Below are 72,089 nucleotides of genomic sequence, written 5' to 3'. Positions count from 1 at the left end.
TTCAATGGTAGACGTTCAACCCCCCCATTGCTTTTTGCAGTGTGGTCCACTTAATCTTTAGATCTGTCTTATTTTTTGGCTCAAGCCTTAAGATGAGCCCGCCAAATGGATGGAGGGTTTGGATATAACACATACCTCATGATGGGATCCATAGATCTTGCTAAAGTCAATATACTAGACCAGGTGGCCTGGTGCGTGGTACACCTGCCAATCCGCGTCCTTTATCGGCTTTCTTTTCTTGGGACGCAGATTTCCTACCTTGGGATGCTATGTGGGCCCACAATGATATTTGTAGGAAATCTACACCGTCCATCAGTTGTGAGAGCTCATTTTAGAACACAATACCAAAAAATAGGTGGATCCAAAGCTCAAGTGGGTTGGATAAGAGGGAAAACCAAGGAAAGAGTTTCCTATCGTTGAAAGCTTCATATTATCTATCCTGATATTTATATGTCATCCAAACTATTTATAAGGTCATTCCCACTTAGATGAAGTGAAAACACTAAAAACTTCTTCTGATGTTAAACTCTGTGGCCATGCGAATGTTTCAAACAGTGGTCACTAAATCTACATCGTTTCCTCTCGTAAGGGCCACTTGAGTTTTGGATACACTTCATTTTTGGTCGCAAGTCTTGAAATGAGCTCCCAAAATGGATGGTCAATGTGGATTTATCATAAACATCACAGTGGGATCCACCTAGCATCCCACGCAGGAACTTCCTGCGAAAGGTTTTAGCTTGAAATTGACGTCTGTCAGAGCTCGGTGCTCGATGCACCTTGATCCACGAGTGAGAGGATGGATTAGCTACTCCCCTTGCCACTAGACAATGGCTGGTGGTCGGTGCTTTATGGACCCCCACCATGATGTATTTATTTCATCCATGTCGTCCATCTATTTTTCTAGATCATTTTATGGTATTAAACCAAAAATGAGGAATATCCCAATCTCAGGTGGACAAATTTACAGGAAACAGTATTGAATGAACATTGTGCGGATTGGATCGGATCGATCCGAATTGGCCACTGATTCGAACTCGACTCGATGTACAGTCGAATCTGAGTGGGCCTACTTGATCCGACCCGATCCTGGCCTTCGATTCGGATCAGGTCGGATTGGGTCGGGTCGGGTTCTGCCCAGCCCTAAATAGGACACACAATTGGAATGCAATTTATAATTTCATGTTCAAAACGGTGATATGGCATGCCCTATTTGAAGCATTGTATGTCTTTGGCCATGGGTTAAGAAGTTGGGTGCTGAAGACCATAAGGGGTGGAGGCGGCTAGACTGGGATAATGGAGAAGGGACATTTCCTGAATGAAATTGATGGTAAGGGTGCCCAATGTGCTTAAACTCACTTGATGTGTGGCATGAGATTCTGCAGCACACTATCATCAACTGTGTTGGAGGCTGAGATCGAAAATTTTCTTTAGTCAATTAAAATTTAGACTATGTTTTAATATAAAACAACGACTTATCGTGTGCCTATACTCACTTTCGATATAGTTTGGCGATAGAGGGTTCGGTAAGGGCCTACACTGCAGTGGGGTGAGAAGTTGCATCTGGACTAGTGTAGCTAGTAATTCACTATAAGATTGAGCGAATTGAGTGAATACCTAGGTTCTTGAACCGTATCTATTTGTAGATTCTAATTAGAGTATTGTGGGGTTCCATCTCTGTTATTACTACTCCTATTGTTATTGTCCTCGTTGAGGGTGAATAGTGTGTCTTGAATAGAGTTGATAAGATTGTCATCTTCAGTTGGACAGGAGGGGGAGTCATCATCGTTACTATTCTCATATTCAATAGGCTTTCCTTCCACTTGATTATTGGGGCGGTTTAATGAGGCTAACGAGAGATTGTCTTAGCCCTTATTCCGGCTTTGATTTGTTCCCTCGTGCGGATGAATTAGGTGAAGTTAGCGTATGGATACGAGACGATATATACATATATATATATATATATATATATATATATATATATATATATATATATATATATATATATATATATATATATATATATATATATATTCGGTGTTTTAAATAACGGTAGCGTTCAACCCTCCGTAGCGTTGGATATTTTCATTTTGGCAGCCATGGCCCACCACTGTCCATTGTAAACTGACAAGGACTCGTCATTTCTTTATCTTAGGGCCACGAGATCCTCCTTTCTAGGTGTCATATTTAGATTATATGCAAAGTGGTCTACAAATGCTTAGACACATTGTTCCCAAGTCTTGATTTGATGGTAATCAAGCGATGTATACTATCGAGAGCATCACCCTTTAAGGACAATTGAAATAAATGGATTAATGCTCCGTCATCATCTGATATGGCATCAAGTTCTCTACAAAATACTTTGAGGTGGGCTATGAGGCATCTTCTACCGTCGTATCGTTTGAATTTTGGTACCTCAAAGTTTTGAGGCACCCTGACGTCCGGGAATCCCTGAATTTGGTGGACGTGAGATCCACCCACGCTGCTTTTAGAGTTCACTTTTCATGACCTTGAGTTGTTCCTCGAAATGTTCCTTGACCTGATCAATTTCAAAGGGCTCAGGTTGGAGGAGGTTTTTCCCCTGCGGTGCATGTGTTGCCTCCTTTCTCATAATGGTCGACCTAGTTAGCACGCTTATAACTCTCACTTAGAGGAGGTTGGATCTAGTTGTTGTTCCCATTAAGGGGGAGTTTGCTAGACTGGAATTGGTAGGGAAGACTGCGAATAGAAAGGAATCCATACTGCAATTGACTAGAATATAATTTACAAGAATTGGGAGGATGCTGATTAATTACTATAATATACATACTATGAATGACTGGAATGAGGTTGGCTCCCATTAGGGGAGGATGCTGGGATTGACTGGAATGTATAGGTTGGAACTAAGACTGTCTCCCTCTAGGGAGAAGATGTTGGAATTAACCGTCCATATACAAAGTCGGGCTTTGGACTAACATATTGATTGGAGCAATCGATGGTTGTATTGCCGCACTTTGGATTAACGGGCTGGCCCTACTTTGGAGGAAGTTGGTCATGGATTCCTCCAACCTTTTCAAGCCGAGGATCACTTTAAATATGGAGGGGGAAGCTGCAGGTTCTACAATTGGACGCCTGGGTGGTCCTAGGAAAATAGATGGCTCATCTTAGATAAACATGAGGGCACGAGTTGGGATGACATTATGGTCGGTGGAAATGGACTACAGAGAGCGGTGAACCTGTAGATGATTTTGGGTTCAATGGTATTAGGGGGCCTTTTGTTTTCTCTTTGTTGGACCATGCTTGCCCCTCTTTCTATTATCTTTATATATATATATATATATATATATATATTCTAATTATTATTATTATTATTATCATTATAATAGAAAGTAGAGTGTAGAATGTATGACAGAAAGATAAAAGGGACCAATTTAAACTAGAATAATAAAATGTACAAGCAAGAATGTAAATGGGACCAGTATGCATTGAAATGTTAGAATTTAAAGATAAGAAAGTAAATGAACCAGTGGGAATTGAAATGTAGGATGCTCTTAAGAAAGTAAAGTGACTAGTTTATACTGGAATGCAAGCTATAAGTATGAAAATAAAATGGACTGATGTTCACTTGTGAGCTATAAAGTAAATGGACCAGCATTCGTTGGAGTATAGAAAAGTAAACGTGCCAGAATTATGGAATCCCCTTAAAAAATTATGAAATCCTATGTTTTAAGTTGGGCCTTGACTAATGACTATGCACAAATCCCCAATGGAGTCGTCATTTTGTGAACATCACCCCCGTGCGAGCGCGAAAGATGCCCTCCTCACTCTTCCTTCGCTTTCTTCTCGATAGCTCTAGTTTGACTTGATTTGAATGTATGGTTGACTCAGAAATAGAAGTGCATTTAATTTGGAGTCTCTAATAGTCAAATGAAGCATAGAACCTATGACCAATCAGAAACCATAAAATTGCTTAAAACGTTGGCGAATTGTAAGATTCTTCAACTCAAGCGACTCCTGCGATTGTATTTGTGACCATGGATCCTGAGTAAGGGAATCGGATTGCGTACTGAGTTACTCAGTACGCTCTTATCGTATTGAGTAAACTCTGTTGGCCCAACCGTGAAAATACATGGTTTATCCACACCGTCCATACGTTTTTTCAGCTCATTTAAGGCATTGAGCCCAAAGTTGAAGCATATCCAACTCTCAAGTGGATCATACCACAGGAAACAGTAGGAATAATGATTTCCACCGTTGAAACCTTCCTAGGACCTACAGTGATGTCTATTTGTCATCCAAGCTGTTAATAATATCACAAAGACATGGATGAAGGGAAAAAACAAATATAATATTAATACAAAAATTCTGTGACACTCAAGAATTATGCAACGGTATAAGTTCAATTCACACTGTTTCATGTGGTGTGGTGCATTTGAGATTTGGATATCCTTCAATTTTGGACCCATGTTATAAAAGTATCTAATAAAATAGATGGACGAAGTGGATAAAATACATAGATCATGGTGAATTCCACAAAGTTTACTCAGTACGCAATCCGCTTCCCTGAGTAAGGGCCTCAGTTACTAAAAAGGAAAGGGTTAGGCACCCTTTTTTACCTGCATGATTGCGGTCTATACTTTATGAGATTTAACGGTTTTTAAGGAATTCAGTTAAGTTTTGACACTATTAAATCAAACCGTGCTTCACTAACTTTAAGATCCTGGGTAGGCAAAAGAGAAAATAAACGACACCTAGCTTTACTACAAAAGGTCTAAGATCCCGAGTAGGCAAAAAAAAGAAGAAAGGATAAGAGATATATTTGCGTAATAAAGATAAATGAAAGTGAGTGTGTGCTTTTAATGTATTTAGGATGTGTGGACTGGAATACAAGTTGATTTGAGATGTAAGAAGGAAAATGAGAGATCCGACGTCCTTTTCTGTAAAAGGGATGGTCAGATGCTCTCGATTTTAACCATACTCTTTGACTTTAGTAGCTTCTTTTGTAGATTATTTTCCCTAGAGCCAGTCTCCTGAACCGGGTAGGATCTCAGCATTAGTTAGAAAATCTCTAAAGTCTTTGGACAGTATGACCCACCCTATGTCTCTCGCTCAATGGCCATCTCTATTTCTCCATGTCATTGTCCCTCATTCTCTGTTCTCCATTGTTCTCGAATGGCAGCTGCAATGCTACATTTATAAACTGAGACCATCAACTTGACGAGCTGACAATGGACATGTCCCATTTTTTAGGGTTTGGCATTTGCATGGTCCGGATATAACTTTTGGTTAGGTAACAAGTGCGCTAGGTGGCCGTTAGCTTGTGGCGAGCTGACAGTCCACATGGCACCACTTTGTTTGACAAAATAAGCTCTTTGACACCTGTGGGAGTGAAAAATGAAGGTAGAGATATTGACATCACCGTTGGCTTACCATAAGTTGTTTTTTTTTTTTTTTTTTTCGTTTTATTAATCGGGTCTATTTAGGGCTGAAAGTTGGGCGGGTTCAACCCAAATGACCCGTGACCGACCCGACATTGGGTTAGGCTCGAGCAAGATATATCGGGTCCGATCTCAAGCTTGGGCTATACAAACACCAACCCGATAAAACTTGGGTTGGGTTCGGGTTGAGGTCTCGGGTTGTCCGACCCAACCCAAACCCGGTCAATATATAAGTTACTTATAAATTATAATTGAGTGTGGATCGTTTGTGTCAAAGGCACACTAGTGATGTCGGGTCTCATTTGTCTACGTCATTTCCAAGGACTCAAGCTAACAAGATATGCCCGATTTCTCTCTCCCAAATAGATTGCGTGTTATGCTACATGACTTTAAATGGAGTAGTTGTCCTATATTTTAGCTTTTAAAAAAAATAATAAATAAATAAATAAAGTTTTTTATAATGAATAATCACATATATAATTAATAAAATCATAGATACAAAAAATAAGTCCTATATTGAAATATAAAAACTAATGTAATAAAGAAAATATTAGCACGTATACCTGACCAACCCGATTAACCCGACCGAGCCCACTTGGGTTGGGCTTGGGTTGAGAATTCCCAACCCGAGGTTGGGTTGGGTTGGGTTAGGGTTGAGGTATAGGAACCTCGGGTTGGGTTAGGGTTGAGAACCAACCCGACCTAACCCAACCCGCCAGACTTTCAGCCCTAGGTCTATTGGTTGCTTTTGGGACGTGCTGAGGATTCTTAATATACAACCCATTTAGATTAGCGATGTTTTATGAGTCAAATAAAGACATAAATAAAGTGTTAAGTAGGTTTTCCAGAGGATCTATATGCTTGGCCAGATTTGATTTGTCAAATTCTAAATCTACGAATAAGATCCATCGATTGTTCTCATGACACGCCAAGAGCCCTGCCAATTTGATCGATTGAATTTTTAATAGCCATTGAATTATCCGGGAATAATTTTATCAAAGTTAAGACTGATAATTTTATCAAAGTTCAGCCATAGTCTAAAGAACAATTTAACCTCGTTTTGAACGAGTCTACAGGGTAAAAATTGAAGCATATCCAAAATCGGAAGGCCAAGCAAGATACACAATAGTATACGGCGGGGATTGAACGCCTACCATTTTTAGTGGGGGTACAAAAGTTTTCGTTCAAGCTGATATTTGTATTTTCCCTTCATCCAGGTCCCAGTGTTATACGATGAACGGGTTAGAAGACAGACATACGTTACTCTCAGCCCTAGAAGGTTTCAACGGTCGAAAATCATTATCCCTGTCCCCTAGAATGTTTCAACGGTCAAAAATCATTATCCCCGTCCCCTGTGGTGTGGTCCTCTTGACCTTTGCATATGCTTCAATTTTGGAATCATGCCATGAAATGAGCTGGTAAGACGGGATGAAGAGAGTGGATTAAACACATACATCACGGTGGACTTATACTCTAGGCAAAATTCACAAGGTCCATCCATCATCTGATCCAGCCAGTGGTCTGCATTCAACATACACGTATGGCCCACCGGGATGATGCCCAGACTGAACTTTACAATGGGATAGATGCGTCTGATGGACGTTCCATATTCATTACACGTGTTAGACGCCTTCAGGCATGGTTCGTTTCTGTCAGGCGCTTGGAGTGGGGTGTCTGGAATTACAGTTCTCAGCATCAAGATTAATACAGGAGAAGTGCAATTTAGGAGAGACTAATGAGGTTATTCACACACACGTGCCACAGTAGCACACGTGTGAAATATTGATGGCCATTCATCAAGTGAGGGCATCGTGGACGTGCCTTACGGCCCTTACCCAAGATCCAGGCCGTTCAAGTCTTTCGATGGCCCACATACTTATGATAAAGAAAGACAGTCGAAAAAAAAAAGGAGACGACTACCGTCCATTACTCGACATGCAATTGTGGCCCAACTGATAACTGAAACTTCTGAATGATTGGTGCTGGGAATATACAAGGTGGCCACCACCTAATGAGTGGTCCAGATCATGCATACGTATGTCACATTGGCTCTCATGCTACCGATAGACCCTTCCTTCAATCTCCTACGCCCTTCTTTGCTTAATTACTTGTGGACCAATCACTCATCGGAATCCTCCATAACACCTATCTGCTATACTAAGCGCGTGAAACACCAGAGCCATGTGGGCCCCACCAATATCCACTCATCCCATCAGTCGTGCGACCTCATGTTCACCGTACATAACAAAAATTAAGATTGATCCATATCTACCGTGGCCCGTCTGAGTTCTGGATCAGGCTGACTTTTTTGGATTTACATCTATCCCAGTGGGGTAAACTTGATGAACAGCTTGGATGGCATCTAAAAACATGGAAGCCTCAGGAAGATTTCCACCGTAGGTGTCCCCGTCCCAAATGTTTCCTGTGGTATGGCCCGCTTGAGACATGTATAACTTGATCTTTTGCATTCAGGTCATTTTTATTAGATTGAAAATCTGTACAAATTTATTAATTAGTGTTGATTAGATTTTAGGATTTATATTTAGCACTTATACAACTTATTTAGACTATGAAGTTATTTAGAACAGTTTGTATCTTTTCTATAATAAAAAAATATTTTTCTTTCAATAAAAATCATGAAAGTAAATTTTTTCACATTACATGGTATCAAAGAAATCGTAATCGAACCTTTGATATTTTTGCAGAAATCCGGCCATCCCTCCACTCCGGTAGCCCGTTGCTGCCCAAACAACCCTAAAACACTCATTCCCTGTCAGTGTTCCAGCTGTGATTCTGTGAATCAACATGTCATGCCATATATTCGGCTTGCAAAATGGTCGTGTCAGATTTTATCCTTAATAAAGATTGGTGGGTCAATTATAATGGTGGATCTCTTCTGCTGGAAATTTGATCATCTTAGAACTAGGGGCCTAGAGCTCCTTTAATCTTCCTCCTCCTTTTAGAATTTTTAGGCAATAGCTAAAAAGTTTTTTTGGGTTTTTTTTTCTTTTGTTTTTGTTTTTAATTAGTCCCATTCAAAGAATGGAGTTTCTTCTACAAATAATGTCATGATTTTGATGACATTCTCTATCCCAATGATTGTGTCATGGAGTATGAGAGGATGAAGTATAGACAGACTTACCATGAATCTATGCAGAAAGGGTGGGACAGGGAGCAAAGGCAATGGCTTGAGCAGACTACACCGACGTACCATTCGAGGGGTCTAGATGTGAGGTTGGTGGGGACAGCTGGGGGTGATGGTAGCAATAGGGAGCTGAGGTCAGTGTTAGATAGGCTAGGGAAAGGCAGCAATTCAGGGGGTTGGGTTATTTCGCAGCAAGAGCAATCAGGTGCAACATCCAACAGGAGAGCCAATCAAAGATAGGGGCATGTTGGATGGTGCACTGGAGAAATGGTTTATATCAAATCATATCCATCTTCTTGCAGCTTCTAGTCCACACTTTGAGAGTATGATTGAAGTGGCACAGCATGCTGGTGTAAGCCTAAGGCCTCCAATAGGCGGGGAGATTCATGGCCGTTACCTCATTTAGTTGATGCAGGATTGCATATTTCCATTAAATAGACAAAGTAGGAAGTTACAGTGATTGCAATGGGTGGATGAGGCCCACCATATTATCAGCTATCAACTTCATGATACACTGAGGGAGGACAATATTCATCAAACCAATTTATGTGTCCAGCAAAATTAAGTGCTGACTACATATGAATTACTGAAGATTGTAATTACACGGGGTGGACAGTTGAAGAATGCTGTGCAAATTGTCATAGGTAATGGTAGTGCTTTTGTGGGGCCAGGGAAGAAATTGATGTATATGTATATAATTCGTACTGCACCGAACGAGAAACTTCATCTACAATCACTCTTAGCCAATCACTCTTAGCTGTTGGCCACAGGGCGGAGTGCAGAGGGGACATAGTTCAGCTAGGGGCTTCACAGTTAGTCAATACCTTCATTGCATTCAATGTTTTAAATAGCAGTGGCGTGTTGGATAGCGCTCAACCTTTTGTAGATACTTCTATTTTTTAATTTAAAATAGAAAAAATATGATAAATAGTAAGAAAAAAATATAAATATATAAAATGCCTAAAAGATTATTCATTTTTCAAGTATAGCATGTTCAAACAAGTTATTAATCAGCATTTATTATTAATGTCTAACACAATGTTTAATTGAAACCATAAGTCACAAGTACAACAAGAAATTAAAATCCCACAGGTTGAGAGTATTAAATAGAAAATACAAAATATAATTACCATTTATTAAAAAAAAGGAGTATCATACACTACATACACTATGCACACAATACAACACTGTCACTATGCATACGCTAAGACCCCTATTGCGTATGCTATAAAGAATTTATGCTATCTTCTAACGCTATGTGGTGTCAGGCAGTATTCAAAACACTGATTGCAATAGAGAGCCTACTCAAGCACAAGGGCAAACTTGGAAATTTGTTCAACTTGCCCAATACAATGAATGGAATTGGAGTCATACTCAGCGTGGGCAATTGAGGAGATAGTGATGTGCAAACATTCTGGGAGACGAGTTTCTATTGCAGTTGCCATGATCAGATTTATTGAGTAATGAGGACAATAGACAATGAGACATGGCCATCCATAGGGCCGATGTACATGTTGATGCGGCTCATGAAACTATCTATAAAAGTTTCATCACCTTCTGTGTATAAATAGGTTTTTAAAATTGTAAGTCAATGATAGTACAAGACCCAAGAGCACCCATGTCAAGCCACTGGAAAGTTTTTGCTGATGATATTATTAGTTATTTGTTTCTAGATATTACATATGTTTCTATGTCGCTGATGAAATGTCGTTCCAGTGTCAGCATATTTTCGAAACTTGAAGTAAATGACTTAAAGATAACCATTCATAAAGATTACAAAAAATTACTCCCCAAGGGAAAAGCAGAATTTAGGAGTGAGGTAATGATACAATTAGGATCTTTATGGTCATTTTTATGCACCGCATCTTTGACAGTTATTGCAGTTCACTAATGCCAGGGGCCTAATCACATCTAAGGCTACAAAGGCATGAGGGAGAAGATAATGATATATGAGTGTGTTATTCATAGTTAAAACTCACAAGTATTAAACCTATGTTACTACATTCAACCAACACATGCATGTGATATCAAAGTTCCCATTTTGTTGTATGTTAGCCCAGACTAATTCCTCTTCACCGCGTACCCATGATACAATCTACAAGATGGGGTACTTATTTTTTGTGCCTTCCTAAAAGCTCCTTGCAAGGTGAGGTCTTGTATTACGAGAGCTCCATTCAAGTAGCCTTGGTGGTTACTTTAGGATTTGACAAAATAACCCTAGTCAAGGACCACTTCTACTGACCAGGTTTAGAGAAAGATGTAGGGATATTTATTTGACAGTGTAGAGCACGTCAATTAGGCAAAGGTCACAAGCAAAATACTGGTCTTTATATTCCATTGCCAATACTAATGGGAAGACATCGGCGTGGATTTTGCCTTGGGATTCATCAAAAATCAATATGGGCATGGATTTTGCCTTGGGACTACTCAAGAATCAATATGGGCATGGATTTTTCCTTGGGATTACTCAAGAATCAATATGGGTACGACTCTATCTACGTTGTGGTTGATAAGCTTTCTAAGATGGCACATTTCATCCCTTCTAAGAAGATATCGAATGTTCTATACATCGCCAGTGCTTTCTTTGAGGTGGTGATTTGTCCACACATTGTTCCCAAGACAATTGTTTCTGGTTTCAATGTTAAGTTTATGAGTTACTTCTGGCAAACCACATGGTCTAAGATGAAAACTAAATCAAAGTTCTCCAGTGCTTGTCATCTGTAGACGGATAGACCGAGGTCGTCGACCGGAGTCTTGGAAATCTTCTTTGATGTTTGATTGGTGATTGTACGAGTTCATTGGATCTTGTGTTATATAAAGCCGAGTTTGCCCATAACAATTATGTGAATTGCACCGCGAGACTCTACTTTCAAAGTTTCTATCGATATTAAACATCATCATTCTATTGATTTAGTCTCACTTCCTACTGCAACTAGATCGAGCCAGGACATCGAGGCTTTTGTGCAGCATATTAAGGAGATAAATGAGGAAGGCAGGCAAAAGATTACCCTTAGTAATGAAAATCACAAAGGTTAATAATGAAAACACACGAGGGGCATGCAGACAGTCATTGATGTTTCACATAATCGAGAGGGGATAGGGATGGTGCGTCTCAAACTTGAGAAGTTTATTGTAGGGTCTTACACCAAGCTCCACTCCGAAAAGGCAAGACCTACCGTGTTTTGAAGAAACTAGGTGATAATGCATACCTGATTGAGCTTTCACCTAAAATGAAGATCAACCCTATTTCAATGTAGAAGACCTTACAGTTTATCTTCGAAATACTGAAAATGAGAGCACGGAAGAATGAGCTATCTAAATACCAAAGGTTACTACACTAATTCGAGGAAGCCATTCAAGATGTGTTAGACGATCTGATAGTTTCCACATGTCAAGGAGGGTATCAGAAGATCCTTGTCGTGTAGAGGGGTCAGCTGAGATCTAACAACACGTAGATTTCACACCTATTTCAAGCACATCAACCTAGAACTCTGTGAGCACATTGCCATTTACTCGAGCGTGCCAAGTTCTTCCAAGATGAGGGGAATTGATGCAATTGCATCTCATCACACGTGCACGGTCCACACGTATGCACAAAAAAGGCCGAGTTTCCTTCTCTAGATTGTTTCTAGTTTCCTTTCTACATTATGAAATATATCTCCATGTTAAGAAATAAAATTTTATTAGATGTTCATGTCTACAGGTTTCTTATTAGAGATCTCAGTTTACAGGTGGTTTCTCATTAGAGATATCAGCTCGCAAGGAATTCTATTTTTAGATTCCACAGATTGTGTTAGGGATTTTCTCAAGGAGGAAACCTTGTAAGGCATTGGTCATATGAAGTGAGATATAGATTAATATTTTTTTTGAGCAAAATTTCCAGGAGTCGGTTAAAATGCTGAAACCAAAAATAGCCATTTTCTAGGCGAGGATACTGCAGCGTTGTGTTCACTCCTACCCGAAACATGTCAGTCCACCGTAACTCCACATCACGAGATAATGGGAGTGGACAAAATTATCCTATGAATCAAGGTAGCAATCAGCACACCATTTCCACCGCACAATAGAGTGGTCCTAAGGAAAATGGTGAAAAAGGAGAAACATTAAGAATAGATGACAACAGCATCTCTTGCTACAAGCCTGGAGTTAATAATCACCTGGCAATTGTGAACACAAATTACTGTGAAAGGCTTCACATGAAGAGGAACTACAAGAGAAGTCACATGAAAGGGGAAAAAAAAGGTGAGCCAGAAGAAGACATGCTTGATAGGCTACATGCAAGTCAAAGACTCTAGTTATGAACTATAATCATATTCATCCCTTTCAACGAAAAATCTAACACACTATCAGAGTATGGTAGTTGATACACGGGCATTAATGGGTTCTAAACTTGTCCAGACATCTCAAATTGAACTGTCAAGTATGTGCTTTGATTTAGATTTATCATTAAATAAAAAAACATGTAGCTGAATTTTAATTGGGTCCAAATTTGTTCCCATATCCAAACAGCCCTGAATGATCACAAAATGGTCAAATAGTAGATCAAATCTAATCCAATGAGAAGGAAGTGGTTACTAATGGAGAATGAATAACGAATGTAGCAAGGTGAAACCTAGGCATTTCAACTTCCTTTAAAAGGTTTTTCTAAAAGCAGCCTAGCCTCTTCCACGGGCTTCTCAAGAGAGACGCTTGAAGACGCTTGAAGTAGAGACAAATCAAAAGCTCTAATAATTAGTCCCAAAACAAACAGTTATATACTAACAAAATTTTAATCTATCCCAAATAAGATTCCCAACACAATCAATTTTTATTTTTTTATTTTTTAAAAAATAAAAATAAAAAAATTCCAGATACTCCTAGGATCCTTACTCTTGCTCCGGTGGTAGACTCCGAGGAGTTTCAACACCTAGTCAAGGGTTCGAGTATCCATAGGTGGTGAAATCCCACTGGCGTGAGTGTGTGGGGGTGTGTGTGCGTGTGAAAAAAATAATAATAATAATAAAACACAACTACAAAACTACCTATACGAGAACTTACCAAAGCAAAAGCAAGAGAAAGACACCATTAAGTCGATGTCAACAAAGCAATAGTACTTGGACTGGAACCTGCCATAAAATTTAGTTGGCTCGCCTAGTTACCAGTGGTTGCTTTTTTTACTAAGAAAAATTGCCAGCCTACCCTAGTGCAACTCAACCTCATGGCAGAAACCATAACTCATGTCAACCAGGACAGGTGCTTTTTTGTTATGCTCTTTTGTTTTATTTTTATGTTATTTGCGTAGTTTAAGCATATGCCTGGTTTAAAATGGGGTGACCTTGTTGGATCAGTGGTTGGACTACAAAAAAACTACTCGGGGTCCATCCAAGTTTAATCATTGCTGATTGGGTTTACCATCAGCAAGAGAATCTTGAAAAGTGAAGCAATGTAGATGAGACAGTAGAACTTGTTTTAAAGCCTGGGGCTTTAAATGCCAGCATTTCTGAGTGGGGACTGTCCAGCAACCCCAAGTAACAGGTTAAGATGTGTGCATTAATGGAATAGAATAGATTTTTTTTTTTTTTTTTTTTGAAAGATAGATAGGTATTTAATTATATTTCGAAATGAACGAGCACCACATTAGAGCAGAAACACATAAAAAGCGTGTGCATGCATGCGCGTGTGTGTATCATCTAAGCCTTATCCCAGCTAATTGGGGTTGGATAAATGAATCCTGTCCCGCCATTCCATTTTGTCAAGGGACATAACTTCAGTTAGACCATTGGTCATCAAGTCTTTTCTTAATATCTCCACCTACATCCTTTTGGGCCCTACCCTTGCCCTTTAAGAACCTTCGACTTGTACCAACTCACTCCTTATAACCAAGGCATATATTTACAGGAGGAAAAAAAAAAAAATCACCATCGCCAAGGGATACATATACAAGAAACAAATAACCAGATCATATGCGTTCCGCTTACAGTTGAGTAGTGAATTACAACTACCAATGGTGTCAAAATCATTATCGCATTACACAAATCGTAATAGGGTTTTGAATTGTATTGTAAATTGTAAGATGTTTTATGATTTTATTAAAAATTTGGAAATAAAAAAATAAAAAATCTAAAAGATATAAATAAATCGGAAAAAATTAAAAACACGTCAATCATCCTTTTGCCATCAATATGCACCAAGTAATAACATACCATGATAATGTTGAAGGATTCTTTTGTTTCCTTTATTTTTTTATCTTTCAAGAAATTTTCCTGAAAAAACATACAAGGACCCCTGAATAACTTATGTTCTTTTTACCTTTATTGAATGTAGAATCAAGTTGAAAAAAACCACATTTGATAATGCAGATTGACGAAAAAAGATATTTTCATTTCTAACCATCATCCCACAATACAGAGGTCAACATGATCGTAACCATCCATAAAAACATTCCAGATAAGTCATACAGCAATTTGGTGTTTTGATCAGTTACAAAGCATAACATTGGAGAATATATATCATTTAATCTCTTATAAAGAACAAAATAAATTAATTTACCTTTTTTTTAAGATAATTTACCATTTCTAACCAATTCTTAAAACCACTACCAATTTAAAAGCATAAAATGAAAGCCAAGTGAAGCTTAAAGAAGATGAGAGCAAGGATAATTTGAATCATAAATCATGATTCAAATCATAGATTGTATGATTGATATAAAAGGGGACTGAAGGTAGGATCCCAATCGTTTTGCTTAAATTCAACTCAAATCATAGGATTTTGACAACTATGATGACTAACATAGCCTACATGGAAACAATTGCAAAAAAAGATGAATAAATAAGAGAAGGACCCAATATCAGTGTTCCAATGGATATGCTCAGAAGAAAAAATGGAATAGATGGTATATGATCCTCTAACAAGTGATCAGTGAACTAAGGCATCCATTGTGTATATAAAACAATTTCAAGAAGGCTGAATAAACAGAAATAGGGACACAAAATCGCTGTTCCGAACTAATCAGTCTCTTCGGTTCTAGTCTTACTTTCTGCTTCATTGTAATGTAAATCAATGTGAGTGGACTAATCATGCCTGACAATGAGTGGTGGATTGTATTATTTTTTTTTATTTTTTTAAAAAAATCTAATTTATGACAAACAAGTTGAATCGGTTGTGATTGATAGCTTGCAATGATGGAATGGGTATTATATGATCTGCAGTTGGTAACACAATGATGGGGCCAGGCAAAAGTTCAACCAGTAGTCAAGGGTAAACAGGAGAAAGGTCTGGCCTCTGATCGGTGACTAGGATCATCCCACTGTTATGAACTCTATGATATGGCCCATCCTGGCAGTTTCATGGATGTAAACAAGCAAATGATTTACAAATTTAGATAAATCTAAATATAATAACAAATAAACAGAGGGAAACGAAATCAACAATTGCATAACTGAATATAAAAGATCGAAAGGCTACATTCCAAGACCATAGCATCCAAACAACCCTATGACTGAAACCTCAAAAATCCGGAGATCTCCAACAAAACTTCCAAAATCCTCATCATCGGATAACAGTATCTAACAGAAGAAGAAAATTCAAGCAAGCTAAAGAGAGAGAGGGAGAGAAAAAGAGAAAAAAAAAATTCAATAACCCCTTACTCTCAAATCTCCGCCTCCTTCCACTCACTCCGTCGGCACCTCAACATCCCCGTCCGCAATCTCCTGCTGCAGGTCCTTGGGATCCTTCCCATCGACAGTGCAGCCCACCGAGACGCACGTGCCGAGGATCTCCTTGATGGTGCCGCTGAGGTCCTTGGCCATGGATCGTGGCCGCATAACCCGAGCGATCTCAGTGACGTCATCGATGGAAATGTTGCCGGAGTGCTTGATGTTCTTGGTCTTCTTGCGGTCGCGCTCGGGCTCCTTGAGGGCCTTGATGACAAGGGCAGCGGCGGACGGGACGACGGAAACCTTGGCCTGGCGGTTCTGCACGGTGAGCTTGACGGTGACGCGGAGGCCCTTCCAGTCCTTGGCCGTCTCCTTAGCAATGTCTTCTCCGATCTTCTTCGGCGAGAGGCCGAGTGGCCCGATCTTCGGGGCCAGCGAGCTGGCGGCCCCCACCTCGCCGCCGGTAACCCGGACGTACACATCCACTACCTGGGAGGGGTCGAATTTCGGAGGCATGATTTCAGAGCTAGGGTTAGGGTTTTCTCTTCTGGAGGAAAGGTGGGGCGAGAAGAGGAGTGGAGAGGCGGGAGGAGGGGCGGAATTTTATTGAGGGTTAGGGTTCTGTGGGGTTAGTTGAAATGACGCCTTTGTCCTCGGAAGGCAAGGGGGGTTACTGGAACAGTACGCGGATTAGCTACTGACAGGTTGAGTAGCGAGACTCGCTATGAAGTGACGTCACCAAGTTCTTTGGGCCCACCATGATGTCTGTTTTTCTACGCACACCGTCCATCCGTCGGTAGAGATCGTACTAGGCCATAGTCCAAAGAATGAGTCAGGTATAAGGCTCGAGTGGACCCCACCACAGGAAACAGTGGAGAGAGTGACGCCCACTGTCGAAACCTTCCAAAGTCCACCGTGGTGTTTATTTGGGATCTTCATGCGTTAGAGGAGACATGAAAGAAGGGAAAACACCGATATCGGCTTAATTAAAAAAATTATGGCCATTAGAACTTTTTAATGGTGGGCGTCTCTCTCCCTGGTGTTTTTCTATGGTAGGGTTCACTATAGCTTCCAATCTGACTCATTTTTTGGATTATGCCCTAATATGATCTTTCTAAACGTTTGATACCAAAAACTTGTTCACACCTTAAGTATAAGATTGTGATATAGTAATAAATTAGGTAAGACTGAAGCCGAATCCATAGGGCCTGGAACTTATATGTAATCTGAATATAAGAAGAACTAGAAGTAAAATAAAATGAAATTTAAATTGAATGAATATTAGAAAATAATAATAAAAATATTAATCTAAAATTTGTAGAAATCAAATGTGAAAAACTAGGGTGCCAAAATCCACTTGTAGAGATCAAAGAGATTTACACTTAATTTAATAACTCAACTAGACTTCGAGTCTTATCTTCATCTAGTTGGAAGATATATTCCACTCTAATTTACATCATTCTTATCTCTTGAAAATTAGATTAAAAGATTATACAAAACATACGTCATGGTGGGGTCATAGAAGTTGGTGACATCACTTCAATAGTGAATCTCGCTACTCAACCTATCAGTATCCAATCTAGCCAGGAGCACGGACGAGGTGCTTAACCCGTTGGGACCTAGCCAGAGACGGAGGGGTGTGGGGCCACCTTTATGGATATATTTTATCCACACCATGTATTCATTTTAAAAGATCATCCACGCACCACTGAAAGCAGGTTTAGAAGCTTACCATTGAAAACTTATCAAACTACGGATTAAGTTGATATTTATGTTTTCATTACCCACCCCAGTACATGTCTACGTAACCTTGTGAACTAGCTGGATAGCAAATAAACATTACAAAGCCTTAGGATGTTTTCAACAATAGAAAATCAATCTCCACTTCTTCCTGTGGTGGGGTCCACTTAAGCCTTCAATCTGCTTCCTTTTAATGCTCATGCCTTAAAATGATCCGTCAAAACGGATGAATGGCCTTTATAAAACATATACATCATTGTGGGGCCCACAAATCCCCTAGTCGTACTGCCTGTCTCTAGTTATTTGTGCCCCTAAGCTAGAGCTCTCCACATGCACGCACCACCATTTCATCTGAAATCCACTCTCTCCATCCATTTCAACCGCTAATGTTTGAGTGAGAGCAAATAAAATTAGCTAGTTCAAAAATGCAAGTGAGCCATGTAGCAAGAAACAGCAGGGAACGAACACTCACCATTGGAATCTTCATTGGGCCAACTGAAGTCTAGCATTGACTTGTATTTGTGTTTTCCTTTTAACCCAGTGGGAATCACCTTATGACCTAGTCGGATGGCATAAACACATTGCAGTGAACCTATAATGATTACAACGGTGGTACTTTCCATTCCTATTGCTTTTTTTTTAAAAAAAAGTTGATCACATCCATTTTTGGTGCCATGACGCGGAGACATTGTATGTTTTACTTATGTAGAATTTGTAGATGCATTTGAAGAGAGTAGCATCTAATTTTTCTTTGGCGATATGTATTCTGTCATTAATGTAATGTTAAACCCTTTAAGGGAATCAACCGTAGCATATCCTTTCCCCAAAGAATTTAGTATAAGTTTCTTTTACTTGAAAAAAAAAAAAAAAAAAACACAAAACAAAACATGACATCAGGTGATCTCAATCTCATCAACGTAATATGTGGACCTTTTCCTTAGGTTTTTTTAATTTTTTAAATTGTAAAATTCTGAGGATGTTGCGTTGAATTCTTGATAATTGGATTGGTATAAAGAAGTTTTAAAAAGCTTCTATTTCCAATGCGTCTCCATCCAATTAGTTCATCAGTTTTGAATGAGCCTAATCTTTGGGTGCCTAGAAGAATATGAGCGGTGATGGATGGATTGAATGTCATGCACACAGCACAGTGGTACTAGACATCACATTGTAGGCGGAGCTTAACACACAAAGCTTCATCGAGGATCTGAACTCTTTAATAATTAAATCAAAATATTTAGATTAGTAAGAATATTTTTTTTAAAATATTATGTGACAAGAAAATATAAAATAGCAAAACTAGCCACCCACATGGTGCATGGTGCATCACTGCATTGTTTAGCAACCTGTCATTTTTGATGCAGTTGGAATAGGTATCTCAGAAATCGAAATCCCACTGGGTGGACTTGAATTCACGAATTTGTTTCCAGCAATGATTTAAATCTTATAGGCTATTTGTCCATCAATTTCAAGTCAAAAGGTGGTGGCTGTCAAATACTAAAACAGCAAGGGCCTTTTTTTTATATATATAGATTTTGTTCATAATTTGAGCAGTAATCATGTCATGATATTTAAAAGCAATAAGGTTACTAAGCACCTAATTCCATGTTAGTTCTATTGGTCAACCATGGGACTTTTTTTTTTTTTTACACATGCACACACACCCCACATACTCAGGCAGTAGTGGAATTTCACCACCTATGGGTACTCGAACCCAATCATGGGACTATTGCATGCATGTGTTGGCACTCGGTTTGTTTTAATCAAGTGATGTGTGCGGGCATGCCCGAATCAATTGCACGGCTTGATTCAAACCGAACAACTTGACTCCAAACGCCAAAGTAGGTAGATATGTCGAGTTTGACTGTATATGACTGAGACCCAAAAAGATTGGTTGCTTATTCAGCCACTCGCAAGATAGCTCTAAGAAGATCAAGCAATTATAGGATGGTGAGGTTCTTCATCCAAAGATGAGTTGTACCTTGTCTTCTATACGAAAGTATTTTTGTTTTATGAAAATAATCAGATAAAAAAAAAATACTTATAGCCGATCACATAGAGTCATTAACGGATGAATTAATTGTATTGAAGTCGGGAATAGTCTAGCATAAAAGCGTAGACTTGAATTACAGTTGAAAATTACTGCTACTATATTACAACTAATAATTACCGCTACTGGATTATCGCTACTCTTAAGACGAAGTTAAGATATGATAAGGAAATACAATTTGATTAGTTTGGTATGAGATGACTTGCTTTGTTGAATTCTTCTATTATTTATAGATCACTCTTGCAACTATCTTTCAGATGTTTCTTTCTTTATTTAATGGTTATGGCAGCTGATTTATCGCTACGTTGGTCTTCTAGATCTTTCCTCATCTTCTTGACACGCGTCCTTTTAACCGCCTTTTTTCTCTTGACCACTTTTCACCTTTGGGTGTCATCAAAAGACATATATCATCAAATAGCTCTAAATATCTCTAAAGATCTTACGCACGTTATACATTTCTCATGCAATAATACATGTCATTTTTTAATTGGCTATCTCAGGATCAATCAAAAATTGGGTACAACAACACTTCCTTCTTTTCCAATATTTTAGTGGTCCTTTCTTGTGATGTAAGGAGTTGGGTCAGATTCTGTCCTTAATAAATGTTGGTGGGCCAGTTATGGTTTTGGTAAACCCAAGCAATACAACATTGAAACTCCTTGCTCAATATACAACTGTATGGCAATCTGAGTAGAAGGCACCATATACTTGTGATAGGGTGTATATGTTAACCATTTCCATTCAGTGGTCATTGCATGTATAATGACATTCACACAATCTCATGAGAAAAAGTAGGCTTAGAAACAATAGTGTTTGTATTCAAATACTCCATAAGAAAAGCTTTTAAGGATTGCCTCTCGTGTGTGAGTCACACAAATGGATGGTCCCAAGTACATGTAGACCACACCTTTGATACATAATCATATATGGGCCCACAAGATGTTTGGTAGTCTTTGTCATTGATATATCCAACTAAGATCAAATTAAAAACCAAAAACCCATTTGGACCAATCTCTAAGCTTATTAGTTTGATTTGAATGATACTAGAGGTAAACGATCATATTGGACCTATATCAATCTCGAATGGTACGATTAGTCCAAAATTAAAGATCAACGGTCCAGGTTGGATGCTGTAGAAAACAGAGTAGGCCCTCGAACAACTAGTTGCATAAACTTTCATCTAAAGTTAGTTGCAGGTGAGATGTTCTTTATTTTCTTTTCTTTTTTCTGACTTCTATTTTTATTAGAGTAATCACATAGACAGGATTTTTCCTAAAGGTTGGAGACCATTGCCCATATGCTGATAGGGCTAGCGATACATATAATCCCAAAACTGATGCCTGGAAAGTTGTAAGGATGAAACCCCACCTTGATATATTCAAATAAGACTGCTACTTGCAATTTAGCAAAGGTACTGAACTAGTTTCCATTGTAAATGGATTTCAGTAACATATTGTAAAAAAAACTGACTGTTTAGATTAGAGGAATTTTCTTTGCTTCTGTGGAAACATCATTTACCACTAATTTGACCTTTTCCTTGGTTTGCTAAAACAAAATTAGCTGTGGAAATCGATTTTCATGTTCATGGTTTCCCTTGAAAAGGGGCGATTCCATTTCATTAAAAAAAAAAAACAAAACCCTAAGAAATGAAGATTTTCTTGTTTTTGAAATACATTTTTAACTTTTTACCATTGACCCTTTCACATTTCTATGAAAATCATATTTGCTTAAACAAAATTGGTTTAATTAGATTCCACGGATATCTATTTCCACAAATTTCCTCAAGTGTGATGTTTTCCTTTTTAAATTTGTTTTTGGGATACCCCCAATCCAAATAGGGATGAAACAAATAACCAAAGGCATATATGCATTTCTAGAAAAAAAATGGATAAAAGTCATGGAAAATCCAAACAGCAATCAATAACCAAGTGTACTATTTTCTATCCAAAGGATCTACAGTTCTGTCTTCATTTACAGTCTAGCAAAGTTCACATACTCCCCACATTCTCCAACTACTTTCTTTTTCACATGATCATATGAATATTTTGAATTTATCTAGAATCCTTACCTATAAAAATTCTGACCCTCCACTATACAGAAGAGGAAAGAAAAAGAGAAGAAGAAAGAGAATCCCCTTAAAAGAATAAACAATCACTTGCCATGATCGGTCAATGAGAAGAAACTCAAAACTTCAAATGGTTATTTTTTCAAATTAGAATGCATCTTCGTGAAAAAGATTTGATGGAAACGTGCTGTTCAGGCTTCCTTATCAAATCCAGTATATCAACTCATGTTTGTTAGTGTTAGTTCCCAGCAGCAATACATGGCCAGATTGTTGAATGTATATGACGGGTGTCACCAAACCATGCTCGTCACATCTTTTCATGTTCTTTCCCTGCCTCTCCTTTGAAATAGCGTACATGCTTTTATCTTTCTGCACACGGGCTGCAGAGGTTTTTAAGGTCTTCCTCTCTAGCAAAAGAGCTCGGTATCAACCTTGACGCATAGGGATAGAGATCCTTGTAGGTGTTCCTGATGGTCCCTTCTGCAACTCCAGTTGCAATCGAAATATCTGCAACAACAAATCAATTGCAAGGATCTTCGTATAAAGCCAAGCTTAAGAACTGTAACTTGGTTAAGTTCATGAATGAACTTTCCAATTTCCAATAGTTGGTCTGAATTTTAAGTTCACTGAAAGGACCAGTAAGCCATAACAAGGTAAAAAAAGGTCAGAAGATCTTAACAACTCAAATGGAGGGTCTTTTGGCAATTGAAGGAAACTATTGGTGAATCTTGTTTTTAACCTTCTATCTTCAAGCTTAAATTCACACCATCAAATGGTTAGGATCATATGCCCTGTGTGAGGTTTGGGTGGTTATGGCTCATCCATGATAGAGTAAATTGCATGAGCAGTGCACATTATGCACCTCTGCCACAGGTCCTGTTTGAGGCATGTTGTATATGCATGTGAGTTTAGCGTTCCACATAATCATGATAATATCAAGTAGAAGATGAAATGAATTTACAACCTTTGATAAGTTTCTTGTGGTCAGATAACTGGCTTATCATGTAAATTACTGCAGCTGCCACTGATATAGGACTCCTCCTGCATGACATGATCTTTGTGAGAAAAGAAAAGAAGAGTGTTTAAAGAATGTTGATGGGGAAAAGGGAAAAAAAAAAAACACACGCGCACATCTGGAGAATGAGAATTAGGTATGAAAACATTTAAAAAAGAAGAAGAAGAAGAAAAGTGCCATTCAAATTGGTAGTATATGTTTGTTTATTCTTATTTTTAAGACTAAAAAAATACGTAAAGGTCAAGCCTATTCAGATTGGTAGTATACGTTTGTTTATTCTTATTGTTTAGGCGCTTGTTGTGCATTTTTCCCTCTTTATTTCCTTTCACACTGAAAAACGTATTTCTAGAAGACTTTCTCTTAAAAGGTGCATATACTTCGGATGGATCTGGAACTTAACAAGATCCCCGATGGGGTTTCTTGGCATTTTAAATCATATTGGACAATCAAACATCTGCTCTAAGATGCCAAGGAAAAAATAAAATCAACTAATTCACACAGGAAATACAGGTTAATGATGTAGAGCGGGTCGCGGACAGTTTCATGGCCAAGATGGATCAGACAAGGCCCGGTCGACGACAGAAGTGATCCGGACCGTCGGACCTTAGATCGGGCGTATCTCGCAATCCGGAATGAGTTATCTGACATAAAATATATGATTTTGGGGTAGAACGAGCTACTTTAGCCAACCAACCCTGCTACGAGGGTTGCGCAGCCCGGAATTGAGAAAAACCCCTGGATTGATGGTCGTTTCCCTGTTTTAATTTCGTTTTTACTATAAATAGTAAGTTTTAGTTTGATTATAACTCTTCATCCGTCGGGCTTTAGGAGTTGCGCCCAGCGTGAAAAGAGCTTAGAATAATTAGGAGAACGGTTTGGTGAAGTCAAATAGGACACTTACTGTTTTTGGCCGAAAACCTTGCGCCCTAGTAAACATCATGACTGTCTATAAATAGTAAGTTTACTATTTATAGTAAGTCGCGGATTCTAGGAGTTTGAGTTGTAATTTGATTCTGATTTCTTTCCCATTGCTTGGTACCCCTATTTAAAGGGTTGTGAACTCATTTTTATTCATCAATTAATCAATTTCGAATTTATTAGAATTTGTTTCTATTTTTTGCTTTCTTTCCTCATGGATTCGAGAAATCTCTATGAGGAGTCTAGAGAAGCTCCGTGGATTCGGAGTAGTTATCGTCATCACGTTCATCCCTGCGTCAGTTAACCTTCTATTGTTGCATTCCTTGTATTTTCAGGTCTGGATTGAAACCAAGGGGAGCAACAAATTTTTTATTTTTTTATTTTTTAAAAAAACTTCTATCATGCAATATCAAAATCTAAATGGGTGCCAAATGGTGTCAATATCAAGCATATGACATAGAGTTTTGGGATTTTACGGTTTCCAACTACACACTCACAAGAAAAGGGGTGGATCTAACTGAGAGGACTCATGTGATCCTCAATAGTCCGAATTTCACTGTGAATGGTCAAATATTCTATAGTCAGGATATTCTAATACAAGGGATGTTTGGTGCATGGACCATCCGCGGCGATGCCCATGCATCCACACTTGTAGAAATAGATTGATGAGGGCATCCAAGCACCTACACGAGTTTATCGGAGGAGGAGAAGAGCTGAGGCCCTAGCCCCAGCTTCATTATGGTTGGACGATCATTACATGGGGCCCATTGGACCCAATTTGAGTTCTTAGCCGCGTTAAAGACCCCACATGCATGGTTGTGGATTTTTTAAGACCCCACACTAGGAAGATGCGTATAGGTTGCTTATTTGGAACTGACTGATACATCTTTGGATTGTTTGGACATCACCAAGTTTGACTTGGACCACATATGGACGTTACAAACGTTAGACCATGCCGTTGGATATCTTGGACACATTAGTTTGGTGATCCGGACTATTGGATATGTTAGGAGACTTGGGTGACACTCTAGTTTGCACATCCAAGCCGTGGACACGTTGGACCACATTCATCTAGGCTGTTGATCACATGTAGACGTGTGGACATACCTATTGCATATTGGATATCATCCTTGTGCCGTGTGGCACATCTTTATTTCTGCTTTATTTTTTCATCTTTATTTTAAGTTATTAGAGATTTATCCTTTGATCTTAACCGTTAATAGATTCAGACAGTCAAGAATAATTCTAGACTTATGGTTTGCTTAGATTTTCTTATATACACTTGCTTGCAACTTTGGACTTAAGATGATAGACATATTGAATGAAATTTCTCTACATTGCTTCTTTTGGGCAAGAAAACTTCCTGTGAATGAAGTTTGGTGTGAAGCCATGATCCTAAGTTTATCTTTCTTATTCCTATCAAAGTATTTCTTTCTTCTCTCTCGCAAAGCATCTTTTTCCATTGAGTATTTTTTCTTCTCCCTTCTCAAACCCTAACCCCATCATCATCAACCCAACTCATCAACAACCAAACTGACCCATCCCCACCACACCGTCCGTACAACATCTGTACAGCCGAAAGGCCTCCCCCTCATTGATCTTCTCTCTTCTTCTCTATTTCATAAAACCCTAACCCTAACCCTAACATTTTATAAAACCCTAAATTCTCAGTTTCTTGATTTTCAAACCCAAACCCTAATCCATTCAAACCCTAGCAAAGCGTAAATGAATCCTCGAACCTAGAACGAATCCTATGCTAGATGGAAGTTCTACCATTCATTGAGCCATCCTTAATCAATATCCTTAAGGAACTATTTTGTGGGATTGTAAATAGTCTTGAACTTGAGCTTAATTGAATATTTAATTTCTCTAAATCTATGATAGATTGGCTTTATTTTATGCTTTGATTTACTATGGTAATCCGTTAATTAATTTATTTGAATCATCCTAGTTTAGGCCATTGATCCTGCATCACAAATAATCCAAAAACTACTATACAAGCTCTTAGCCTATGAATTACATAGTACCTATAGATAGAATTGGATGTTTAGTACACACCTCATCCAAGAACAAGGGCATCCGACCTTTATCAAAAAGTTTAGTGGCATCTAAGAACTAACTCTAAAGGGCTCAACACGAGATGCCAACCATAATAGGGTGGGTTGGCAACAGGCTAGGCTAGCCCATTGGGTTTTGTCTCTTGACCGATCATGAAATCAAGCTTGGGTACAGTCCTATGGATCTAGTGTGGGCATGGACCCAATATAGGCATGATCTTGAAGCCTGATTAATCAATGGGATGCCCAAGCTTAGGTTTGATAAACCTTTCCACCGACGGCTGAAGTGAGGCCAAGAACCGTCCCATTTATGATGTTAATAGGCAGGCTTTGGTTTAAAGTCAAAGGCTAGGACAGCCCAAACTTTGGGACTTGATTAATAATTGGGTGTGGCTCAGGTTGACCCTGATCCAAACCAGAATCAGCCCGTTGGCACCTGTAGTATAAGAATATATGGCATATTAAGATGGATATGGCAACTCTTTGTAGAATTAAGTATTAGATTTTTATGCCTGGCCATATATGCTTTGTATAGAAGAAATATATGTTAAAAATCAACCAAATGTGGTAACAAAAATCAAATGCAGAGACTGGATATTTCAAGAGCACTCCAACATTGTGGATAGGGGTTGCTTAGTGTAACAATCATTTCGACTGATGCATAAACACGACAATTCAATAGAAATCTAGAAATGACAGCTCAACCAAAAAATTTGAAAGTGGAATAACCTGATATCGAACGCTTCTGACTTCTTGACAACTTCTTGGCTAGCTTTAATTTCTTGACTAGTCATTTGGAGATTTGAGCAGAAACGTCTCTGCAAAATTAGGCAGGTTACATATGAGATAATGGTATATGAATCAAGTCAGCTAGCAAAGTATAAACTATTCTGTCAAGTATTCCATAACCAGCTTGATTTCTGTGCCATGACCATTCCATGAAGGGATGACCAGATGACTATTTTGGATTTCCTACCAACATGTCCACATGTCCTCCTGGGAAGCCATGATGATTAGGTGCAATGTTGTGCCTGTGATATAAGCATTGTTGGAATTATCCACGACATTATCTTTATCTCCAGCTCGACGATACCGATAACACAGGTAGCATAAAAAATTCCATGTATCAACAATGTATCACTTAATTATCGCCAATATTTTCAACTATGTAAATTCCTAGTGTTGCTTGTGTTTCCAATGTATTGATATCACCAATGTATCGCCAATATTTTCAACCGCGTAAATTCTAGGTGACTCTTGTATCATAAGTCTATCAATGATATTTCAATAATATCGTTAGTGTATAGATATCACAAAAAACATATATTTATTTAAAAAAAAAAATCATTTCAATTTTTTTATGGCCACATGCTTGTATGCAGTGTTCAATGTCGTTGATAATATTGATAATATCGATAATATCTCGATATTATTGTTATCGCAACATGTGCGATATCGAGACTGAAATCTTCCATTTTCTTTTCAATTGTTGACGATTTCTTGGCAAAATATCGTGTTGTCGATATTTTGCAATATCAATGGATGTTTATATGGATGGATGGTTGGATGGGATGGTTAGACTGACTTCTTATGACGACACATTCTTCTAGGCCCCCATTAAATGGAAACTTTTTATGTATGCATTCATTTTGCAATTTTTTAATTCCAAAATATAAAAATGTGTATTTTAGCATATCCTTAAGTTCCACTAAAAATTCCACCATTGTTTCTATGTTTCCCTGCATTTCTAGTTATCAGCAATATTATCGGCGACACCGATATTGTTTCTGTATCCCTGTCCAATGAAACCCGTAGTGATACAGATACTTCGACCACTGGATATAAGCGTTCCTCTTTAAGGAAACACAAATACTCAGACTTAATGTTGAAATGCCATAGATAATTGTAAAGCTAAGGGCACATTTAGTTGCACCAAGTACCATGAAATATCACGATATTTTGCACCAAAATCATGATAGACAAAAAAGAAAAAGAAAAAAGGAATGTTTGCTTGGAAACTCACCATAAAATCAACAGCATGTATAGTTCCCATCTCCATCGCTTGGCCCACATTCTCTGCCCCCAGATGTTTAACAATATACTCTTTTGCCCTACCGATTTCCTTTCTTGTAGCTCCATTTGCAACAGAGGCAATTTCTACTCAAAGGAAACAAATTCAAAGTTTATGTACATTGAAATATATGTAGTGATATAACCACATTTTAAGCTTGAGGTATACCCTTCATAGTCCGAGGCTTGTCCTCTTGCCGACAAGAGACATACAAGCAAGCAGCCAACATTGCATCCCGATTCTTTCCTCCAATAGACTTTAGATCTTCCATTTTCTTGTATATTTCGCAAGCTCGATCCTTGGGGAAATTTTCAGAAACATTGCAATGAAGCAGAGGTAAACTTCAAGTGCATATCCATATATTATAAAGAAAACAGTTTTTATAATTTCCAAAAAGAAAATGGCTTATTTGTTTTTTTTTTTTTTCTTTTAAATGGCTGATCGTTCATTTGCTTTCACGAACTCATTGGAATAAGATTCAATTCAGACCCCCCAAGCCCATTGGGGTCTAGTAATTGATTTTTACCTTTTATGCTTAACATGCCCCCTTTCATAGGGTATCATTATTGAAATCATCATGCCTAATTAAAATGAATTATGCCAGTTTGCCCTATACCGGCTGCATGTGGATTATATACATTGAACATGCTTTCTACTGTAAACTTCAAACTAGAAGTTTTTATTCAAACATGAGCAATGAAACAACAAAATAATGCAATAGTAGAAATTCAGACCTCAAGTTAAGCAGACATCCAATTATGGGGGATCTAGAGGTCAACTAAAGCACTAAATAAGAAAGTTCAGTTTAGATTTTCTCAAAATACCAGAATCCCCTAAAAAAACAAAAGTGAAACCAATGCTTGAATCCATACCCAATTCAACAATAAGGGTGTATACAGTTGCACAAAATTTCACGGAATGTCATGACATACATCATAAAAATTTATGCCAAATTAGATTGATTAATCATGAAATATCATGATATTTGGTGCAACCCAAAGCACCTAAATTTTCAAAAAGAAAATTGAAAAATATGTGAAAATAGTTGCCATCAATCAATATGCCATGATTAATAACTGAAGATGGAACCAAATATACCCTGAAAGTAAGAATTTAAATAATGGGTCGTATAAACGAATAAGTACTCATATGCGATGTTCTGCCGAATAAAGAAAACTTAAAAAATAATAATTGATGTCATCTACAAAGATCACATGCATAATCAACAACGCATCTGCGAGTACTGTATCTGAACGCTTGCTGCAGAATGTTCAATTTAAGTAATTTTAAGCCCAAACAGGTCCAAGTTATTGCTTCTTATGCAGTTCAGTTTCTCATCTAGGCTCCGGCCATTCTTAGTTTCTCTTTGGGCTTTCTATGAAAAAATTTTCACCTTGGGCAAAATGGCGTTTAAAAACAAAAATAAAAAATAAAAAAATAAAAAAAACCCTGTTGTTCTCTCAACACAAGACTTATTTGTATTCTTTTGGGTAAATCAAACACACATGATCATGAACATAATGAAAATGCACTACAAGGTCATAAATAACAACAATGAGAGAAAGTAAGTTCATATTGCCAAGAAGACATTTTCAATTTGACCAATGGGAGTTATTAATGCTGGGGCATTTTCACACTGGGCTCGAGTGGGGTTGCCCTAGGATGCAAGAGCACACTCGGGGTAGGTGGCCTGTGTGAGGCGGGCCCCATCTATGTGAATCTGGTGGCTCGTGTGAAGCAGAACCTATGTGAAGTGCGGCCCACGAGAGGAGTTCGGCCGAGGTCCTAACCCATGTGACGTGGGGCCTGGGCTATGAGATAAAGGGATTAATTTGCCATGCTCTATCAGTTCGAACTTTTAGATCAAGTAGTTAATTGTCTTTCATTAGTTACGTAGCAAATATACAAACAAATGGTTGAAACTTAATCTAGAAACTTTTTTTAAAAGTTAATATGCAATTACAATTTATTTTTTTAAATTTTTTTAAATTTTTTTATGTTCTTTAATAATTTTGAGCTCTTTGACAACTCATTTGGTCGAGTTGGATCCAATGTGGGACCATGATTCAAGATTACCAGGGATTGAATGGGTCAATCCAAGTTGCCAAATCATAAATCCATGCACAAAATACAATCATAACATAATTGAAGCTTTAGACAATGGTCAGTGAGTAGGTACCTTAATTATAGCAACAAGGCCCAACCTGGAAAAAAATAAAAATCAAAAAATCAATAACCAATGATATTTGAGAAGGAATGGACAGACCCATTGGGCATGGTAATAAGAGGAATAGAATCAATGATGTTTGAGAAGGAATAGAGAGACCTATCAGACATGGTGTCAATGGTGTGGAAGGCGGTAATGAGGGAGGTGTTGTTGCGAATCTGCCATCGTCCAAGGGACGAGGAGAGTAGGTGGTCAGTGGGCTTGGATATGATGGTGGAGAGGGCGACATCGTCCAAGAGAGGGTTGGTGGGGCCACCAACACGGATGGGATCGTTGTTAGTGGAATCGTTGGCAAAGGTCCTCCACTCGGAAGTCTCGTCGATGAAGTGTGCCTCTATGACAAGGCCACACTCAGAGCAGATTGTATCCCCAGATGAGTGATCAAAGACCACCTCTGTGCTTCTATTGCAGTCTGTGCAGTATGTGTCCGCCATGGTTTCAAACACTAGCCTACACGAGAGAGAGAGAGAGAGAGCTTCTATGGTTAGTTATCCATGGCTAGGGAAGAGAGCCTAGCCTAGGCTACACGTACCTACAGCAGCTATATAGCTGCTGTGTGGAAATCGGATTGCTCTTATCTTACTGAGTAAACTCAGTTGGGCCCACCTTGAATGTATGTGGTCTATCTACGCCGTCCATCCGTTTTTCCATCTCATTTAAGGGGTTGAGACCAAAATTGAAGCATATCTAAAGATCAAGTGTATCATTCCACAGGAAACAGTAGGGATAATGATTTCCACCGTTGAAACATTTCTAGGCCACAGTGATGTTTATTTGTCATCCAACCTTTTCATAAGATTATAAATTCATGGATGAAGGGAAAACACAAATATAAGCTTCATCCAAAACGTTTGTGGCCCCCAATAATTTTTCAACATTATACGTTCAATTCAACTGCTTCCTGTGGTGTGGTCCATTTGAATATTCTATATACTTGATTTTTGAGCTCAGGCCTAATATTATCTGGTAAAATGGATGGATGGAGCGGATCAGATAAATAAATCACGGTAGACTTCACAGAGTTTACTCAGTACGATAAGCGTAATCCGCTTCCCGGTGTGTGGTACGCCAGCCAATCCGCTTCCGTCCGAGCAGTACCCGGACGCGGGAACTTCCCGGGATCGGATTGGCTACTCCCCTGCCACTTGGCTGGTGGTCGGTGCTATGTGAGCCCCACCATGATGTATATATTTCATCCATGCGGTTCATATATTTTTCCAATTCATTTTATGGTATGAAACAAAAAATGAGATATATCCCAATATCAAGTGGACCACATTACAAGAAACAGTGTTGAATGAGCGTAGACCATTAAAAACTTTTTGGGCCTGTATGACCCAATCAACATATTGGATGTCAAATAAACAGTACAAGTACAGTGGGCCTTAGGAGGATTTTTATGGTGGATATCCAATCACTATTGTTTTCTTGTGGTGTGGTCCACCTGAGATTTATATCCATCTCATTTTTGGGATAAGACCCTAAAATTATAGGATGAAACACATAAATCATGGTGGGCCCATAGAGCACGGACCACCAGCCACCGGGCTGGTGGCAGGGGGAGTAGCCAAACCGTTTCCGAACTTTCCATGGGATGATGTTGGGTGGGGTCCACCACGATATTTCTGAAAAATCCACCCCGTCCATCCATTTTTCCAGGTCATTTAATGACGTGTGATTAAAATTGAAGTTTATAAAATACTTAAGTGTCGTACAAGAGGAAACAATGGGCATTCAGTAAGCACCATTGAAGCATTTTTATGGCAATAAAAGTTTTGTATCAAGTTATATTCTATGTGTTTTCACTTCATCCCATTGTGAATGGCCTTATAAATGGTTTGGATAGCATATAAACATCAAGGTGGGCTTTATTTGATAGTTTTGTTGACAAGTTTTTTTTACTTCTTATTCCAAATTCAGGCTTCAGATTCCACATTCAAGTTTTAGATATCAGATTCGGCCTTTATGCATCAGATTTAAAGAACAAGGCTTTAATTTTGGAACTAAGATGAGTGGGCCTCAATTGCAATCCAAGGACTAAAGACTTAGTCTTAGTTCTTGGAGTGTCTGTGACTGAAATAGTATATATGGAATATATGCATTAGATTTGAACTATAAATCGCGTGGGCCCCACGGTAGGGTGGCGCTTAACTCAAACTCAAACTCACACCAATTAGACAATCCTAACTATGTTAACAACAACCTACTAATTATCACTGAAAAGGAACAAGAATTCAGTAGCAGAAAATGTCCATTGATTGGAAGATTATAATAATTTGATAGTCTGTGATTTTTAAGCCAGGCAAGGCCATAGTAAATTCTAATGGCTGACTTGACAACAATTTAGAATTTAGGAGTACAATTTTAATTAATATAAGAAAAAGTTTTGAGCTTAGGAAGAAGGAGAAGAAGATCATGATTTAGAAAAGATGAAAACTTAGAATATGATTGATCCACGGTGAGAATTGGCTAGGTTTTTGGGGCATCAGAATCAACTCGGCCGAGTTCCTAATTGACTCACTGAGTTTTCAATCAACATCAAAACTTAATGTAGTTTGAAAGGAAAGAAACTGCAATTTGAGGGCTACTTCATTGGGGCTAAAATTCAGGGCAGAAAAGATCAATTGGTCCACTCATCTGGTAGTTAAAAATTTACAAGAAAAAGAAGCCATATTCAATGTGCACAGGTGGGGTCATTTGATTGGTGCACCCGGGATCAAGGATTTTTCATGGTGGACCCACCTGATGTTAGACATAGGCCAGTGGGGACCACTGGTGGGCAATCACTAGTAGATGGGTCTATGAGATATGGCCTTCTTTTATGATTATTATTATTATTTTTCTTCTGTTTGAAGTTAAATTTTAAAATCAATTTTGAACGATGATTTAGACGAAGAGAAGAGATAGGGATAAGATATTAAGCAACGAATTTAGCTTATGGCCCCAGCTCTGTTGCAGGTTCTTGGAAACCTCACTAATTCTAGCTTGGATGTTTGTAATTCAATTTCCACATGCATCCAAAGGCAGCATAATCTTGAAGTTTTCATAGAAAACATGCATCCAAACGCAGCATAATCTTGAAGTTTTCAGAGAAAAAAATAATCCCAACGCAGCATAATCTCCAAGTTTTCAGAAAATAAAAATAAAAACGCAATCCTGAAGTTTTTAAAGAAAGAGAACCTTAGTTGAGCGCTTTCGGAATTAAGAGAGAGAAAATAGTTGGGAGTTGGATTTTATTAAAGAAAGCGTTCCGGGTACCCCCTTATATAGGAAGAAGCGCGCTGTGGGTCGGACGCGCCTTTCGCTGGAAGTTCCTGCTCTGGAAATCTAAGTGGGCCCACTGTGACGTTTGTGAGAAATCTACTCCGTCCATCCGTTTTGTGAGATCATTTTAGTAATTGATACCAAAATATAAGAGTATCCAAGGTGGGTTGGCAAATTCTTACCGTTGAAAACTCCATGAAGTCGACAGTGATGTTTTCATGTCATCTATACCGTTCATAACGTCATTCCTATTAGGATGAACTGAAAACACAGATATTAGCTGATTCAAAACTGCTGCGCCCCACGAACATTTCAACTGTGGACGTTCAGTCCTCACGTTTTAGCCCACTGGAGAATTGGATCCTACTCGTTTTTGGACTTGTATCATAAAATGAGCTCAAAAAACGAATGGACGGTTTAGATTTCTCAAAAATATCACGGTGGGCCCACCTAAGTTCCCAGCACAGGAACTCCCTGCGAAAGGCTTCGCAGGAAATCGGCGTCCGATTTATTCAATGACATAAATACCCCCGGAAGGGTCCGGGAAGCGAAACGGATCGGCTGCTCACCCTGCCACATTGGTCGGTGCTCTCTGGGCTCCACAATGATGTATGTGTTTCATCCATGCCGTCCATCCATTCTTTCAGATCATTTTATTTTATGATTTATGATTCCAAAAATGAGATTGATACAAATCTCAAGTGGACCGCAAAGTGTTGATTGAACGCCTACCATTAAAAACTTATCGGGGGCACAAAAGTTTTGGATCAAGCAGAAATATAAATTTTTTCCGTTCATCCAAGTCTATATGACCTAATCAACAGGTTAGATGTAAAATAACCATTACAGTGGGACCTAGGAGATTTTTAATGGTGGACATTCAATCACTACTGTTTTCCCATGGTGTGGTCCACCTGAGATTTAGATATACCTCATTTTTCGTATGACTCTCTAAAATTATCTTTCAAAATTGATGGACGGCATTGATAAAATACATACATTATGTTAGGGTCCACGTAGCACCTACCACTAGCCACCTGGCTGGTGGCAACGTCACTAGCCAAACCGCGTCCGGGTGGGTAGCGGATTGCGACGGACGGACGGACGGACCTGGATTGCGTACTACCCCCGCCCGTCCCTATCTCCGAACGGGCAGTTCTGTGGCCGGGCCCACAGTGATGTATCTGTACATCCAAACCGTCGGTCACTTTTCTCATATTATTTTAAGGCATGAAAACAAAAATGAGGTATATCCAACGATCAAATGGACAATGACACGTTGCTTGTTGCGATGTTCTACACTTGAAACTTGGATCTGACTCATTTATTGGCTCAAACCTAAAATAATTTGAAAAAAATGGATGAACGGTGTGGATAAAACACATACATCACGGTGGGCCCCACAGAACCCATATGGACCGTGTCCGTTTAGGTAGTAGGCAATCCAGGCAAGAGCATCCTCATGCACCAAACACAAACGTGCCGCACGTGCTAAAGTGGGATTCGCATATTGTACAGGGAGGCGGATTGCGTACTGAGTAAACTCTGTGGGGCCCACTATGATTTATGTATTTTATCCAATCCGTCCATATATTTTACTAGATGATTTTAGGGCCTTATCCCAAAACTGAAGTATATAAAAAACTAAAATGGACTACACCACAGGAAACAGTCTGAATTGAATGTCTACCGTTGAAAATTTCTTGGGGGCATAGAAGTTTTGGATCAAGCTTATATTTGTATTTTCCATTCATCCATGTTTGTGTGATCTTACGAGAAAGAGAAGGTTGGATGATAAATAAACATCATTGCGGGACCTAGCAAGGAGGGTGGAAATCATTATTTCCACTGTTTCCTGTGTCATGGTCCACTTGAGCTTTGGATAAGCTTCAATTTTGGGTTCAACCCGTAAAATGAGCTGAAAAAACGGATGGACGGTGTGGATAAACCGCATACATTCACTGTGGGCCCAACGTAGTTTATGTATTTTATCCAATCCGTCCATATATTTTACTAGATGATTTTAGGGCCTTATCCCAAAACTGAAGTATATAAAAAACTAAAATGGACTACACCACAGGAAACAGTCTGAATTGAATGTCTACCGTTGAAAATTTCTTGGGGGCATAGAAGTTTTGGATCAAGCTTATATTTGTATTTTCCATTCATCCATGTTTGTGTGATCTTACGAGAAGGTTGGATGACAAATAAACATCACTGTGGGGCCTAGCAAGGTTTCACCGGTGGAAATTATTATTTCCACTTTTCTACGGTAGGCGTTCAATTCCCACTATTTCCTGTGGTGTGGTCCACTTGAGCTTTGGATATGTTTACACTTCGGGCTCATGCCCCAAAACGAGCTGAAAAATGAATGTACGGTATAGATAAGACACGTACATAATGTGTGGACCTCACCGAGTTTACTCAGCTATAGGGTACTGAGTTACTCCGTATGCAATCTGCGTTCGGTACACTTATAGGCAAAATTCATTAACGTCTACTCATCATCTGAGCCACACATGTACAAGGAATGCAAGGTCAGGATGATTCTAGCCAGTGGTCTGCATTCCATGTACATATATGCATATTCGGTGTTTTTTCCCCAACAGATACCATTCCAAATCGAGACTAAAACCTCTAAAATCCGAGTCCTAGTGGAGCTCACCTTCAAACTGGAATGGAAGGCAATGAAAATGGAAAGCGGATTGCGTACTAAGAAAGTAGGTAGGATATAGCATGCTTAGTTAACTTTGCGGGCCCATCATGATGTATGTCTTATCCACACTGTCCATCCATTTTATCATCTCATTTTAGTTCATGAGTCCAAAATTGAAGCATATCCAAAGCTCAAGTAGATCACACCACAAATATCAGCTTGATCTAAAACTTCCGTGGCCCAGAAAGTTTTCAATGGCAGGTGTTTAATCCTCGTTGTATGGTTTGCTTGAGCCTTTCATCTTCCTGATTTTTGAGCTTGTATCTTAGAATGATATGGAAAAATGATTGGATGGTGTGGATAAAACCCACACATCATAGTGTCCCCTCAAAGCCCCTGTGGCGAGCTCATTTTTCCGGTGCCCATTCAACCCAGCCAGATGCATTGAATGGACTGGATGACACGTACGTAGTAATCTACATCTAACATTGAAAGGTTTTAATTAGTAGGCATCTATATATTACCGTTCCTTTGCTATGGTGTGGCCCACTCAAGTTTTGAAAAGGCCTAGTTTTTTCGTTGACTAGAAGAACATGAGCACATGATGGATGATGGGTGGATCGAACGTCATGCACATCACAATGGTCCCACACATAGCATTAGGGGGTGTACATCGAGTCGAACCGGGTTGAGCTGGCCTCAGCTTGACTCAGCTCGGCCACTAGCTGACCTTAGCTCCAACTCAGCTTGGCTCAGTCCTCCAGCCTAACTGGCCAGCTCAGCTCGATTTGGTCAGCAACTCGGACCAGTTCAAGCCAAGATTGAGCTGAGTTCGCCTGTGCAACATTTCCACAAACACTTGGATTGCACCTTCAAAATCTCACCTTATGGGAAATAGCAGCAATGGTTTTAAGGTATTTTATCAAACACCTTCCAAGCAATATAAAAACTTTTTTTTTAAAAAGGTATTTATTTCATGTACATACCTTCCTTGCCACAAGCCACGCTTCATTGAGTTATTTCATCAAACACTTAGTGAGCAACATCAATATCAAAGTAATTGAGTCACCAAGCTAGTTTGATCCGAGTTCGATTCGAACTGGATTCGATCCGAGTCGAGTCGAACTGGGGCTAACTCAAACTCGGCTCGAACTCATTTTTGAGCTCAAAAAATCAGCTTGACTTAGCTCGAACTGAGTTGAATCGAGCTTTTTCGAGTCGAGTCAACTCGGTTGGTGTACACCCCTACATAGCATTGTAGAGCTTAGGGGGCAAAGCTTTGGGGTGGATATGAAATCCATTGAATTAAAAAATATATTTAAATTAGTAATAATATTTAAAATTAATAAATTTTGTGACAAAGCATACAAAATAGCAAAACTAGCAACCCACATGGGGTGGGATACATTACTGCATTACTTAGCAACCTCCCAGTCAGGTGGACTTGATTAAGGCCATTTGATAGAACTTATTGTCAACACTTATCACTAAAATTTAATATTTTAAGTAAAATTTATTAATTAAATTTTTTATAAATCCAACTTATTCAACATTTAAATTAATTTTTACTAAAAATATAGGTGTTTTTTCGGGGAAGCCAATTAGCTGGTGTACATGTGGTGCGAAGACGAGCGCTGACGCTCCTCGAGCTCCGAGTTGTACAAACGGTTCAAAGGAGATCAAAGTTACATGGCCCACAATGATGTATTTATTATATCCACACCATTAATCCATTTTTCGAGATTATTTTAGAGTACTATCCAAAAATTTAATCATATCCAAGATCAACTGGACCACACCACAAATAGCAGCGGCGATAATGATTTTCACCGTTAAAAATTTCATAGGACCCACCATAACGTTTATTTTCCATCCAAATCTGTTCATAAGGTCACAAAGACCTGGATGAAGAGGAAAAACAAATTTCATATGGATCCAAAACTTCTGTGAACCCCAAAAGGGTTTCAATGGCAGACGTTCAATCCCCCACTGCTTTTTCCAGTGTGATCCACTTGATTGTTATACCGGTCTTATTTTAAGTCTCAAGCCTTACTACGAGCTCACAAAATGGATGGACAGTTTCAACATAACACATACCTGATGATGGGACCCACAGAACTTGCTGACGTCAATACACCAGCTATATAGCTGATGTGTGGTACACTAGCCAATCGGAGACGGATTGGCCACTCCCCTTGACCCAGCACCGTGGCTGGTGGTCGGTGCTCTGTGGGCCCCACCATGATGTATGTGTTTCATCGATTCCGTTCATCCATTTTTACAGATCATTTTAGGGATTGATACAAAAAATTGATAGGGATATAAATCTTAGGTGGACTAGACTACAGGAAAACAATGATGTTTGGATATCCACCATTAAAATCATCCTAAGGCCCACTGTACTGTTTATTTGACATCCAATCTGTTGATTAGGTTATAAAGACCTAGATGAAGGGAAAAAATAAATATCAGATTGATCCAAAACTTTTATTGGCCCCAAAACATTTTTAATGGTCAACGTTCATTCAACACTGTTTCCTGTAATGTGGTCCACTTGAGATTGAGATATACCTCATTTTTTCTTTCATACCATAAAATGATCTATAAAAATAGATGGACGGCATGGATGAAACGCATACATCATGGTGGGGTCCACAGAGCACCGGCCACCAGCCAATGGCTGGCTGCAGGGAGGAGCCAATCCGTTTCCCAGCCAATCCACTTCCTTTTTTCGGACAAAGATTATGCACGGAGTAACTAATTACACTTAATAATAATGTCTCACTATTTGATTACTAGATATTCATTGGACAATAAAATAAAATTTGATTACTAGATATTTCTAAGTTCGAGTCCTTTCCTCCAGGGTAGACTCTAAGGAGTTTCGACACAAGGTCTTGGGTACGATACCCATAGGTAGTGAAATCCCACTACGGCCGGTGTGGGTGGCCATTGAGATTAGAACACAAAATATTTGACATTCACTGTTGAAATCTTCTTGGGGTTATATAACGCCCTGGAATTCGGGGGTCTCGCATTGCGCTCAACTCCCGAGTTTTCGAGAGTCACTTATAACCGACTTTCATTAATGAGCATTTAATCTGGTTTAATTTGCGCAGCCTGAAATTTTCTGGAACATGAATATAACCACACAAGTCTACTAAGATGAAAGAGATCTATCATATATACAGGTCCAAAATAAAAATGGGTCGCACAAGGCGTTGCCCAATCCAAATAACAAAAGAATACTATGTCCCAAAAGAATAAGGCTGAGCCCACCGCCCAGCCATCCTAATCCCGCCGTTCAAGCAGGCGGAGAACCCTCCATCAGCTGGAAGTATGATAGCTCGTCCTCCTCGTCCAAGTTCGTCTCGCCAGGCTCCTCAAGTCTCGAGTCACCTGCATCTATGAATGGATCTGGTTGGTGTTTTAAAACACCATCTCAGAGTGGGAGTGAGTGATCAACTCGGTGGGTGCTATTAACCTTAAGTTATCACAGGCATCAATTTTAATATGATCTTAATGAAAAGCAGACAATCACATAAGTCTAAGTAATCTTATTAATGTGCATGTATGCAGCATGAAATGATGCATGCCCTCACCACAACGCTCCCTCGTGCGACCTCGATTGCCGAGTCGCCACCCTAATTAGTGCGATGCAATGCGATTGTGTTAGCCGTATTATTAGTTAGGTCCATTCATTCAGCCGATTGCTCAACATACACCCCACGTATCAACGCCCTAAACGGGTTGCGAGGCCAAGACCCCCCAATGCGTGAGGCCGAGACCCCGCGGTCCGTGATCCCGTCGGGTTCCTCATCCCCGACTTCAAGCACATGAGGAGTGCCGTGAGAAAGGGATCGCTCGCGGTCACTACGGGGAGGCGCGGTACCCCAGCATAGGCCGACAGCTCGGACACAGTGTCCCATTCCACCATGCCCGGCTCACGAGGCTGTGGACCAATTTCAAGTGGGTTATTGATGGGCTACCACGGTTGTAGGGTATTCCAGGTTCCAAACATGTGTGAGCAAACAGGGTTAACAATCAAGGTTGGTCAGACGGTAGGCTAGACCTCACGAGTCAGGCGAGCGTGAGGCGTGTGACATCGGGCACGAGGGTCCCATGTAGTCGAACTACAACCACCCGAACACACCCGCCCAAACCCCCGGGTCTTGCCATAGCGTAGTCCTACCGATGGGACTACCGTCTCTCCTCAAGTTCCTGACCAACCCAAGGGTAGGAATAGTGACTCATAGCATGCCAACAACCAATGCAACATCAAGCATATTCAACACCATGTTCTCATGTTGCTCAACATACAATTCAAATTTCTCTAACAAGCAACTATTAATATCATGAATAAAGTGTATGTGTGTGGTGTGGGTTGGTGAGGAAGTTAACACTTCCTCCATGTTGAGAAATCATATGTACAAGAGTAATAAATCATACATCCTATGAAGCAACAACACATGGAAAAATCAAACAAGGCATGAACATGTAATCATCCATACACCAAATCATGTGAGAGGCAAGAACAATCATCATAAGAGTCAAACCAACAATTCCATATTATTTCAACAAACCTACAATTCCTAGGGTTTCTCTAGATTCTCCAAATATGACATCCAAGCAACCAAAATCATTAATCTCGTATTAAAATTGGTGCTAGGCCACCTAAGAACAATAGTCCGCACCTTCGGATTCGTTGAAGGCTTGGGAACGACCTAGGAGCGTGGATTTTGGGATCGAATTGCCGGAATCCCTAAAGCATACATTGTATGTTAGAATCTCATGTAAGTCCCTCCTTTACACAAGGATTTCAAGCAAAAGGGATGAAGGATCATACCTAGACGATCAACGGACGATCCTTGGGGTTGTAGTGTTGGGTTTTTTCTTTAGAAAATGGATAGGGAGATGCAAGATCGGCTTCCTTAGTTCCCACCTCGATATAGGGTCTACCTTGAATCACCTCCTCTCACACTATCCTCTCCTCTTGGCTCCTTCACTCTCTTTCTCTCTTGGTGGTTGTGGCAAATGAGGGAGAGTTATGAGAGCTAGGGTTTATTCCCTAGACTTGGGCCCTTTGGCCTTAAGTTTCCTCAAATTCTCAAAATAGCCTACTAGGACTCATTTTTGGAGTTGGCGTGGCCCTAACACTCCTTTGGCCACCAAATTTGGTGGGTAGGTGCCCTATGGCTCGATTTGGGCCCGTGTAAAATTTGGAAATAAACGGATGGACGGTTGTGAGGTTTGAGTCAACAGTTCTGATATTTAAACGGCCCTGAGGGGTCCATTCTGGTGATTGGAGTGGTTCTGATAGCCCTCTGGCTATGAAATTCCTAGGATCGTTGCTTCATGGCCCGATGAAGGGCCATGCAAAATTTGGGGACGATCGGATTTGGGGTTTAGTCGAACGGGTCCAATTTGTGATCGACGGTCACCGTTCCCTGATCAGGTCCCAGAGTTTGTGGACGGGTGTAGGAAAATTTATTAGACCTCCACCGTAAATGTGTAAAATGATCTATAAAAATAGATGGACGGCATGGATGAAACGCATACATCATGGTGGGGTCCACAGAGCACCGGCCACCAGCCAATGGCTGGCTGCAGGGAGGAGCCAATCCGTTTCCCAGCCAATCCACTTCCTTTTTTCGGACAAAGATTATGCACGGAGTAACTAATTACACTTGTAAACTATGTAGGGCCACCATGGATGTGTGTCTTATCCATGCTGTCCATCCATTTTTCCAGATCAAGTGGGCAGGCCCAAAATTAAAGCATATACAAAAAGCTCAAGTGGACCATACCACATAAAACATTGGGAATAATGATATCCACCGTTGAAACCTTACAAGGGCCTACACTGATGTTTATTTGTCATCCAACATATTCATAAGATCACTCGGATATGGATGAGGGGAAAATAGAACCATCAGCTTGATCCAAAACTTCTGTGGTCCCAAGAAGTTTTCGATGGTAGGCATTCAATTCACACTGTTTTCCTGTGGTGTGGTCTACTTGAACATTGGATATGCTTCAATTTTGGGCTTATGCCATAAAATTATATGGTAAAATGGATAGACAGCATGGATAAAAGACATAAATTACAGTGGGCCCCACAGAGTTTACTCAGTACGTGATCTAGTCCTGGTAGCTCCCCTCCCTTCACTTATGCTCAAGGTTGAATGCTGAAAGTGGTGATGCCTTGAAATTTCTTTTGATTTTAATTAAAATATCCTCAAAATTATTTCAAAATTATAATTCAACGCTTTTTAAGTTTTCAACACTTAAATTAAATTTCAGAACTTATTTTCCATTGTATCAACCATCCAAGTTTTTGAACTATGATTTAAACTTCGAAGGCTATTTGGCAGTCACTTTCAAGTCAAAAGGTGGTAATAGTAAAACACTCAAAAAGCAAGGGCCTTTTTATAGATACATTTTTTTCATAATTCGAGCAGTAATCATTTCATGATATTTGAAAGCAATTTAGGTTACCAAGCACCTAATTCCATGTTTAATCCTATTGGTAAATCAAGGGACCATTGCATACATGGGCTTTCTTTTTTAACATTTTAGTGGGCCATGCTTCTGATGTAAGCCCATAAAAGAGTCAGGTCAGATTCTGTCCTTAATAAATGTTTGTGGGCCAGTGATAGGTTTGTTGTCCCTATAGAAAACTCTTATCTACGACTGTATGACAATTTGAGTAAAAGTCACCATAAACTTGCAGGGCGTATTTGGTAACCATTTCATGTCAATAGTCATTCTATTTCCGAGAAGATGTAGGCTCGGAATGAATAGTAGCTTTTTAAGATTTGCCTACGTGTTCTAATCAGACAATTGTTGGGTCCACATGAGGAATGGTCCAAGTAGATGTAGGCCACACCTTTGATACATTATCTTACATGGGCCCATAAGATGTTTGGTAGTCTTTGTCATTGATTGATCCAATTAGGCCAATATTAAAAATCCATGGTCAAATTGGATCGATATCTAAAGCTTATTAGTTTGGGATTGTCAAATATGATACAATTGAAAGTCAGACCAGATGAATGAGCCCGCAGGATCCGACGGTTTACATAATTTAGGACCTTTGCACAAAGCGAAAAATGAATGATGCACATCTAATGGTCCGCCTAACCATTACGGGAGACCCTTTTGATTATATGGCTAAGATAGCCTCAAAATAATGATCAATGAATTAAATCATCCAAAGGCAGGTCAGATGGACACATGGGTATTTTCTCTCCCTATATTGTATGTGAAAACTCTGGATTTATTTATTTATTTATTTATTTGTATCCCTTTCTTTTTATGAGTGAGGGATTAGAGAGGATATGGGAAGAGTTTAGGTGAGGCAGGCATTCTCTTTCCCGTATTATTCCCTTTTAGGTTTAAAACTCGAAATTTTAACTCCCAGAGAATTTTTAAAATGGAGGGAATGAATACATGTAAAACCTACCCAATAGTGGTTGCCCACAAGTGGACCCCAGAGGCCCATATCCAATGCATATACCAAAGCATAAGCATTTTCAGAAGAAGAAAAAAATCAATAGAAGTCATCGAAAGGATTCATATTTCTATCTTCATTTACTTCCCTCTTTCTCCAACAACTTTTTTTTCCCCTTGATTATGTGAATATTTTGAATTTAACCATCTAGAATTCATACCATCTAAGAGAGAGAGAGAATCCTCTAAAAAGAATAAACAACTGTTTACCTTGGTCAGTCAATAAGAAGAAACTCAAGAACTTCAGATACTTGTTCTTAAATTTGAATGCCCTTAATGAGGGTCTTTTATCTTTCTGCTCACATACTGAGGTCTCTGAGATCTTCCTCTTCAATAAAAGAGCTCGGTATCAACCTTGATGCATGGGTATAGAGATACTTGTAGGTGTTCCTGATGGCCCCCTCTGCAACTCCAGTTGCAACTTGCAATGGAAATATCTGCAACAACAAATCCATTGCAAGGATCTTTGCATAAGACCATGCTTAAAAACCGGAATTCGGTTGAGTTCTTGAACAAACTTTCCAAGTTTCAATAGTTGTTTTGAATTTTTAAATTCACTAAAAGTAGTTGTTTTGAATTTTTAAATTCACTGAAAGGAGGGATGGAGAGCGAGAGAGAGTACTTGGATAAGTAGTCAGATGATCCTTCAAATATTGGTGGCCTCTCTTTTTTTAACATTCTATCTTTATGCCTAAGTTTCAAATGATCAAATGGTTAGGATCATACACCCTATGTGGGTTTTGGGTTATGGCTTGTCCATGATGGAGCACACTGGATGCGCAGTGCAATATCATGCACACCTACCACAAGTCCCAATCGAGGTAAGCTCTATTCGCACATGAGGTTAGCATTCCGCATAATCATGACAATGTCAAGCAGAAGAAATGAATTTACTACCTTTTAGAAGTGTTTCTTGTCATCTGATAACTGGTTTATCCTGTAGGTAATTGTAGCTGCAACTGATATAAGGTTGCTCCTACGTAACATGACCTTCATGAGAAAAGAAAAGAAAATTGTCTGAAGAATGTCTATTGGGTACAGAAGAAAAGTCTGAAGAATGATAATCAGGTATGAAAACATTTAAAAAAAGGAAGTGACACTCAATCATTTAAAACAAATCATATGAAAATTTTTCAATCAACAAGTAAAATGAAAGAAACATCAAACATTGACAACCCTCTTATTTTTAGAGGGCGTTTGGATAGGTAAGTTACCTAAGATAAGCTACTTATGATACAAGTAGCTTATTTTGATTTCTACTTAATCAGCAGATAAGCATGTTTGGTAAACAACATATCATCCGAAAAGTAGAAAAGCATATTTGGTTTCCAACATTATAAGTAATTACCCGAAAGCCCGTTCAATCCCCCTCACATCCACCATCCGTCATGTGGGGCCAACCTTTGATGTGGATCGTTCGTTGTGTGGGCCCCACCTTTGATGTGGGCCATCTATCATGCAGGGCCCACCTTGGATGTGGGTCATTCATTATTAGGGGCCAACCTTTAATGTGCACAGTTCATTAGATAGGGCCCACCTTCAATCCATCATGTGGGGCCCATGTTCGATATCCATGGCCCATCATGTGGGCCCACCTCCAATGTGGACCGTCCATCATGTAAGACCTGCCTTGGATATGGGCCACTCATCATTTGGCTGACCTTTGATGTGGATTGTCCATCATGTGGGGCCCATCATTATTAATTGTCTATCATGGGAGCCCACCCTTTATGTGGGTTGGCCATCATGCGGGGCTTGCCTTGGATCTGGGTCATTCGTCATTAGGGGTGGACCTTTGATGTAGATCGTCCATCATGTGGGGCCCACTAGATCATCTACCCATTCATGGGATGATTTTCCAATCTCATGAACTTAAAAGGGTTTCATGGCCACAGAGAGTATATTCCCTTCAATAATTTCCTAAGTTGTTGTGTTACCAATGAAAATGAAAAAAATAATTACTTTTTCTACCAAGCTACTTATTTATGTTTAATAACCAAACTAACTTATTTAAGAAAAGTAATTAACTTATGTAAGTTAAAAAAGCTACTTATTTGGTAGCATCCAAACAGGCCCTTAAAGACTAGAAAAGTATTTAAAGGCCAGCTTGATGCTACCAGCACATTAATACATGCATCATGTTTCTTACTTGTACAGACTGATGATATATGTTTGCTTGTTTTGACTGTTTAAGGGCTTGCTGTGATTTCTGTTTATATATTTTTTCCTCTTTATTTCCTTTCACCCTGAAAAGGGTATTTCTAGAAGTTCTCTTAAAATAATATATATTGAGGATTGATTCAAAACTTACTGAGTTCCCCGAAAGGGCTTCTTGATATTTTTTTAATCAAATAGGACAATGAGACACCTTGTCTAGATGCAACAAAATCAACGAATTCACATGGAAATACACAACTTAACATTCCTTTGCCACATTCCTTGTATTCTCATGTCCAAATTTTGATTGATAATAGTTTTTTAATTTTAAAAAAAAAACTTCTACCATATAATATCAAAATCTAAATGGATACCAGATCGTGTCAACGTCAAGCAAATGACATTGGGGGGCCATGGGGTTCAAACTCCACGGTCACTACCAAAGGGTGGATCTAAGTGAGAGGATTTATATGTGATCATCAATGGTCCCATTCCACTAAGAAAGGCCCAATATTCTATTAGCTAGGATCTTCCGATCCAAGTGATGTTTGGTGCATGGACCTGATCAATAATTGGGTCTGGCTCAGGTTGACCCTAACCTAGACCAGAATCAGCCTGTTGTCACCTCCAGTACCAGAATATATGGCATATCATGATGGATATGGTATCCTTTGTAGATTAGTACTAGATTTTTTGTGTCTTGCAATCCATGCTTTGTATAGAAGAAAGGTTTGTGCAAAAAATCAACCAGATGTGCTAACAAAAATCAAGTGCAGAAACCAAATATTTCAAGAGCACTTCAACAGTGTGGATAAGGGCTGCTGAGAGTAACAATCATTTCAACTTATGCATAACACTAGAATACAAATTTTGAAAAATAAATGACAGATCAATGAACGACCTAAACCAAAAATTTTGAAAGCACAATAACCCAATATTGAGCAGTTCTGACTTTTTGACAGTCTCTTGGCCAGATTTAATTTCTTGATTGGTCATTCCGAGATTTGAACAAAAACGCCTCTGTAAAATTAGGCCGGTTCTATATAAGATAATGGTGTATGAATCAAGTCATCTGACAAAGTACAACAAGAGAGCTTTTTTATTTTGGATAAAGGTGGGAGCTTACCACCTAAAGCTTTGTTGATTTTCAAGTATAATTGTACTGCCATTCGGATGGATGACGCCAAAAATGCGACCCTCGCTTATTGAATACATGACTCAATAGCTCAAGAAGAAGAAGAAGAAGAAACAAAAGAAAAGAAGAGGATGAAAACAGGCCCACCCAAGAGCACTCCAGGCAAGATAAAACCATTAAAAACAAACAAACAAAACAAAACAAAACAAAAACCAGCCCTCAAACTGGACAGAAACAGAAAGCATGCAACAGCACCAGACATTCTTCAGCAATCTCCAAACTGCAAGGCCAAAGCAACCAAACAACTGCCACCATAGATAGCCAACACTGCAACACTTCCAGCCCATACACACCAAACAATTGCACAGGAAGCAGCAGCATCTTAGCAACCAAGCAGCTACCTCCGAGCATTATCAATAGCAACAGTCCACCTACCATAGCACCTAGAATTGCAGGCACAACACTGGCTCCCAGAACTCCCCTAAACTAGTACCGGAAGCAGGGCATCAATCTCACCATGCAGACCATACCACACTTTTGACACAAACCAGCCTGAAAAGAAGGTATGAACATACAAGATTCATGCCCTCACAGGTGGACCTGGCTCCCTACAGCTAGATAACAACCCCATAAGAATGCAGCATTTCTTCTGGAGACTGATGAAACAGGAGAGCAGAGGGCTCCAACTTCTGAGAACACTAGGGCATTTCGAATCCACGTGTAGCCTATCCTTGCCCATCAACACACTTATATGTGGACACTCTCAACTCACACATAGCATTTCTGCATCTTCTGAACACACACTGTGCCCCTGCTCAGATGAGCAGTTTGGATTTTCTTCCAACATGTCACATGACCCCATGGGGAGCCATGATGTTTAGGTGCACTGTTGTGCTTGTGAGATGAGCATTCCTCTTTAAGAAAAACATAAATGCCCAGATTCAACATTGAAATGCTGCAGATAATTGTAGAGCTAAGGGTGCATTTGGTTGCACCAAAAACCATGAAATATCATGAAATTTTGCACCAAAATCATGATAGAAAAGAAAGGAACATTTGCTTCAAGAAACTCACCAAAAAATCAACAGCATGTATAGTTCCTATCTCCATCACCTGCCCGATCTCTGCGTCCAGTTGTTTAACAAGTACTCTTTTGGCCGAGCGATTTCCATTCTTATAGCTCTATTGGCAACAGGCAATTTTTACTCAAAAGTTGCAAATTCAAAGTTTATAAATGTTGAAGTATAAATCGTGATATATCCACAACTTACGCTTGAGCTAAACCCTTTACAATGTGAGGCCTGTCCTCTTGCCAACAAGTGATGTACAAGGAAGCACCCGACATAGCATCCCGATTCCTTCCTCCAAGAGGATTTAGATCTTCCATCTTTTTGTATATTTTGCAAGCTCAATCCTTAGGGAAAATTTCCAAAACATTGTAAGCAGAGGTGATCTTTAAGTGTATATCCATATATTATAAAGAAAATAACAGTTTTTACAGTTTTCAGAAATAAAATGGCCAATCATTCATTAATTTATATTTTTACCATCATATTAAAAATGTTCACTAGCCCATTAGAATGAGATCCAAATTCACTCCCCAAGCCCCCCAAACACAAAACACTGATGCCCGCCCACCAATTATATTGCAAGCCTGTAACCTGATTTATACTATGTTCGCCTGACATGCCCCCTTTCATAGGCATCATTGTCGAAATTGTCACGCCCACTTTTTTTTCTTTTTTCTTTTTGAGAAGTAACGATACTTTTTTTTTAAAAAAAATGTCGAAGTGAAAAGAATACAAGCCCAAAGACATAAGGCACTCAGAAAGGAATGGTAGCTGAAGCCGCCTTTACAAACATCGCCCATTCGGCCACTAGCCTTTTAATCCTAAGAATCACTTCGTGTTCCCCTTCAATCATATTGCGGAAACAACGTCCACTCCTGGAGCCCCAAATTACCCAAAGAATTGCCATAACAAGAAGCCGCCAAATAGCTTTCCTCACCTTTCCCCCCTCCCCCGCCATGCCAGGCCCACAGAAGTTCTTCCACTGACTTGGCATAACCTAATCCATACCCAAACATGATAGGAAGAAATTCCAAATTATAGTGGCAAAGGAGCAATGGATCAATAGATGGTCAATCGATTCCCCATTACCCATACACATAAGGCAAATATTGGGCAAAATGAGCACTCTTTTGTGAACATTATCAATAGTTAGGATTCTCTTCCGACCTACCAACCATACGAAGGCAACGACTCTAGGGGGAGCTCAATGAAATGGGTGATCCGGAATCGCATTAGAGGCTGATGAAGATATGAGATTGTAGAATGCTTTAACCAAAAATTTGCCAGATTTGCTCCCCATCCACCCAATATTGTCTTCTTGGAGAGGATCCAGATCCACCGAATTAAGAAGCTCCAATAACACTACAAGCTCGTCAATCTTAGCATCCGACATGTTCCTACGGCAAGGCGGACACCAAAGTATCTTCCCTTCGGCTCTTGAGTAGCAATCCACCACATGAACTAGCCCCTGCATTAGCCTACCATGTCTTGGAAACATGCCCTAAAGGGCCTGCGCATCACACCAACTATCCAGCCATAATCTAATTCGAGACCCCCTTTCAACTTTGTAGAAAATGCCCTGACTCACCAAATTTTGCATACCCATAATTGCTTTCCAAGCGCCCAAAGCTCTATAAGATGAAGAGGCTTTAACAAAAACATCCACCCATTTAAACTCAGTACTTGGCCGCAATCAACTTTCTCTAAAAGCTCTCCTCACCACTAAATCTCCAAATCCACTTCCCAAGCAGAGCTGTGTCCCCGCTTACACACTTCGTCCCATTCTAGGAGATGAAACTTTCTCCCTTCGCAGTCCCTGTGCCAAAGAAAGTCCCTCCTCAACTTCTCAAGCTTGTCCAAAATTGATTTTGGGCATTTAAATAGAGACAAGAAGTAAAGCGGCATGTTGGAGAAAGCTGATTTAATCAACGTGAGGCGAGCCCCCAAAGACATATATCTCCTCCACGTTGAAAGCTTCCACTCGATTCTTTCAATCACCATGTCCCATAGATGCTTTGTCAATTTCCCCAAACATAAAGGCAACCCCAAATATTCAATCAGGAAGGATCCAGTTCGGCACCCGAAAGCAGCAGCCATCCGAGACAAATCGCCAGGCTCAACATGCACTCCAAGCATGTCCGACTTCGCTGCATTTATCTTTAGACCTGAAGCTGCATCAAAGCAAACAAGAATCTTTCTCAAATTCCGAACAGATTCCACATTCGCCTTGCATAATAAAAGCGTGCCGTTAGCGTATTGGAGGTGAGATGCTTCTCGGCATATTCGGCATCTAAAAACCTGTGAATAGACCATTTTCTTCTCCCTTTTTAAGCATCCTGCTAAGAGCTTCAACTACAAGCACAAAGAGATATGGTGATAGACGATCACCTTGGCAGAGGCCACAAGAACCTTTATAGTATCCTTTAGGCGACCTGTTCACCAAGATGGAAAAAGAGGCTGAGCGCACACATTTTTTAATCCATCCCTGCAATTTAATGCTACAACCCATCCTCCCAAGCATATAGTCCAAGAAATTGAGATCAACATGATCATAAGGCTTCTCAATGTCCAATTTGCACACGAGACTGCTTTTCCTCTCCCTATACATAGAATCAATACATTCATGAGCAATTAGAGCCAAATTGGAAGCTTTTCTTCCGATAACAAAAGTCCCTTGATTTTCTGATATAACTTTGGATATGCACTCCCTAAATCTGGAATCCAACATCTTGGCCGGAATCTTATAAGGGCCCCCGATGAGACTCACGGGTCTAAAGTCCTTCGATTCCATTGCTCCCTCTTTTTTAGGGATTAGGGCTATAAAAGTGGCCCCGAGCTCTTTTGACATACGACCATGCTCCGAAAATTCCACCACAAAATCCGTAACATCCTTCCCCACTATGTGCTAGAATTTCTAATAGAATGCTATTGGAAATCGATCCGGCCCTGGGGATTTCTCCACAACCAAAGAAGCCACCGCTGCTTTAACCTCCTCTTCCGACATTTGTCTTTCCATAAGAGCCACATCTTCAGCTGAAATCTGATGAAACTGTAAACCTTCTAATTTTGGTCTACCCCAATTCCTATAAAAAGACACAATGACCTCACTGATTTGATCTTTCTTAGAAATGAGCTCCCCTTCTACCACCAAACTGGAAATCTTGTTAGCACGAGCCCTGGCACTACCTATCCTATGGAAAAAGCAAGGATTCTTATCTCCTTACTACAATCAAATCGCCCTCGATCTTTGGCGCCATCTAATTTCTTCCTCTCGCCTTACCCTCATTACTTAGGAATAGCCCCTCCCTCTTCTTTCTATCTTCTTCCGTCAGCCCTATCACCTTTTCTTTTAGTTCCAGTTCATGAATCTCATCAGCTATCTTGTCAAACTCCTCTCTTTTGGCCAGGACCTCTGTCTTCCATATCTTAAGCTTCTCTTTCAGCATTTTCAGCTTTTTTGCTATTCACGGGTTATCCTATTTATGCCACCCACATTTGGATCATATGAATTGGACATGCCTTCTACTACATATTTCAAACTAGAAGTTCTTATTCAAGCATGAGCATCATAATGGTAAAAATCATGCTCTAGTTAAAATTCAGACCTCAAGCAAACATCCAGTTCTGAGTGCCTTAGAGTCAACCGTAGCAATGAACAAGCAAGTTTAGTTTGGATTTGCCAAAATATCAACAATCCCAAAAAAGCAAAACTATGCGCATCCATACCCAACACCCAATATTCAACATTAACGGGGTGTATGATTGCACTAAATTTCACGAAATATCATGAGATATATCATGGAAATATACACCAAATTAGATTGATTAATTATGAAATCTCCCGATATTTGGTGCAACCAAACACACTTAAATGTTCCATAAGAAAATTGCAAAACATGCGGAAAAAAGTTTCCATCAATCAATATGCCGTGACTTGTAACTGAAGATGGAACCGAACCCTAAAAGTAAGAATTGAAATAATGAGGCACATAAATGAACAAGTATCCATAGACAATGTTCCACCAAATAAAGAAAACTTTTTAAAAAATGATATCATCTCTAAAGATCAAATACGATATCTGAACACAGCTGCGAGTACTATATCTGAACACTTGCAGCATAATGCTCACTCTCCATACTACATTTACTTCACATTAATTAAAAGCATCGCAAACCAAGCTTCATATTCAAGAACATGCAGAGGGGTCAACTACAGATTTAAAATAACCAACTCAGTGAAGAGCAGAAGGTGGGAGCACACCACTTGAATTTGTTGAATGAAAGCATAGCCTATACGAACAATCCAGGAAAAATAAAAATCTTGCCTTTTACCTGAGCCAGAAGCTCTTCCTTTCTTCTTACACTCTATTCCTGGAATTGTTGCTGTCCATTTTCACCAAGCTATCCGTTGCACAGTTACCCTCCCAAAAGACGAGATGGAGAAATTTATATCTGAATAGAACTTTATGGAGATCCCCTATTACGTACCAAATTTTCAAAGCCAGGAAAACATGGGCAATCTTGAGAGAGTTGATCACTTGCGAGTCTGCCTCAATTTTAATGTTCCACAACCCAAACACTTTGCAGAGTTTTATCCCGCCCAGCACTGATCTCACTTCCACCAGTGTATGAGAGCATCCCATAGAAATTGTGAAACGGCAAAGATGAGATTGCTGTCATGGTCTCTACAAATTCCACCTCCTCCCCCGACACAGCCATCCGCATTCTATTTAACCCAGCCTACTGGAGGCCGCTTCCATGCCATTATAATTGTTTCTTTCTCCCTTCTCTCTAGTGAAGCCAACCGCCTGCATTCCCACCAATTCCAGGAATGAAGAATGATTGTCTCCAGATAAACGATCCATGATTTCCTAAATCCAACCATTCACCTTTCTAGTAACTTCCAATGCCATTACATCCTTCTCCTTCAAGATCTTCCCAATTCTGCATAGCCATATTTCCCGCACTAAGGCATGGGAGAATTCCCCTCAGTAGCTTGAATTGGATGAGTGACATGCAAAGGCCACACCATTGCAGAAATTTCTGAGAAATTGTTTGATTCTCAACACAATGAACATTGAAAATCCTTTTATAGTGTCGCCACACTGTTGTTGTGAGCCTTCCCCTGCAAAAAAGATAGCTTAAAGTCTCCAGGTCTCTGCCGACTGCAATCTCTGCTCCCTGTCCAGCATGAGACCAGGCAAGAATTCAGCACATCACTCACAGGTGGGCCACTTAAATGAGGGATTCCATGGGCAACACCGTCATCAAGCCCTTGGATCAGCCCCTCCTCTGTGGAAGGAGATAGGCAACCAGGTGCTGGGAAACAGAGCTATTATTCCCAGAGTCAAAACCAATCTGACCATGGTTTCCATCAGCTCGACAGTTGGGCAGCAACATGGACGCCTCTCCAAGCCTCACTCCCTGTCTGCAATTCTCCTGAATCTGTTTCACCTTCCAGGTCAACATTCCAACCATTCTAAGAAGCAGCAAGCTCACAATCTCAGCTCCTTCTCCATGAGGACCCTCGACCACCCTCTACCTGGAGTGAAGCTGCACTGAAGCGTTATCGCTGACACAGAAAACGCACCTGGATGCTATTTGGATTCCCACCTTCTACACCACTGCATCAACCGGAAGCACATTATTCAAAATTTTCCACGCACACAAATTTTCAGGGGAAGGTACCTGTTCCAGACATAGGGGCCCATATCTTCCTACTCTGCCTGGCCCGAATAAGATTCCATGCCCCTTTAGTCAAAAATTCGCCCGATGACAATGCCGTTCAAATCAGCTGGTCTGCCCGATTGCTAGTTGTGATACCGCTTTTTTCAATCTGAAGCAGCAGCTCATTAGGCAAAATCCCTACTAAGATTGTCAAGTTCCAGCCCCTCTTACCAATCATAAATCAGCCACTTTTAACTGCTTGAGATTATCTGGAATTTGGACCCCTTCGAACTCTACTAACCCCCCTGACTCGGACTAGCTCTGGTTCCAAATGTTCACGTCCCCCTTCCCAATCATCCATCATGAAAACCAATGAGCAATCAACAAGCAATGGGCCACACTAAGCCAAGACTACGGGCGTCTCCTCCTACAGTATGCTGAATTATGAATGTAAGAACCCAAATTCGCTAGTTGGTTATATACACTTGTGCCCAAGCGCACATACAATACAACTCGTGGAACCTAACAGACACTTAGGGCGTGTTTGATTTCGTAGGGATGTGGTAAATGCATCTTTTCAGAGCATTTCTTACTTCCAAGTGTACTTTTGGGTGAAATGTCGGCTCCCATCATAACAGATTTTCGACACGCACGTTGTAGACCACCGAAAGTCTCAGTCACCACTGTTTCTCGTAGTGTGGTCAATCTCATATTAGGATAAACTTCATTTTTAGGATCCTGCCATAAAATGAGCATTCAAAATGGATGGATGGCATGGATGTAAGGAATATACATGAAAATGGCCCTACAGTCAGGGATCCACCGAAGCCACGCCCTATAGACAAGGAAACAACAATGTTCATGTGCAGAACACGTGAGTGTAGAAAGTGTGTATAAAATCTGAGTCTTTCAACATGTGGGCCTCCTGTTAACATGCGTTGACTCAAAAAATCGTATGGCCATTGATCTCACACATGTATCATGTTGATACGTGTGTCATGTGGTTGTTTCAAAAAGAACAATAATGGAATGATTCTAGCCATCAATTCTTTTTTCACCTTTACTTATTAGCATGTGGATCGTCAATTATTTTTTGCTTTGAAGAACGCTAGTTGAATGGATTAAGATTATTTTGTTTTCAATCATGTGGGGTTCGCAGTAGGGGGCAATGAGATGTACGGTCCCCAATGAACAGGGGCCCTATCATGTTTTGGTTCCACTGGCTCTGCCGTCTTCTCTCTCAACTGATCAGTACCGCACAAGTATTGGCTCATGAATGTTCAACATCTACTGGACCATTGATTAAGGACGGCAATGTCTTTCGGGCCCACCATGCCAAAATTATACCACTAAGACAATCCTAATACATCTAACCAAGGGAAGCGGATTGCGTCCTACCCCTGTCGAGATGATAATCCATCCGGGTAAGCTCTGTGTGGCCCATCGTGATGTAAGGGTTTTATCCACGCCGTTCATCCATTTTATAAGATAATTTTAAAGCAAAATACCAAAAATGAGGTAGTTCCACATCTCTAGTGGACCACACCAAAGTAAGCAATGGTGATAATGACACCCACCATTGAAACCGTTCTAGGGGCCAACACACGTTTTATGGAGGAATCAGGTGATTCTCAAGCTGGTGTGCATAATCCGCTTATTCCCGTATTCCGGACATGCTTGATGAATTCCGGTCGTACCTATATAAGTTTCATGGGTTGTAATTCGTACAACTAATGTTCGACGATCACCCAACATCAGAAGTCACTTTCCCAAGTAAACCAAAAAACCACCCATCCAAAATAAAAAACCAGCAGGAAGTTTGGATTGGAAGTTCAGAAGATTTCGGCCCTTGAAGCACCAAATCACGACTCCCATAACCCGTCTACTAGCCTGAGAATGGAGGTCTGCAAGTCAGCAACCATCCCAATCACAGTGTTTGCCATTTCACTCCTTCCCTGATTGGTTACCCCTTTTTGGGATGACTATGGGGTCCTCCTCCACCTTGGTCCTGCTCTGAAGGGCTTCCACATGTCCTGTTGCTGGCCAGACCAATCTCCAATCTCCATCCGTTCTCCAGATGGGGACAAGCCCTCAGAAACTTGCATTTTTCCTATTCGAGACTGCCTCCTATTAGCAACATTTGTGTTGCAAGCCCGCAATCCTTCTAGAGGAGGCCCCCTCTTCCCCTTTGCTGGTTTAACCAGGATCCTCCTACCACTGATTGATTTTCCTTCCATCTTTAGGGGTCATTTGGATGCCTGTAAGTTCTATAACTGGGAAGTGACTGATAGGAAGGTCACTTATGGTGTTTGCAGGAGGAAATTCACCTGACCTGTAAGTCATTTACTGCCTAGGAAACTTCATGGAGTTGGGGGTGAGAAGTCAATTCCTCATATTACAACTGAAAGTTAATTTCAAGTGAAAGTCACTTGAAACTTAGAAACTTATAGGCATCCAAACACGCTTGGGGCCTTAGGGCCATGCCTATAACTTCTCTTAAGTGTAAGTGAATTATAGGGAAGTCACTTATAGGTAGTGTTTGGGGAGGAAATTCACCTGTAAATCACAACCAAATCTTGCAGGAAACTGCAAGGGGTTGGGGGTGAGAAGTCACTTCCATGCACGTGACTTACAAGCCGAACATTCTGATTTTTTTTAAGAGGAAAAGATGGGGGAACGCACCAACCTACCTACAATCACCATTATAGTCGTTAAAGCTCCGGCCAATGAAAAAGCTTCAGCTATTGAAGCTCCAGCTCTCTCTCTCTCTCTCTCTCTAGGGTTTTTTCTTTTCTTGCATCAGAATTAAGATCAGGCCCCAATTCAGTGAGGCCGTGAAAGTGGGGCCTACCTCATGGATTGTTTGATATATCCACACCGTCCATCAATTCTATTAGCTCATTTTAGGAGCTTGGATCCAAAAATGAAATAGATCCAAATCTAGGGTGGGTTGCACCACAAGAAACAATGGTGATTGCATATCCACCATTAAAAACTTCCAAGAGCCCACCATTATATTTGTATGCCATCCAACCTATTGATAAGGTCACAAAGACCTGGATGGAGGGAAAGCATAAATATTAGCTCGACCCAACTCATTTGTGGCCTACAAGAAGTTTTAGTGGTGGGCATTCAATCACCACTATTTCATGTGGTGGGGACCTTCTGAGATTTGATGCCCTATGACGAGATGACAAAATATAAACCAAGATAGGCCCCATGATCTAGCCCATCAAGGTGGATCATTGTCCTTTATATTTTTTTTAAATTGTTATTTTATTTAACTACTGCCCGTTAAGTTGATCATTTTTATTTTATTTAACCATCTTGTGTGTGATCTAACCCATTGCCAATTTATTACATTTTTTGCATTATTATTATTATATGTTTTGGTTACTATTTATTAGTATATGATTATTGTGAACCATATTTTTTACATTAATACTTATGTTATTAAATGCTTAGATTTGAGGATCGAAATCGTTCCTCATCTATTTCTGATCTATGAGAATATCTAATTATTTGGTGGGCCCCATTTTTTCCCTAATGTTAAGGGTTCATCTTGTGAATCCCATAATGGATTAAATGTCCTAAATATCTCTCCATTTACAATCTTAACTAATTAATTGGTCTCCCTCCAAATGGTGTTGTTTAACAAAAAGTTCACATTCAATGAAAATAAATACACCAATCATGTGTGTGACAACTTTTGGATGGTAGGCTTCTTTTGAGGCAAGACCCACTAATGATGGCTCCCACCACATGAATGGACTGGTTCACAAGAAAGTGAGACACCCTTAATGGTTGTTGGTTGAATTAAAAACATTATTTTCTTCACTCAAATATTATATATTACCTTCAGTAGTACAATCAGATCATTAAATGTTGTTTTAATAGAAACTACTCCACTTAGTGGACCATCCTTGAATGTTTTTTTTTATAGATTTGTTCCTTTTTTAATTGTTAGATAGTTTGTTGAATTACACTTGTACATTTAATGTAGACTTATTCATTTGATGATGAATCACATCTATTTTTTTTACTTGTTCTGCTCAACAATATACTACAATTATACATTGATGTAAGCTTATAAAATTTGCCGAATCTCCATTTCTTTCATATCATGTGGCTAAACAAATGCAAACTGATCTTTTAGGCAAATGGCATATATATTTGATGAAATAATTCTCAAATAAATTTTTATACTAATGTCTTTGTATAGTTAAAAAAAAATGTTACTAATGCACTTTGTTTGTTGGATTTACTATTAATATTTTTAATTTTCTTCCAGTACTTGTATTAAATTATTGCCCCATATTATATATATTTTGAATTTGTGAGCTTACTTGATGATTAGTTTAGCCTAAAAACTGGCCTAAATATTCATTTAGATGGGTTTAACAAAATGACATATTTAGTGCCAACCTTTCTTATGTGATTATAAATTTTTAAAATGATTCCTTATTCCAAGCTAAGCTTAGTGTAAATCTACAACTTTTTAATTATAACTAATGTATATGTTACCCAAATACAAAAACTAACTTACTTGTAAGTTCTTACAACTTAAATCCAAACAGAATTACTTGGAAGTGACTTCCACCTATAAGTGACCTATGACTTACCTATAAGTCACTTACAACTAACGGGCTTGTTGGATGCTTGTAAGTACTTTAAGTTGTAAGGTGAAAGTCACAGCCACAAGTAATCCTGTTTGGATATAAGTTGTAAGTCACTTACAGGGAAGTTAGTTTTTGTGTTTGGGTGACTTGTTAGTTATAAGTAAGAAGCTGTATATTCATACCAAGCAGAGCTTGGAGTAGGGATCGTTTCAAAATGTTATAATCACATAAGAAAACTTGACACCAAATATATCATTTTGTTAAGTCCATATAAATGAATATTTTAGTCAATTCTTAGGCTAAACCAATAATCAAGTGGACCATAAAAGTAGGCCCATGGATTCAAAATACCTACAATGTGAAGCAATAATTTAATATAAGCATCAAAAGGAAACTATAAATATTAACAATAAATCCAATAAACAAAGTAGATCAATAATATAAACTTTATCCATACATAGTAAATAAAAAAAATTTTAAAAAAAATTTATTTGGGAATCATATTCTTCAATATATATGCACTTTGCTTAAAAGACCAACTTTGTCCACTCATTTGTTTGATCACATGATATGAAAGAAATGAAGATTTAGTAAATTCTGTGAGCCCATATCAAATGCATAGTTAGTTCACCTTTGACCGAAAAAAGTCTTAAAAAAAGTGCAATCCAACATCAAATGTATAAGTGTGATCCAGCAAACTATCCAACAATCCAAAAAGGTACGAGTTCAATATATATATATATATATCATTCAAAAACAGCATTCGGGGGTCTCTATTAAAACAGCATTCGGGGATTTGATTGTACTATAGAAGGTAATATACAATGCTTGAGTAAATAAAATAGTGTTTTTCATTCAGCCAGCAACTGTAAAGGACGACTCTCCTTGCTGTGAACTAATCCATTCGTGTAGGAGTTATCATTAATGGATCCTGCCCCAAAGCCCACCATCCAAAAATTGTTAAACACATGATTAGTTGGTTTATTTTTATTAAATGTGAGTTGTTTGTTAGACAACCCCATTTGGAGGGCCACTAATTGAATTGTTAAGATTGCCTAATGGAGAGATATTCAGGGCTATCTAATCCATACTATGATCCACAAGACAAAACCCTTAGCACAGGAAAAAAATTAAAATTTTTTAAAATTCCAATCAATATATCTCAACAAATAATTTTGTACTTCAAGTAACTAATCAAATATTCCCATAAATCATAAACAATTGTGAAATGGAACAACAACAATCTTGAAATCTAATTAATTGTGTAATTAGAGTAATGAATCAAAAATTAAATGGTAATGGATTGCAATTCCAATCCATAAATCTCAACATCTGGCAAAATACATATTAATGCAAAAAACGTGGCCCACAATAATCAGATAATAACCCAGATCACATAATAATAATTTAAAAAAACATAATAAATCGCTAATGAGGTGGACTGCACACAATGTGGTTAAATAAAATACAAATGATCCAATGGGCAATAGTTAAATAAAATAAATTTTAAAATAATATAAAGGATAATGGTCCACCTTGATGGGTTGGACCATGGGGCCACCTTGATGTATGTTTTGTTAGGTCATTACAGGGCATGGCCCCCAAAAAAAAAAAAAAGAAATCCAAATCTCCGATGGGCTTCACCACAAGAAACAGTCGTGATTAAATGCCCATCAATAAAACATCTTGTGGGCCACAAAAGAGTTGGATCAAGCTGATATTTATGTTTTCCCTTCATCCAGGTCAGTGTGACCTTATCAATAGGTTGGATGGAAAATAAACATAACGGTGGGCCCTAGGAAACTTTTAATGGAGGACATTCAATCACCACTATTTCATGTGTCGTGGCAACCTCAGATTTGGATCTGCTTCATTTTTTTGCCTAAGCACTAAAATGAACTGGTAGAACTGATGGATGGTGTAGCTCTATCAACACATGAGGTGGGCCCCAATGTCACAACCTTAATTAAGGCCCGATCTTGATTCTAATACAAGGATTAAAAAACCCCTAATGTCCATCAAGTGAGAGAGAGAGAGAGAGAGAGGCACACAGTTGTAGAAGGGGGGGGGGGAAGAGGGATGATTTTAGTGAGAGGGAGATTGGAGGATGGAGAGCTAGAGCTTCAATGGTGGAAGCTTCTTCATTAGTTGGAACTTCAATACTTGTAATGGTGATTGCAAGTAGGTTGATGCCTTTCCCCATCTTCTTTTCTTTTAAAAAATCAAACCATTGGGCCTGTAAGTCACCTACAGGAAAGTGACTTCTCACCCCCAACCCCCTATAGTTTCCTGGAAGATTTGCTTGTAAACGACTGATAGGTTTTAAGCAACTTATAGGTGAATTTCCTCCCCTAAACACCACATGTATGTGACTTTCATGTGACTTCCCTGTAAGTCACTTACACTTTAGAGAAGCTACAGGCATTGAAACAGGCCCTAAAGAATTTACAGGCATTCAAACGCCCCTTTAGCTTTTGCCTCCCCCGCCAGCTCCTCGAAGCGGAAGCGAATGAAGGCAAACCCTTTGCATCTTCTCGAGCGCACAAATCTAGGGAGGAAAACATCTAGAACTCCCCCAAATTTCTCAAACATCTTGTGGACATCCTCATGGGTTAGCTCAAACAATAGATTCCCACTAATAAGCTATGGAGATTCCCCATTCTCTCCCTTCCTCTCACCATCTGCAAACCCTTGGGACACCCACCCACACCCAACCCCCTTATAGTTTCCTGGAAGATTTGCCTAAGTTGTAAGTTACAGGTAACTTATAGGTGAAAGAAAGTTACAGGTGATCATGTTTGGATGTAAGCTCTAACTTATGGGTAAAAGAAAGTTACAGGTAATCTTGTTTGGATTTAAGTTGTAACTTACTTATATATAATTTAGTTTTCGTGTTTGGATAACCTATAAATTAGTTACAAGTAATAAGTTGTATATTCACACAAACTAGAGCTTGGAGTAGGGAATCATTTAAAAATCAGATTGATACATAAGAGAGCTTGAATAAAAGTATATCATTCTATTAAGCTCATCTAAATAAATAATTAGGCCAATTCTTAAGCTAAAATAATCATCAAGTGGTTCATAAAAATGGGCCCACATATTCAAAATGCTTGTAATTAGGTGGGCCAAAGAGTGTATTTCAATTTTTTACCTTCAATTTGAGGTTTATCGAACAATTTAGCCTTGGATTTTTTAAGCAATTTTAACCATGCTAATGGTGGCTTGCAATTGGATTGAAAAAAAAAAAAAAGCATAGCATATAGTTGAAATTTAACTGGAAAAAGTATAATAAAAAGCATGGGAAAAAGCAATAGGTAAGAAGTCAGATGCTTGGACAGAGCATTAAAATAAGATAAAAATGAAATCTATCCCATTCATCTTATTTGCCTGCGACAGCTAGGGAGGGTCCACTGTGATGTTTGTGAGAAATCCATCCCATCCACCAGTTTTGCTAGATTATATTAGGACATGAGCCTAAAAGTTAGGAAGCTCCAAAACTCAAGCAGGCCGCACAACATTATGCACTGGGGATTGAACTCTTATCATGAAAACATCATAGGGCCCACCATGATGTTTATTTACAATCCAACTTGCTCATAAGGTCACACAGACCTGTATGAAGAGAAAACATAAATATCAGCTTGATCCAAAACTTTTGTGGCCCCCTATAAGTTTTCAACGGTAGGCTTTAAATCCCCACTACTTCATGTGGTGTGGTCACTTGAGCCTTCAATTTAACTCCTCGTGTAATGCCCTAAAATGATCTAACAAAACAGATGGACAGCGTGGATCAAACATATAGATCACGATGGGCCCCACGGAGCCCCTGACATGACCGTCCATCTCCAGTTGCGTCTTGGTGGGGGTAGTACCCAATCAACGCCCATTGTTTTCAGATCGAAAGAAAAGAAAAAAAGTATGAAACCCTAGCTAGAGAGGAGAGAGGGAGAGGCTCAGATTGTAGAGAGAGAGAGAGAGAGAGAGAGAGAGGGCGTGAAACCCCTAGTTGGAGAGGACAGAGCTGCGTACAAAGCTGCGTTTCTCCCAAGAATTTTCAAATGCTAAATTTCCAACCATTGCTTGCTTCAAATATACAATAACTAGAAAAACAAGTTTTTTCCTTGTGAGATTTTCACATCCTTCTCCAGTAAGAAAGTTACAAGTTGAGAGAAAGTTACCTCCCCTAAGCACCATAAGGGGCCGTTTGGATGCATGTTACTTCTGTAAAACGTAACAAAGTTACAAGTAAGTGAGTTATGGATGGTGTTTAGGGAGGAAAAGTTACAGGTAACTTTCTCTCAACCTGTAACTTACTTACAGGAAAAGGATTCGAAAATCTCACAGGGAGAAAGGTCGTTTTTCAAGTTACCTATAAGTAGTAATTTTCTTACAGGTAACAGTTCGAAATTTTGAATACGAAATTTCTCAAGAGAATCACAAGTGAATTGGAGGGATGTGCGGCCATTGAAGGCTCTTGAAGGATGAGCAGCCATTGAAGGCTCTTGAAAGATGAGGCGGCTGGTAGGTTTACTTGTATTGAAGCCAGTAGGTGGCCTTCTCCCTCTCTCCTCCAGGTCCAACAAAGGGATGCCCTAAAACCCTCTTTTGCTTTTTTTTCCCCTCTTCAACAATTTTTTTCTTTTTCTTTTTCTTTTTTATTTTATATATGGCGCCAGGGCTTTAGACAGACACGGTTTGGCTATGGCACTGCTATAGCCAAGTGGCTACTAGCCGGTGCGAATCTAAACTTCAGGAGGACCAAAACCACAAGGAAATAATAGTAATTGAATGTCCACCATTAAAAACCTCCTAGGGCCCACTATAATGTTTGTTTGACATCCAACTTGTTGATTAGGTCATAAGGACCTGGATAAAGGGAAAAAACAAATATCAGTTTGATCCAAAACTTTCATGGCCGTCAAGTTTTTAATGGTGGGCATTCAATCAACATTGTTTCATGTGATGTGGTCCACTTGAGATTTGGATCTACCTTATTTTTTGGCCCATGCCATAAAATGATATGAAAAAATGGATGGACGACGTGGATGAAAGACATGTTATGGTGAGGCTATGGATCACCAACCATGCAAGTATTTTGAATACATGGGTCCACTTGTATTCCCAAGTAATGATTAGTTTAGCCTAAAAATTAGCTCAACTATTCATTTAGATGGGTTCAATAAGATGGCATATTTTTATTTAAGCTTTTTATATGTTAATTTAATTTTTGAATGATTCCCTACTCAAAGTTATGGTTGGTGTGAATATACAACTTCCTACTTATAACTAATTTATACGCTTCTCAAACACAAAAACTAAATTACTTGTAAGTTACAACTTACATCCAAATAGGATTATCCGTAACTTACTTACAACTTAAAAACTTACACTGTAAGTTACCTGTAACTTATGTATAACTTAAAAAACTTACAGGCATCCAAACGCGGTAAAAGTAACAAAGTTACATGTACCTTTCTTACATTTTAGAAAAGTTACAGGCAAAAAGGTGAGCTTTCATTTACTAGTAAATGAGGAGATGGCACCAGCTCTTTTATTCTTTTTCTTTTTTTAATGAAAGCCTATAAAGCATATTTCATTTACCATTTACAGGCTATCCAAAACTGCAACTTAAAGCCAAAGAGAAAGGCTGTAAATTTAAAGGGCGTGTTTGGATTAACGGCCCAGATCGTATAGGACCGTATTTTATAATAAAATATACATTTTGGCGCGTTTTAATTGGAATTCAAATCCGCGGGCAATGCCGCCCTCAAGAACGTCGCCGAACCAGGTTACTAATTATACGCGCCAGTATTGTCAGTATACAATGCATCGATCACTGCAATGCGTTCATTGCACTGCATCGCCAGGAATTAAAAAAAAAAAAAAAAAAATTGCAACAGATGGTTCTGTGGTTCATTTCCACAACTACTCCCTCATTGATCTTATCTCCTCATCCTCACGGATTGCATCCTCATACCTTTAGATCCGAGTCCTTCGCCAGCATGGTTACATTTTCGTCCTCAGCAAAGACGAAGATTACATATCGTTAGTCTCTGCGTGTAGCTTGCAGTTCATCACCTTGCTGATAGAGTTGGGGACTTGCACAGTTTGTTAATTAGATATGCTTTATTTTGTTGGATATTATCTGGATAATGCACGTACTTGAACCTCTGTATAACTTCTGTTTCATAGTTTCTTTGACCGTATTGTATGGAGGGCCTTGAGGTCGACCCTCTATTGCGAAATGGGGGTTGGCGGTCAAGATTATCCAGGTGATAGTGGGAAACTCATCTACCCACCCTCACACGTGTTTCAAGCATCCGATTCCTTCCCCTAAATACTAATCGCGTCTGTAAATCACCTTTTGTATTGGTTTTGTATGGATACGTAAGAAAATGGGCGCGTATGACCGTTCATTACATGTAGGGATTTGTCATGTAACAGTTATAGGCAATCTACCACGGCCGGAGTCTCATCCTTTTTCCAAATATCGACTTAGAAATCGCCGCTGTATAGATATCCAAATCTACTCTAAACCAAACAGTCTGTTTGTCAATGATAAAATGGACGGATACGAACTACAGTGTCATGAATACCATGTCCGTACAGAAGAACAATGCAGAACAATTCTATATGTAAATCCAACCAGGCCCTAAGTGATTTACTAGTAAATCATTTACAACGTAAACTATTTACCACCATCCAAACAACCCCTTATACTTTAGAGAAGTTACAGGCATCAAAACAGGCCCTAAAGAACTTCGGGCATTCAATCAAATGCCCCCCTAGCTTTTGCCTCCCCCACCAGCTCCTCAAAGCAGAAGCGGATGAAGGCAAACCCTCTGCTTCTTCGCAAGCTAGCAAATCTAGGAAGGAAAACATCCAGAACTCTGCTAAATTTCTCAAACATCTTGCGGACATCCTCATGGGTTAGCTCAAACAGTAGATTCCCCACGAATAAGCCGTGGAGATTCCTCATTTTCTCCCTTCCTCTCACCATCTGGCAACCCTTGGGGAACACCCCCACACACAAAATCTCGCTCGCATTCTCCTGCAGAACCCAAAAAAAAAAAAAAAAACCGGAACCCACTAAATCTAAAGCGCACCTGTTTTAGCTATCACCGTTGAAACCTTTATCTGGATCTTTCAGTCAGGAGCAGCCACCGGATCTTCCGCTTATCTGGATCTGCAGAGAGAGATTTCTACTTTTCCACGAGCGGCCCTTGACGCCCAAAGCCCCAATTTACGTACAGCCCCTTGCCTTAATCGATTGGAGACAAAACCCCCAATTTCTTCTTCGTCGCTGGCTCTCGATTGGAAGCAACACCCCATAATCGATCTTATGCACGAAGCAGAAAACGATAGCAGCCGGAAAACGAGATTATTTCCGGTGCAGATCGCCAGAAGTTATGGACGATCGCCGGGCAGGCGTTTCAGCACTATTCCTTTCTCGTGTCGCAGCTCAATCAAGACATTGCACCGCTGTTAGGGGTATGCTTGTAATGTTTTTTTCAAGTTGTAAACACCTTACACCCGAAAAAGAAGAAGCTCCAAATGTAATCGGTTTACATCCTGATCCGTCTGATTTTTAAGTAAAAAGTTCATGTGTTTGGCTACCCTTAAAATACTTAGGGCGTGTTTGTTAACTCTGAAAATTAGTACTTAATGCGGAATTGAGAAAGTGGTCTGTATTAAGTGTTGTTTGTTAATACGGAATTCGGAAAGGCTACCTGATTTTTCATTGAATTTTTTCCGCAGCAGGATTCAATGGTGAGTACGGAATGTGCTACATAAATTTTTCTATTAAAAAAATGATTTCAAAATTGCCCCTCTTCCTCAAGTTACTACAGAGATTTTTTTTTTCTTTAAATTATTTGCATAATATAAAAACAACTTTTAACATGTGAAACTTCTTTATACCCCACCATGATTTATGTGTTTAATCCACACCGTCCATAAACTTTTTCAAATCATTTTAGAGCATGAGCCCAAAAATGAAGTACATATAAAACTCAAGTGGACCACACCATAGAAACTAATGAAAATTGACTAACTATTGTTGAAACTTTCTTAGAATCTAATGTGAAGTTTGTTTCCCATGTAACCTCTTCATGAGGTCACACGTGCTTGGATGAAAAAGGAAAAACACAAAATTCAACTTGATCAGGGCCTTCAATGGCCCTAATAAATTTTTAATGGTAGGCACCCAATTTTCAGTATGTCATGCAATGTGGCTCACTTGAGCATTATATCTACCTCATTTTTTATTTTATGCCCCCAAATGATATGAAAAAGTGGATAGACAGTGTGGATAAATTATATACATCACTGTAGGCCCCAAAGAGCCACTAACACGGCTATAATTCTTCACCACCATCACTAGATCACATGATGGATGGATGTGGATTTCCTGCTAAAGTCTTTCCCACGAGGTTCATGGGCCAGGATGTAAGTGGGGTCCATTGTGATGTTTATGAGAAATCTAACCCATCCATCCATTTTTTGAGCTTATTTTACAACATGAGACTAAAAAAGAGGAGGATCCAAAACTCAATTAGGCCATATGAGATGAAACAATGGGAAAGGAATGCCTCCCATTGAAACCTTCTTAAGCTCCACCTTGATGTTTATATGCCATACAACCTGTTTATATGGTCATTTTTACTTAGATGAAGTGAAAACACCAAAAACTTATACCGATTGTGAAGTTCTTGTATTTGATTTGTATTTTGTTCTAAGCATGTTTTGTCACGATTTTGACAAAGGGGGAGATTGTAAGTGTTGTGATGTATAAAGCACCCTTATTTGTCAAATTTTGATAGAACAAAACAACTTATAATGCGGTTCACTCATGTGATGGAAAGTTCACCTTCAAGTGAATCAAGATGAAAAGTTCGCTTTCAAGATCAACACATGAAGTTGGAAGGTGCATGTTTAAGAACAAGACATGAAGATGATTACTATAAGTTTAAGCTCTACTTCACTTCAAGTTCAAGATCAAGCTACAACTACAAGATTACTTCAAGTAGAAGATCCACTGAACGCTACTTAAGATTCAAGTAGAAGGTTCAAGGTATATACTTCAATGTCCAATAAATTTAGGTATAATTGACCATAGAGAAACTTTAAACTTAAGTTCTTTCATATTCTAAACATATATGGGTATTTATACTTTAGTTAGGCTTTAGTTCGACTAGTCTAAGCCTTAGTTTGGCTAGTCCAGGCTTTAGTTCGACCAATCTAGGGAAAATTTCGACTAGTCCAAGATTTGAACTTAAAAACAGACTTGAAACACTTTTGGGAACTCACTAACCACTAGTATCTGATCAATGGTGGTCTCTACTGATTCTGCCTCTTCCAGAGCCCGTAGACCTTCATAGGTCTCAAGTTGTCGCCTCCCTTGTATAGTAAATGGCGACTGCCCAGGTAATGTTATGGTAACCGTTCGGGCATAGCAGTCCAATATTGCATGAGCCTGGGTAAGCTAGTCTATACCAATAATGATATCGAACTATTTCATTTTCATCACAACTAAGTTCATACGAGTCTCATGGCCTTCCAAGACGACCAGGCATGCGAGACAAAATCTCACAAGTTTTACAAATCCTCCCATTAGAGATGCTATGACCAAGAGTCTTTCAAGACAGTTCAATTCTAAATTCAGTTCTTTAGCTACGAATGAACTAATAAGAGATATGGTAGAAACCGAATCAAACAGAATAAATACTGGAATATTCTGAATATAAGCCGTACCTTGGACAACTCATGGAGTGTCCCCATCCCGTTCTTCTGCGGACATAGCAAATACCCATGCTATGGGGGCCCTATGTTGTAGCGGAGATGCTAGTCTCTAAAACAAAGGTCAGCTACTGATAGGTGGCCTAACCACAGACTGAGGTGAATGGGGCTGAATCGCTAGTGGACTAGGCTTGTCGCCCTAATCTCGCGCCCTCCTAAAGTAAAACTTGGTGGTATGCCCCGACTTCCCACAATAATTGCATGGCATACTCAGATACGAAGAAGTCCTGGCTCGCTTATCGATCATAACGAGGCTAGGAGGTAGAGGTGCGGGTCTGACTCGGCTACTCAAATCTCTGAACGGAGTTCGAGCTTTCATCATCTGGTCCACCTCCTTCTCCACCCTGGTGGCCTTGTCCACAACTTGCGCATATCGGGAAAAGTCAAAGCAACACAATTTCGACCTTATTCCCGGCCATAATCCATCTATGAATTTCCTCAGTTTAACCATCTCTTCACTGACGATAGTCGGCACGTACTGAGAGAGTTCGATAAAGCGGGCCCCATATTGCGCGACCGTCATATTCCCCTGCTTGAGTTTGAAAAACTGTGACACCTTCTCGTCATGGAACAACTCTGGAAAATATTTTTCATTGAACTTGGTCTAGAACCTCTCCCAAGTCCATATATATTCTGCCCCAGCGATCCTACGAGTAGAATCCCACCATTCATCAGCTTCCCCATCTGCGAAGGTGGCAAGAGTCAACTTTTAAGCATCCATACACCCCCAAAGGTTCCATCAACTTTAGCATACGTTTCAACCAATGTTCAGCTACTATGGGATCTATCATCCCAGAGAAGGCCGAGGGCCTCATCTTCTGGAATCTCTCGAATACGTCAATATTATCCCTTGCAGCTGAGCGCGGAGCAGACCCACACGGTCTCTGATTTATAGCCTCTACTGCGGCCGCCATGGTGGCCTGCTAGTCTCGCATAAAGGCCTGTTGTTGGCTCAGCAAGGCAACCATCTATTCCCAGGCATTTGGTGTCGGAACTCCTTACTGGGCCTCAAATGACGAAGTCCTCTCTGCATGAGTTGGGTGAGGCATCGGGACGGCCCTTGCCCTTAACTCCGAGTCAGGCTCCTCAGATTGCGCCAGGAGTGCCGGGGTGTATATAGGACTCTCCTCCCTTTCAGTCCTCCCTGTGTCCTGCGGCATCGCTAGAGATGCCTGTACTTGCTGGGATTTCTTCTTCAGGGGCATCGTATCCTGAAATTTAGGAACGCAATGTAAGGTGCAGTATTTGATCATCATCGCACTATAGGGCAGGTAGCTCTGACATAAGGATTCTGCGTTGTAAGGGATTTTAAACCCTCGATTCCTATCTAACCAAAAGGAATTTCTCAGAGATTTAATCGGTGTTCAAAATGAAATTTCCAAAGAAAACCACATCTCTAGTTTTTGAATCTATGTATGTGATAGTCAAAAAATGGGGGCCTAGGTTTTGTTTCTATGTTCAGACAATGACTACATGCAGTGTGGAGGGCATGCAATAACTAATAGTGAGCCTTGTGTCAAGAGGCTATAATAAAGTGACTGCAATTCTAACTTCCAATTCCACATCAAGGTTAAAAGGCTAATAGAAATAATTGAAATACCATCTATGTTAGAAACACTAATACCATGTGCAATGATGAATTTCGCAGGGTAGTTGTGGTAGCAGCCAGATAGCATTAAATGAGCATAAGAATGAAAGGAAAAGTAGGAAAGCCTACTCATGCTTAATAATCACAGTTTCATAAATCAAAGATTACTAACCATCTTATAAAATTTGCAATGCTATCATGAATAAGGATAATTGATAGTTTAAAGAATAAGTTGTTTACAGCTGCATGTGATTTGAAATGAGTGAGTGTCCACGTCACTTTATCCTTTACTCAAATATTCACGTATACAGGGGCTTTCTAACTCAATCAAAAGGATATAGCTACATGCCACTAATGTGCTAATGTGGCACATGATACAACATCCAAGCCAACTCCCGATGGGTCCCACTATGTAAATACCTTCCTCTAAAATTGGGCCTGTCCATCAATTATTTCTAACGGCGTGGCTTGTTTAAGCAACAGATTAGCCTGAGGTCTGGGCAGGGCATCTATAGAAGGCCATAGTAGCTGCAAGGATGGATCAGACGTCAAACACATTTTCCATGTTAGTAGGTGGGGTGGCATGTAATTGGGCATTACCGTGGGTGAGTTATTAGTCAGTTAACGTTGGATAGCCTTGTATGTTTATAACCGTCTGGATACTTGCATGTGGATCTATTAGGCAGTTAACGTTGGATAACCCATTAGTATGAATCAGCTCCAAAGGTTCTAGTATTATATTATTGTCTGCTACATAGACCAATGTCATGTGTTATTCAAAATGTGCACAGTGGTTCCCACTTCAAACTGTATATAAAACAGTGACTTGACTAAAATGAATCATCTACTAGTTGGTTAAAACTAAGGGAATGATCTTCATGAAACGAAACTTGATAATTTACGTCTAATACTTACAACTTCATAGTTTAAATGTTTCGACCATACAATCAATGGAAATTTCAGTTTATTTTACTTGAGAAAGATATTATAACATAATTCAAATTGCATAACAATATGGAATCTGTGTACTTACCTGAATTGAAAGTCAAGTCTTAGTAATGCTATCATAAATAGAAATATTTAATAGTTAGAAAACAGGTAGTTCATAGTTGAGTGCAGTTGAAATAAGGGCATTGACATGAGTAAGTGTACATGCATGAAACCTAATGTGATTATGAGATTCAATACTTGGGACCTAAATTTGGGTCTCTATGTTCGTAAAATAGCCTAAGCCTAGGGGAAAATTTTCCTATGTTCAACTTTCTAATTTAAGGGGACACCTATGAAATTCTAAACGTAAAATGTAGAAAGTTTGTACAGACTCCTTCCTAAAGGCAAGGTTTGTCTAAACTCTCTATCTGATACCAACATGTGACACCCTGATTCTCATGACCCGAGGATGGTTGCCATTCTCTGTCCGAGGGATCCGAGTAAATGTTCACTCCCCAAGTATAGGGTTGTGATGTAATAATAAACTCGGTAAGACCGAGGTCGAATCCACAGGGACTGAAACTTATACGTTTCCTGAAACTAGAAAGAAATAGAACTAGCCTAAGATGCAATCTAAATTAAATAGAATTTCAGAAATAATTGTGGAATAATTATTTAAAACTTTAAACAATTCAAGGAAGGGAAACTAGGGATTCAGAGGATCCACTTGTAGAGATCAGGGAGATCTTATGCCTGCGTCAAGGATTAAGGGATTAAGTTGAACTTACTTGATCTGGTTTTCAAGAGATGAAAGGTATATGAATTAGGATGGATTCCATCATCTAACCATGCCCAGGCGACAAAGCAAACAACAGGATTAAACTAATTACCAACCAATCAATAGTGCATGAAAATCGGGAAGGGTACTGTCATCCTACCATGCCCATGGAACAATGATGAACAACAGGGCTTCCTGACTTCATAGCATAAAAAGGGGAAAGAAATACTCAAAGCCATTGCAAACCCATTGTAATTTCAGTCACAACAGAGCATTAAAGACTGAGAAAATATTCCTTTAATAATTAAACCACAATCAGGTTTAATTCACAATTAAATAATTAAATAAAGTCTCCCATCTCAATACAAGCTTCACCTCTTAGCCCTAGCTAAGAGGTTTAGCCACACATGACTGGGCTAAACAAAGCAAGTGATAATAGAAAAAAAAGAAAGAAAAGAACAAGAGGGAAAGGAAAAAAAACCAGCTTAAAAAAAAAGCTTCACGTCCTCCTTTCCTCCCCCTTAAACCCCACTGGCCTCCCTTCTATATATGCATTAGGCGCATGCTATGGCTCCTGGA

The 72,089-nt window shown here is 39.3% G+C and overlaps 4 protein-coding genes across 5 annotated transcripts; all 4 read right to left on the bottom strand.

Annotated features, from left to right (window-relative positions):
• Positions 1-15,952: 15,952 nt before the first annotated feature.
• On the bottom strand, positions 15,953-16,823 carry LOC131240336 (large ribosomal subunit protein uL11-like). The gene has a single exon (XM_058238472.1). The coding sequence runs from the start codon at positions 16,707-16,709 to the stop codon at positions 16,209-16,211; it is 501 nt and encodes a 166-aa protein (XP_058094455.1). The 5' UTR covers positions 16,710-16,823; the 3' UTR covers positions 15,953-16,208.
• Positions 16,824-21,880: 5,057 nt separating this feature from the next.
• On the bottom strand, positions 21,881-65,903 carry LOC131240335 (transcription initiation factor IIB-like). Of its 2 annotated transcripts, none has more exons than XM_058238470.1 (8): positions 65,523-65,903; positions 30,433-30,783; positions 30,286-30,310; positions 28,275-28,404; positions 28,059-28,192; positions 26,765-26,853; positions 23,010-23,086; positions 21,881-22,552 (listed from the first exon to the last, which is right to left on the bottom strand). In XM_058238470.1, exons 2-8 carry the CDS (start codon positions 30,765-30,767, stop codon positions 22,407-22,409), a joined length of 936 nt encoding a protein of 311 aa, XP_058094453.1. In that variant the 5' UTR covers positions 30,768-30,783; positions 65,523-65,903; the 3' UTR covers positions 21,881-22,406. The 2 variants fall into 2 exon arrangements, with proteins under 2 accessions (XP_058094453.1, XP_058094454.1); XM_058238471.1 differs by lacking the exon at positions 65,523-65,903 and adding an exon at positions 33,514-33,544.
• Positions 44,065-49,085, bottom strand: LOC131238986 (transcription initiation factor IIB-like). The gene is made up of 4 exons (XM_058236556.1): positions 49,020-49,085; positions 48,132-48,239; positions 47,313-47,543; positions 44,065-44,202 (listed from the first exon to the last, which is right to left on the bottom strand). Exons 1-4 carry the CDS (start codon positions 49,083-49,085, stop codon positions 44,065-44,067), a joined length of 543 nt encoding a protein of 180 aa, XP_058092539.1.
• Positions 49,850-50,918, bottom strand: LOC131238985 (uncharacterized). The gene is made up of 2 exons (XM_058236555.1): positions 50,426-50,918; positions 49,850-50,298 (listed from the first exon to the last, which is right to left on the bottom strand). Exons 1-2 carry the CDS (start codon positions 50,916-50,918, stop codon positions 49,850-49,852), a joined length of 942 nt encoding a protein of 313 aa, XP_058092538.1.
• Positions 65,904-72,089: the final 6,186 nt, after the last annotated feature.

This window comes from Magnolia sinica, chromosome 3 (genome assembly GCF_029962835.1).
Source record: "Magnolia sinica isolate HGM2019 chromosome 3, MsV1, whole genome shotgun sequence".
In the NCBI taxonomy this organism is placed as follows: Eukaryota; Viridiplantae; Streptophyta; class Magnoliopsida; order Magnoliales; family Magnoliaceae; genus Magnolia; species Magnolia sinica.
Note: the sequence above shows the minus strand (reverse complement) of the source record. Positions and strands in the feature narration are given on the sequence as shown.

Bases quoted from the DNA above. Each gene is read 5' to 3' on its own strand.
- LOC131238986 (XM_058236556.1), bottom strand. From the start codon at position 49,085: ATGGCGGGGGAGGGGGGAAAGGTGAGGAAAGCTATTTGGCGGCTTCTT. The intron at 47,544-48,131 runs GTGAGTTTCTTG...TTCCGGTACTAG, and splicing joins TACATGCTGTTGATTTTTTG to TTTAGGGGAGTTCTGGGAGC. The intron at 44,203-47,312 runs GTGCTGTTGCAT...TTGTTGTTGCAG, and splicing joins AGATTGCTGAAGAATGTCTG to ATATTTCCATTGCAAGTTGC.
- LOC131238985 (XM_058236555.1), bottom strand. From the start codon at position 50,918: ATGGAATCGAAGGACTTTAGACCCGTGAGTCTCATCGGGGGCCCTTAT. The intron at 50,299-50,425 runs GTTTTTAGATGC...GCTTTGATGCAG, and splicing joins AGAAAATGGTCTATTCACAG to CTTCAGGTCTAAAGATAAAT.
- LOC131240336 (XM_058238472.1), bottom strand. From the start codon at position 16,709: ATGCCTCCGAAATTCGACCCCTCCCAGGTAGTGGATGTGTACGTCCGG.
- LOC131240335 (XM_058238470.1), bottom strand. From the start codon at position 30,767: ATGGCGGACACATACTGCACAGACTGCAATAGAAGCACAGAGGTGGTC. The intron at 28,405-30,285 runs GTACCTACTCAC...AATTTCCCCAAG, and splicing joins GCCTTGTTGCTATAATTAAG to GATCGAGCTTGCGAAATATA. The intron at 26,854-28,058 runs GTGAGTTTCCAA...CTAATTTTGCAG, and splicing joins TACATGCTGTTGATTTTATG to AGACGTTTCTGCTCAAATCT.